The sequence below is a fragment of the Puma concolor genome, chromosome D4, assembly GCF_028749965.1.
Source record: "Puma concolor isolate L17-30 chromosome D4, mPumCon1.1.hap2, whole genome shotgun sequence".
Classification (NCBI taxonomy): Eukaryota; Metazoa; Chordata; class Mammalia; order Carnivora; family Felidae; genus Puma; species Puma concolor.
The window spans coordinates 27,514,160-27,585,795 of record NC_141679.1 but is presented as its reverse complement, the minus strand read 5'-3'; the positions used below and the strand labels follow the sequence as shown (position 1 = coordinate 27,585,795).

General features: G+C 43.0%; 2 long non-coding RNA genes across 2 annotated transcripts; one reads left to right on the top strand and one right to left on the bottom strand.

Annotated features, from left to right (window-relative positions):
- The first annotated feature begins 20,145 nt into the window (after nucleotides 1-20,145).
- Nucleotides 20,146-28,283, top strand: LOC147574778 (uncharacterized). The gene is made up of 2 exons (XR_015243492.1): nucleotides 20,146-20,463; nucleotides 27,834-28,283. It is a non-coding gene; the product is annotated as an uncharacterized LOC147574778 (long non-coding RNA).
- Nucleotides 28,284-52,959: 24,676 nt separating this feature from the next.
- LOC147574777 (uncharacterized) lies at nucleotides 52,960-68,707 on the bottom strand. Its single transcript, XR_015243491.1, has 4 exons — nucleotides 68,475-68,707; nucleotides 67,164-67,289; nucleotides 66,883-67,052; nucleotides 52,960-59,274 (listed from the first exon to the last, which is right to left on the bottom strand). It is a non-coding gene; the product is annotated as an uncharacterized LOC147574777 (long non-coding RNA).
- Between the last annotated feature and the right edge of the window lie 2,929 nt (nucleotides 68,708-71,636).

Here is a 71,636-nt window from a genome sequence, read left to right as displayed (position 1 = left end):
AAAACTCCATTGTATACTTGAAAGTTGCATCCTGAGAAACTTAACAGAAACCCATGGGGGAGGGGAAGGAAAAAAAAAAGAGGTTAGAGTGGAAGAGAGCCAAAGCATAAGAGACTCTTAAAAAACTGAGAACAAACTGAGGGTTGATGGGGGGGGGGAGGGAGGGGAGGGTGGGTGATGGGTATTGAGGAGGGCACTTTTTGGGATGAGCACTGGGTATTGTATGGAAACCAATTTGACAATAAACTTCATATATTGAAAAAAAGGGGGGGGGAAGAAAGTTGCTAAGAGAGGAGATCGTAAATATTCCCACCACAAAAAGAAATGGTAATTAACTGAGGTAATGGACGTGTTAGTTAACTCTACAGCGGTAATCATTTCACAATATATTAAGTGCATCAAATCAATATGTTGTACACTTTAAACTTACACAATGTTGTAGGTCAATTATATCTCAATAAAGCTAGAAAGAAGATAACCAATGTAGCTTATACAATTAAATATATAAATTAAATGTATATGTGATAGTATAAGTGTAGGCAATTTTATATATAATTACATCATAATTTATATATAATTATATATTATGTGTTGTATATATTAATAATGTATAATGGGATATATTCTATTCATGTATGTAACATATTACATACATATATTATACGTATATATGTATTATATGTATAATAATATATTTATGTAATTATATTTATATACTGTGTATAATACTTGTGTGTGCATATAATAGTGCATAATAATAGTGTGTGTCTGTAATTAATAGTGTATATATAGTTACATATATTATATACATTATTAATACATGCAATATATGTATGTATTGTGTGTATATATACAATATATATTAATATATTATATATTAATACTATATAATGTAACATATACACATGCATAACATACTACATATACATATATTTCATGCATATAACATGTGTATAATTATTATATAATATATGCATAATATATAATTATATGCATAATACTGTGTCAAATAATAGTGTGTGTGTGCACAGCAAAGGCCAGAGATGAGGGGTCTTAGACAATTTTATTGACAGGGAGAGACCTGAGCAAGTGGTTTGTCTCTGAGGAGGCGGAGCCCAACTGCCGAGCCTGGAGGGTGGCCCGGGCCTCCGGGCAGCATCGTGAGCACCTTAAGGGAAGGAACGAGCTTGGGAGAAGCAATCGGCCCGTGAAGGAGGGTGACCTAGAAGCCTGGCAGTTAGCACGAGCCTAGTTCAGAGCAAGCGGTCAATACATACCTGTGTAATTGAGTTTAGTAGGGAGGATGCAGGAGCTCCTCCCCCAGCGTGTGGAGCTACATCGCCCACGTCAGACCCTCGATTACCTGTGCCGCTGCTGCTTGTTGTCTCTGCTCCTCACGCTTCTGAGGTCTTCCGCTGTTTGTTCTTTCCGACCTTCCTATGACCTTGTCGTCTCATCCTCTGCACCAGCTCCTTATAGCATGAAGAATCAGCTTGTCTACTTTCCTCTAATTCAGCCAACAATGATGAGTAAGTACACGCACGCACACAAATACGTAGCTGGCAAAATTAGAGGGGCCGTTTTTTATTTGTGAGAAAGTTCTTTAACTTTCTATCTCATACCGGCCCTCCCACTCAATCAAGCCTTTCTTTAAGGCAAATGGTTCTCAACTGGGGACGATCTGCACCCCCCCCCCCGGCGGGGGGGGGGGGATTTGCTAACACTTGTGACATTTGTATCGTCACAACTGGAAGGATGCTATAGGCATCTACTAGGTAGAGGCCAGGGATGCTGCTGACGGATGATGGGATTTTAAAAAATATTTTTAACGTTCACTTATTTTTGAGACAGAGAGAGGCAGGGCACGAGCGGGGGAGGGGCAGAAAGAGGGAGACACAGAATCTGAAACAGGCTCCAGGCTCCTAGCTGTCTTCACAGAGCCCGATGGGGGGCTTGAACTCATGAACCAGGAGATCATGACCTGAGCCAAAGTCGAATGCTTAACCAATGGAGCCACACAGGGGCCCCTGAAGGATGATGTTTTAACCAATTCATCCCGTAACAATAAGCTTCTCTTTTTGGAACGGCTTTAGATTTACAGAAAAATCATAAAGATAGGATGGGGAGGTCCCATATGATCCACCCTCAATTTCCCTATGATTAACAGCTTTTACCAGCATGGTACATTTATTGTAATTAATGAATCAATATTAGTAGATTATTATTAACTGCAGTCCAAACTTAATTCAGATTTCCTTAGTTTTCATCTAGTGCCCTTTTTCTATTTAATCATGGCATCCAGTATAGTACATTATATTTAGTTATATATATATATATCCTTGTTCTTCCTCAGTTTCCCTTGGCTGTGATAGTTTCTCAGACTCGTCGTCTTCGTTTTGATGACTTTGACAGTTGGAGGAGTATTGGGCAGGTGCTTTGCCCAGTGTTTCTCTTTTTTTTTTTTTTTTTTAAATTTTTTTTTTTCAACGTTTATTTATTTTTGGGACAGAGAGAGACAGAGCATGAACGGGCAAGGGGCAGAGAGAGAGGGAGACACAGAATCGGAAACAGGCTCCAGGCTCCAAGCCATCAGCCCAGAGCCTGACACGGGGCTCGAACTCACGGACCGCGAGATCGTGACCTGGCTGAAGTCGGACGCTTAACCGACTGCGCCACCCAGGCGCCCCTGCCCAGTGTTTCTCAATTGGGATTTGTCTGATGTTTCTCTCATGACTAGTCTGGGGTTATGCATTTTTAGAGGAAAGACCAATAGAAATAAAGCACCGTTTTCATCACATCATATCAAATACCATCAACCTGACTTAATGACTATTGATGTTGACCTGATCACCTGGTAGAGGCAGAGATTTTCGAGTTTCTCCATTGGAAAGCTGCTTCCCCCTGCCTCCTTTTTCCATACTGTCCCCTTCGAAGGAAGTCACCACGTGTGGCCCACACTTAAGAAGCAAGGAATTATGCTCCACCTCCTGGATTATCTACATAAATTACTTGGAATGCTTCAGCACTCCAAATGAAATTTGCCTCTTCCTCTTCACTTACTTAATCATTTGTTTATATCAATCTGGACTCACGGATATTTATTTTATGTTCTGGATATAATGCCATATTATTTTGATGCTCCATTTTTTCCAGTTTTGGCCATTGGGAGCTCTTTCAGTTGGCTCCTGTGTCCCTGTGGCATACCCCCATTATTAGGTTGTTTTGTTTTGTTTGAGTGTTTCCCTACTTTCTGGCACTACAAGATGCTCTTGGCTAATCTTCTGCATTTCAATACCCCGGTCCAAGAATCAACCATTAACCCAAGGAGTCCTGCTTCCTTTCATTGGAGAATGGTATTCGAAACCAAGATTCGGGCATTGGGTGTGCTTGTTACTACCAAGGCCATCTTTACTTTTCATTTAAAAAAAACCCTAAGAATATAGTGTGCCTTGAGATATTAGCCAGTAAAAGTATACATGTATATAATCTACAAATATATAAATAGAGTGGGAATACATGTCCCATTTTTTAACCCACCCGTAATGAAAACAATATTTGGCAACCACTGTTCCAAAAGGCTGTCATTCATGAGACTCGGCTCTAACAAACCCGAGTCTCTGTGATTCTCAGTATGATTTCATATTCCCAAGAGAGAGAATCTATTGCTCCAGAGCTGAGCTGTCTGCTTCTCAGCCCAGGGTGGTAAGACATGGCTTCCACAGCCCCACCCGTCTGAGTCAGGGGCAGGTCCCCAGGAGCTGGTACTGTGAACTGGGCAGCCTCCCCCAGGGATGCCCACTAAAGAGGGACACAAGGGCAGTGTGGTCAGAGGGAGAGGCAAGAGGAAGCCAGGGGTGCTGGGTAGGTGGATCTGAGCCAACACTGACGCAGACTCACTCTGATTCCTTCCTGGCCACATGCCTGGTTCCATGCCATGGTTCCACCATCACCTTGGGCAGCCATCTCCTGGATATGTGCCCCCTTTCACAAGGAACATCGAGGGAGAGACTGGGGATTGGCTACTGCCTCTCTGGCATGAGAACAATAAAGAAACTCTACGCGCCCAAAGCACTCTCTAGGCTGAGAGAGTAATTTGTATCCGTGTAAACAAGAACCACGAAACATTACAGAAATGTGAGGACGACTGGCTGGGGGATGGGTCTACTCCCCTCACCACCCTCACCTCTCACTTTCTCCAGGAACTTGGTGCATCATCTCATTTGTCTTTTAAGCAATCAGTAGGAGAAAGGTAAATGCTGGGCCTCTGTTTCTCCTTTTATAAAATACAGTGGGAGCACCTGGCTGGCTCAGTCGGTAGAGTATGTAACTCTTGATCTCAGGGTCCTGAGTTCAAATCCCACCCCTGTGGATTAAGAAGACTGATAAAAGAGCTTGCTAAAAATAGATGATAGATGATGATAGATGGATGATAGATAGATAGATAGATAGATAGATAAAAAAAAAAAAATACACTGAAAGGGGCGCCTGGGTGGCTCAGTCGGTTGAGCGTCTGACTTCGGCTTAGGTAATGATCTCACAGTCTGTGAGTTCGAGCCCCGCGTTGGGCTCTGTGCTGACAGCTCACAGCCTGGAGCCTGCTTCGGATTCTGTGTCTCCCTCTATCTCTGCCCCTCCCCCACTCATGCTCTGTCTCTCTCTCTCTGTCAAAAATAAACATTTAAAACAATTAAAAAAAAATACACTGAAAAACAAAGTGCCTTCCTCTTGCAGGGAACCTACCTAGAAACCTTATTGCTACCGCTGGCTATAAATACGGCAAACTGGAGTTGCTGACTAGTCCAGGAGTTTGACCTTGATTTTTAAGGTCAAACTGGAAATTCACTGGGATCTTGGCAGTGATTTGGGCGGAGGCCATGCTAACCGGAGGGAGAGATCCAGAACATTTTGTTCCACGTAGGACAGGATTGAGTTACCCCAAAGAGCAGCCTTCTGCCTGAGAAGTGGCCTAGACTTTTTCAACTTTCCTAAAAGGAGGAGGAAAAACAACATCTGGAAATTGTAAGGTGTCACGACCTGAGATGTCACCTCAGGTCTGTTGAAGAAGTATTCGTGAATACTTGACCATCTGCGCCCTGACCCGGAGTGGCCAGATCTATCTGGCTTCCAAGCTAGAACCTGCCTTCCACTCTTCCCTCTTGCCTCCGCTGGCCTCACTGAGCAGCCCTCGAGTCCCCAAGGTTTGAAGCTGGCATTCCAGCTGAGAAGACTCCCCCGCCCCACTATTTCTGTCCTCAGCGGATGCTGTCCTCACAAAACACTCACTCCCCACAGCCTGGCCAGGGAAACAAATGCGTGTCTGTCAGTGAATCCGCAAGACTTCAGTTTGGGGTTAAAAGCATAGAAAATCATAGTATCGGTTATCAGTGTTGTAGCTCTAATGTTACCCTAGTCAAATCACTGCTGATTAAAACCAGCCCTGTTAATAAACCGCAGGCTTTATTTCCCTTCGAATGTCTATAACCACTTTCTTCAACCCCTATTAAAAGGCGAAACCCGAAGAAAAACACAGCTTTGGAGCCCAAGCGTTGCTTACTCCCCGGAGAAAAAAGAAAACAAGAGAGAATAGCTTTCCCCACCCCCTCACCTTTCCCCCCACTTAATGGAGTCAAACTCTTTTCTGAAGTAGAGAGAGAAATCTGTAAAAGGCAGGCGGGCATGATCCGTGGCCTGCAACATTGGATCAGCTGCGAACAGTCCCCCTCCACCTCCTAAAACGAAGTCATTTGCCGGCAATTCCGTGAATCTGACTCATATCCTTACCTCCTTCTCCTCTTGCTTTCCCCTTAAGGGACTGATTTTTCCTCCCATCTAAGCCAAAAAGAATTTCTCTGGATTAAGGAGACTGATGAAAGCATTTTTAATATTTGAGTTCAGGTTTGCAAGCTCCATAAAACCAACGTTTCCCGTCGCCTGCTTTGTCTTCCCACCCCCCGCCCGGTCAGTTGTTTTTCTCCTTCATTTGCTCCACAGAAACCAGCTCAGGACCTTCTCCAGATGGGGTCTCTGGCCCCCTGGCAGCTTCCCCTGCAGAGCTGCCTGCTCTCCACCACCTCAGCTCTGCAGGCCCCAGATGCAGGATGTAACATCTTTCGAAAATCTTGGGGGTGGGGGTGGGGGTAACTTACATGACATCTTCCATGCTGATGCCATATGTCTTTCAAGTCAAGACTGGTTTGACAATGTGCTGAACTGCTCAGAGGGGAACCCGTTTCAAGCCTGGAGGGGAAAGTTTTGACAATTCATTCCAGGGAAAACTGGAACCTTCCCCCCCCCCCCCGCCCCCCACCGCCTCCCTGCCTTTGACTAGTAGGAGGTAGAAAGGAGGGGAACAGTGTCTTCCCAGGGCAGGAAGATCATGGTCTTTGTTCTTTATTGTTCCCACATTTGCACCACGGATATACTGCTTTTCCCTCGCTTCCTGGATTAATGGTGGCTTTGCCAGTTTCACCTTCAATTCCAGAAACCTTGAACTTACCGCATGTAAACAGGCCTTTGCTGAGGTAACCTCACCAGTTGCTGAAATCCAGTTGAATTTAATGGTTCTTGGGAAGCATGGGGCCTCGTTCTAAATAAATAAATAAATAAATAAATAAATAAATAAATAAAAGTGCCAATTGGGCCACCCTGCTACTGTTCCAAGGCTGGGGGATGAGGTCTAATCACTCCATTGAGCAACAACCTCATACCGGGCAACTGTTTGGCCTCATTGTCATACCCTGGCTTCTGGGGGAAGCATCGTTGTGAAACAGTAAAAACCATCTGCCATCAAATGCCTCATTCTGACATTTTCCATCTCTTTTCATATCCGGTCCCATCACTGTCCACAAGATAATTGTTTTCAGATGATGGGAATGTATTAAATGGCACACTCACTGAAAGAGTGGGGTGTGTGTCCGTGTGTGTTTTATGATCAGCTCTTCGAAAGAGGGTGTGACAGATGTCATCTCCAGGTACAATGCCCTGAAGAGACTCACTGACACAGAACAACCAATCAGCGCAATGAATCGTGGGACAAGATGGTGCCTCTAATGCAGGAGGGACGAACCCTTTTCTCTAGATGAGTAGATTTTAAAATGTGAGTCCCCTGGGTGGCTCAGTCAGTTAAGTGTCTGACTCTTGATTTCAGCTCAGATTTCATGAGATCAAGCCCCACTTTGGACTCTGTGCTGACAGCACGGAGCCTGCTTGGGATTCCCTCTCTCCCTCTCTTTCTGCCCCTCCCCCACTTGCTCATGCGTGTACTCTCTCTCTTTCTCTCTCTCTCTCAAAGTGAATACACAAACATTTTTCAAAAATAATTTTAAAAGTGGGATTCCCCTATTTTTCTCAGTGGGTATGCTCTAACAATGTTAGAATTTATGACATTAATCATAGCTACAATGTTCATTGTAAATATGACCTGGTTTTTATTTGAAGTATTTTATAAGCATAATTTCTAATCATGTCAATAACACTTCAAAGCAGGTTTATTGGATATCACTTCATAAATGAGAAGTTAAGTCCCAGAGATTCATCAACTTGCCCCCAGCAATGCAGTTATTAAGTGGCAGACTTGAGATTCACGTCAATATCAATGAGCTCTGAGGCTCCTAGTGTGTTGAGTTTAAAATATGTCTACAAATGCTTCGATACTTCTCTCAGCAAAGGTGGACGCTAATTTTTCTCCCCTTAAAAGTACATTGTGCTTAGCAGCTCGTTTCTAATAAAGAGAATATGGCGGAAGGCGGGTGTGTGACTCCCAAAATTAGGTCAAGCCACTGTGGCTTCCCGCTTGCTCTCCATCTCTCCTCAGTTCACTCTGGGGGAAGCTGGCGGCCATATCATGAGGACACTCAAGCAGCGCCATGGAGAGGCCCATGTGACAAGGAGCAGAGAATTCCTGCGACAGCCCTGTGACAGAGCCACCTTGGAAGCAGATCTTCCAGCCCCAGCCAAGCCCTCAAATGACCACAACCCCAGCTGACATTGTGACTGCAGCCTCGTGAGACACCATGAGCCAGAACCACCCAGCGTGGCCACCCTAAATTCTGATCCACAGAAACCATGCAATAACTCTTTGTTGTTTTAATCTGCTAAATGTATGCGAAATTAGATCACTGATGCACATGTTTTTCTCCTAAATCATATTCCCTCAAAAGCAATTCCATTTGCCCTTGTGTGTCCAATGGCATACAAAATTAAGTGGGACAGGGACATAAAAGCCCCTTTCCATCCTTCTCTGGATTCGACACATTTAAAAACATTTACCAAGTGCCCTGTCTGATCACCATGCCTGTACAAAGAATCACAAAGAGCTGAAGTTGACTGTCTGTGTTTGAATTCATTTTCCCATAGTCCAGACCAAAGACACAGAGCAGTGTTGAGTTCTTGAGTGGGAGCTTCAACCTTCCAAAATTTCCAAACAATAAAAGAGAAGGTCTCATCCCACTAGGCCTTGAATGTTATGGCAAGACCCTTTGTACTGGACTGGTACCACTTGACTAAGAGGCTTGGAGACTGACCACTTGTGATCAGTAGAACACTTCCCCCCGGATGGAATAAATGACCCCCGCGTGTCTCTCAAACTCCCACTGAAGGCTGAGGAAATTTGGGGGTATCCAGACATCCCCATGCTCAGGACTCTCTCAGTGCTTTGCTCCTCTGGGGCTGGGCCCAGCCCTTGATAAAAACACCAAAATAGCCTGAGAAATGTACACGCTGCAAGTGAACTTGCTACCACAGACAGAATCCGATATGACACAGCCAAAAAGTTCAAAGAGCCTGGACAAGTTCCCAAACTTTATCAGGATTTCTGAGACATCCAAACTCATTCTTCCTGTGACTGCTTTTCCAGTGCTTAGAAGTTCTTGCACAGAAGATTAAAAATGTGGAGGTTTTGCCTCTTTATAGAACTGCAAATAAAATATCCCCAAGAGAAGGTCTCCTTAATGAATAAACACATGACTTTCATTTGCCTGGCTCTGCAAAAGTGCTTTTAAAGTAATCCAGGCGAAATCTCTGTAGACCACCACTCGCAGGCTGTTGGCTCCCCCCCGGTCTTAGCATGAGGATAACACACACCATGGTTTTTCCCTTTCTTTTTTTAATCAAATGCATTACAGCATGCTATTTCTCCTGGGGCTGGGTTTCTCCAGATGGTTTTCCAGCACCACTGTGGACTCCATTCAGAAGGAAATGGAACAGAGTTTCCCAGTGTAGTGCCTTAAATCAGTTTGTTTTTCCCAGGTCTCTGTGCATGCTGACCTCACGTTTCACTGCGCTCTGAGAGAATTGAGTCTCTGTCACACCACACTGGATCACGCATGTCTGGGACTATGCATTAATGCCAAAATGAAAGTAGCTTCCTTTCCTCATGGTGGGGCAGGAAGAGGGAGGAGACGAATAACCTAAGGCCAAAACAATGCCTTGAGCTTCTTTTGTGCTAGATTCAAAGTAGCCATTTAATAGTTGGCTCAAACCATAAAATATACCTAGGTAAGATTTTTTATGATTCCGTCCAGTTTGTAACCGTCTTGCCTTGAAAATCCTATGACAGCACAAGTAACACAGCAACCTGTTCATTCTGCACGCACCCCACACCCTCCATACCAACAGCTCCAGACTAGTCCCAGGCAAAGCTCACGCCTCTCTTTCCTCCAGGATGACCATGGGCCCTAAGTGAAAATCTCCCTTCAGCAGCTGAAAGTAACAGTGGACCTGTACCCTCTCCTCGAAATCCATTACGTCAAGCCCAAAGCACAGAAGAAACCCTTCCTTCTGGTGACATACATACACAGTCCCTGACATCTCCAGCAGACAATTCTTATCTGCATCGATATTAGGCTAATAGATAACATCAACAGACAGCACCGTTTATTAGATAGTTACACTGTGCCAGGCATTGTGCTGTAGGTATCGTGTTAACCCCTCATAACAATCTGTGAAGTGGGCCCCTGAAGCTGGCGGGGGGGGGCGGGGGAGATTATCTAATGTCTCCAAAGCCACGGAGTTAACAGGAAGTTGAGTGTAAGGTGCAGGGAACCTAAACCTGAACGAGACACGGGTGAAGAACAAAAGGGTAGACAGCGAAAATTCCGGCGCCCTATGATAGATCCCAGAGTAGAGTCAGGTGGAAACTGCTGTCCCAGAAAAGGGTGTGAATAACTGGGTCGGGTGCATCGATGGGAAAGGGAGAGAGGAGAAGTTCTCAGAAGCCGGGATGCTTGAGCTGGATCGTGAACACTGAGTAGATGTTGACAAGGCTGACATGGAGAAAGGGCACGGCAAGAGGCTGGAGGCGTATTCTAGACGATGACACATCATGCCTCGAGGCCCAAAGAACGTAATGGGGTTCAGAACTGCACATGGCTTGGTTCCATGGGAGCACAGTATATCTGAAAAGAGAGAACGGAGTGAAAACACGGTCAGGTGCCCTGAGATCAGATTTCGAAGGCTTTTTATGCCCTCCTAAGGGTTCTGCACGTACACCGTGGGTGACAAGCATGCTCTCCGAGGCAGTCACTATAAATCTGTGTCTCGAGAAGTTATCTCTGGAAACAGCATGAACTTGAGGCAGGGTGACCAGTTGTTTGTTTTAAGGAATCTGTAACTGAGACTGAGAGGAGGGAGAAATACATAATATATTTAGGAGGAGACAAGATAGCACATGCGAGCACGGAGGCAAGGCAATTAGTGGTGGAAAGCAAGTTGGATTCTAGGGTAGCAGCAATGCTGCGGGGTGGATGGTAGCAACCTAAAGAATGCAAGGGAAAACAGTGCCGTTTTTGTTGGGGGCGGGGGGGGGCATGTAGAGTCAAGGTTGTATTACATTGCGTTTGCTGTGAAACACTGACACCTTCCATCTGAACACCATCAGGAGGTCCCTCTGAGAGAATCTGGAAGGTACTGGCTGAGACAGAGCAATCAGTCTGATTCTGAAACCCTTCGGGAGGAAAGCTGACATCCGAATCTTTCGCATCCCTTGAGAGCAGAGTAGAAAGGATCTGTGCGAAACCTGCATCATTCGATGGAGGACGGGGAGCGCTTGGAGCAGAAATCCCCTGCTTTCGCAGCCATCTTCACTGTCCTGCTCCTGTCTCAGCCCCTTAGCCAGACGCTGCGGTCAGGAATCCTCGGTGCACTGAAGAATGACACCCAGGTAGGACCCACAGCCCCTCTGCCCAGCTGAAGCCTATACTTGGAAGCAGAGACGCTGTAGAAAGGTCTATAGTTCAACTCAGCGTACATGAATTTGGCACCTGTCATGTACCAGTCACTGCACAGAGCATTGCAACTCGGAGCTAAGACCATGATCCCTGACCTAAAGGAGTTCCCAGACTGTGCAGAAGAGGCGAAGGGTGGGAATAAGTGAAAAAGAGGACATGGAGAAAAAGCAGGTCTGGAGGAGCGCATTAGGAGATAGAGTCCTCCTTGTCCAAGCTCAACCTGACCAAATCCTGCTCACAGTCAAAGACACACCCAGGCCTGGAACCCGAGACACAATCAGAAAAACTTTCATCGTCATACCAAGGTGGCCAAAACATTTATTGTCGCGTGTTTCTCCTTCATGACGTCCGTGGTATTTATCGCAGGCAAAATCACTTAACCACTTGGTGACCATTTACCTCATTTGTCTCCCCAAGCTGGCCTGGGTATGTCTTGCTCATCACCGTATCCCCTTTGCTTGGCCTAGTTCTGGGTACCGAATTGGTGCTTAGGAAAACACTTGTTAAAGGGAAAGCTTCTAAGGGAATTGAGGGAGGAAAGAGACCACTTCTTAGGCAAATGGAAGAATATCATGCCCCGTAAAGGCCAGCCAGCCCCCTCCCCGGCAGACAGATGCCAAGGATGTAGCATTTCACAGGTCAGACTGGCTTCTCAAGTCCTTTCTTCTGGCCTGAAATTTCTCACAAAGATTACCACTCTAAGCAGTAAAACTTAGGAATCCGCCTTGAAACAAACATACTCTAGTAAATATTATTCCTCTCCCTGGGATGCATTCCCCATTTATTTCTCCTCTTGGATTTTCATTCCTGAGACTTTATCCTCTCAATGCTTTCTGCCCGTAAATCATCTGTGTCCATTTCAAAGGCTCCAGCTATCCATGACCGCTGGAGAATTACAATGGAACGCAGCTCTTGACTCTGGCCCCTTGATTCTTGCATGCCGTCCTGGTAATGTGGCTCACTGAGAGCAACGTAGAGCCTCTGTGGATTAGGTTGGAGCCCGGCTTGCACGGGGGTGAGCTCGTGTGCAGGTGGACTTCTAGGACCTGAAGTAAAGCACAGGGGAAGCGAAAAGGCAGAATTAGCTGACATGTGAAACTTGATTCTGGTTTCAGACATGCTCCATGAAGGCGAGGCATGCAAATTGCCCATCTTTGTTGAGACAGGGCCTCACCCAGCACTTGGCATAGAGTAGGCCGTCGGCAAATGTTTGGTGAACTGAACTGAGCATGTACCACTACCTCAAAGGTTCTAGACATCTGTCTATGGGACCAAGATAGCAAATATCTAAGATGAAATGAAAATTTTCATCCCTAAAAAGCTTATACGGTACTACAAGGCCATACTTCAACTGGTAGAGCCAAGAAAGTTAATAAGCTTTCCACCAAATGTCTTTTGGCTCCAAAGAATGTAGAGTGCCCCAACACACACACACACACACACACACACACACACACACACGCTCTTACGTAAGTGCATGCACGCACCCTCAGGGAACATGAGAGTTCCAGATAAACAAAGTATGTTCAAGCGAAGGTAAAAATCGGTAAGAAAAGTGAGTGCTGCCTATTAGAGGTACTGAGAACGAGCTGACGGCAGCCAGACTCTAGCTCGTGGATTTCCTTTCTCCACTCCCCTTCTCTGCATGACCAGCACATGCTTAGCTCCCACCACAGAGACTCTCTTGACCATTCTCACACTTAGGTGTGCTGCTTTCTTAGAACCACAACAAACGTTAAGTCAGGCGAAGGGCCAAACAAGCGGGCTCTAGAAAGATGATGCTAGTTGGTGAACCCATGAGACAGGCGCTTAATCTTATATGCCTTTCATCTTCAGAACCTACCAGATGCTAAGTGCTTCCTCTCACTTTGTCTAAAATCCAAATGACGGGCCACGCAGAGCATTTCCTCCTCCCAGCTGACCTCACTCACCTTCTACCTCTCGTCTGTGCTCACTGTGCTCCACATACACTGATCCTTCTTCAGTCCCTCGAACAAACCACACGTATCCCACCCCAGGGCCTTTGCAAGTGTTGCGCCTCGTGCCCAGCCTCCCTTGCCCACTTCATGTGACTGATTGCCCATCGTTCAGGTGGAAGGTCACTCGTCTCCTCCCCAGAGAGGTGCCTCCCGACCACTCCATCATCCCCTGGACACCGGTTACTCTCTATTATACTGTGCTGATAGCACATAGAGCTCATCATCATCTAGAATAATGGTATTTGTCGATTTACTTATTCATTCTCTGCTTATTTTCCCCCACTAAGTTGTGAATTCCATAGAAGCACCAGCCTTGCCTTTTTCTGTTAACCTCTGTAACTCCAAACTTTGGTAAAGTGTTAGGTACATAATCGACTCTCAGCGAAGGTCTATTGAATGAATAACTTAAGAACAGATATTTATGTGATGATATTGACAAATGTGTTCTCTAGATGAGTTAATATATGTAAAATACTCAAAAGAGTGCCTGGAGTATAGAAACCACACAACGTGCTATATTTTATTACTATGTCTGCACTTGGGATGGGGTGGGGGGTTCTTATTAGTTTCCATTCCCCTCTCAGACACCTAGTTACAGCTTTTTTTCTACCCCCCTCTTATCAATCCTTTCTTCCTATCCCTCCCTCTATGCATGTGGTCGAAGAATTCCTCATATTAACTGATGGGCTAAGAAGTATATATGGGACCACTACTTTTTTTCTTAGTATTCCAAATATCACACTGGGATATTTCACAGCTTACAGATCAGATATTTCCTTTAAAGTCAGTGCTAAAGACCCAGCTTTGGCAAAAGTTTAATAATTATCTAACTCTCCTATATTCACTAAAACTATGCATCTACAGAAAAAGCAAAATAGGTAACATTTGTCTTGCTCCAGCCCAGTCCAAGCTTACTGTGTGTTGTACCCTCTCCACTTTCCTGGGTAGCCTGTGCCCTCATTACATGATCTTTCCCAGCTATCCCATTGGAATTCACCTTTGAAAATAAATTTTGTATCAGTCATTTACTATTTAGTAAGAACTGTAGTCAAAGTGCTACATCTGTAGAAGTACTTGTCTCTCATATCTCATTTTTAAATGGTAAAATGAAAGGAAGTCACTGAAGAAGAAATTTCAAGAATCTGTGAGCATATAGGGCAGAAAATATTTGGGAGGAGTAAAGGGAAATTTTTGACTTCTAAATGAGTCATCACTGACCCATCCAACAGATATGAAAAGCCAATGTGGGTCCATGTTTCCTCAGGTGTCCTTAGGTTTTTTGATATTTCAGAGACAACACCTTTGGGTAGAATTCTTTCTAAGGGATTGCCGAATTTACTAATTAAAATCATGCTAAGTGTACTCATCAGATGGGATGGCATCCCATCGTCTATAGCCCTTTTACAAATATGTGAGGAAAAAAATGACTATAAACTCAAAAGGTCCTAAGATACTTTTAGCTTGTCCCAAACACTGCATTTTCTCCCTGCTTATATTCAGAGATAATAATAGTTAACAAGCTTATTTTGGAGCAGTCTTTCCCTTTCTTCTAGCTATGGGCCCATCTGTTCTGCATATAAATTTGGCCTCTACCTCCACATCATTACATTGTGAAACAGCGCTGTCTGTGACTTCGCTGCAGCACGCAAGAGATTTCATTGTGAAATTCTCTCGTGGGTGGAGTTGTCTGTTTCAACTCTTTAGCACATTCTCTGGCTATATAAGCTGAAATGGAATCTAGGATTTAGACAAAGGTTCTTATAAACTTGGTTTACTCAACAAACACACATAAACCCCCTCTCCTCTCCCCAAATGTTTCATCAGGATGGATGAAGCCCCTTGCTGAATAGGTCTTGGCCCTCCCCGAGGAGCATTCTAGAACAAATAAGGAGATGCACACCTACCCTATAGTGCTGACCCCTGGAGTAGGTAAACTGTAGAACAAAAATCATTTATATTCACTAGTTAGCCTCCCTCTCCTTTAAATTACAGGACAGACGGGACCTCAACATAGATTCTTGGGTTCATTAAGAATGTCACACAATCTTGTAACAGGAGCTTGGAGACCATCTAAATCTTCTCAGTCATAAATGCCAGCCGCTCTGTCACTTCTCTGAGATCATCTGCTTTGTAAGTGGCAGGTCTGGACTCCAAACCAAGATTCTGCCTCCTTGCAGTCAGGGTCCTTCAAAAGCCAAGTATTCTTGGGGTTTTTACTGCAGAGAATATATATATAGTTTGTCAGTGCCACCTCTACAGAGCAGGAAGTGAAACAGAAAGTTAGATCACTCTCTAGAATGTTCAGGCAATTCAGGCAAGATGAGAGGATTATTTTCCCTCTAACTGATAAAGAAAAGTCAACTCATGTGAACTCCAACCAAGAAAATGTAAGGCTGTGGGCTTTTATGTTATTTATCTCACTATTTATAAGAAAGTTAATACACTTCGAGAAAGGTACTACAAAATGTGAAATCTCCTGAATATAACTGGTCTCATGGTCATCGTTCCAGAAAGAATATTTGCCTTTCTAGCCCTCAGCTCCTTTTTGCATTGCGTTAGTCCTAGCAAAAGGGAACATTTCCAGTTCCCGCTCACAACGCAGAATGCCTTCCTCGGAGGCTTGCACTTCCAAGTAAAATTTAAGGCCCAGAAGCAGACTCCAATGAATATAGAAACCACATACTCACTGGAAAGTTCTTACTCACCCTCAACAGTGTTTCCTTTTCCTGGGCTGCCCATGCCTTGAGCTGCACATAAGTGCAGGGACTACACCATCTACAGCCAAGGGAAGGTAAGCATGGTTGTCTTCTTCCACTGCCTGCAGGAGAGGTCTTAGGAGGTGCTACCTCAACACTGTGGACTGCAGAAAGTGATTTTCTTCTCTTTCCCATCCTTCTCACCCCTTCTCAGAAGTAGAGCCCCTTCTAAACTAGAGGTGGAAGTGGGGATCACCAGCAGGAACAGGCTGTGTCTGACTTACAGGTGGCATTCACTTTGGGGTTTTGAAACAGAAATCCAGAACAAGGCAATTCCTGAGTTCAGCTTTTTCTTCTGAGCAGGTCCCTCCTCTAAAAATTCATATTCTCTACTTTCAACCAATTCTTCATTCCCTATGTCTAAGTCACCCATCCTTAGGCCAATGGGTGGCATAGCTCTTTGCCTCATCTAGGGAGAACCATAATTTCTAGTGATCATTCACTCACTCAACAACTATTTATTAACAATCATACTCTTTGTCAAGCACAAAATAGACACAGTCCTTGACCCTACAGTGGCTTCTAGAGACAGACAATAAACAAGGACAAACACTAATATAGTATGTATTTTATATTGTAGACATATATATTATTAAATATTATATTTCATGTGTAACTCAATTATATATACACATACATATTCACCCTCAAAGCCTGTATTATATATGTATGTCTCTCTATATATAATATTAAATTATGATATGTGCTATAAGAATAATTTTTTAAGTTTTAGGAGAAAGAATAACTGAGGAAATCCACCCTATATTGAGCGGTGAGGAAAAAGAGGGGACTTTTCATCTAAGACTCACAGAGTGAAGTGGATGAGAAGAAGGATGACAAGACCAGGCAGTGGGAGCAAGATGCACACAGATCCTGAGGAAGGAGAAAGTGCTTGAACCACTTTCTGGCCCTTATCAAGATCATTCCTCCTCCTTCTGTGGTTCTCCGTATTCTTCCCTTCTTTCCCCGTACCTCTCTCAGCATTTTCTCTGGGCTTTCCTTGGCTATTGATCTAGATCTCTTAGCTCCTTTGAGTCTAAGGACTCTTGAAGATGTCTTCCAGCCATGAGCTCCTTATTCCAACCTTTCCCTATGAAAAGTCATCTCAAGGGTATTGAATACCCAGCTCAAGGGTATTCAAGAAGACATATTTTGCAGAGAAACTTTTCTTAGCAGTCTTCTGGATGTGAAACAGGTAAATGGCCTGGTCTTGTCTGAGGACAAAGCTTCTTTACACACATCGTTGTGTGCAAGGAAAACCCATTTCAAAGGGCCATGAAAAGACAGCTCTTTGGAACTGCGTACATATGGAGATTTGGAGAAAACCCAAACATGTGAGTATAGACAGATGGTGGCTTTCTTTCTTTCTTTTTTTTTTTTTCCTTTCTCAAGTAAAAGAAAACTTCAACTAAGAAAGCTTTCCTCAAAGGTTCTTAATCTGGAAACCTATAGAATAAAGATCCAAAAAGATCATCAGAATCTGTGAACACCCTAAAAATTACATGCAAAAATTTTCTCTATGTCTTGTATGTGAATTTTTCTGGAGAATAGGGGTCCGAAAGTTTCACCGTGTTTCAAAGAGGTCCAGTGGTTTGTGTGAAAACCTGACACTTAAAGAAAAAGATGTTGTTCTGCATGAAGACATTCCAGCCCTTGTCACTTCCTTCATGCATACCTCTCCTGAAATCCCCAAAGGGATTCCATGAAGCCCCCAGGACTCTGCAGAGCGCAGTTTTTAAGCTCTTGCTATAAGACCCACCTAAATAAAATCCTAAAATCAAGAGTTTCGAGCTGTTTTTTGTCCATAGACATTCCCTTCAACATCTTTGGATGGCATATTGCAGGCGTGCCAAAATAAGGAACTTATAAAGCAGTTAGGGGAGACTAATGTTTGCTAGTAGCTTGGGGACTTTTGCTCAATCCTTTGTCTAGAAGCAGGCTAGTTCATTCATGAAAATAGGTTAAATATATACCCAGACACATCTCTTAGTTAACTACGATAGCAGGAATTAATGCATCTTCTGAGTCAATAACACCTAAATATTTTAACCTCTCTTAGAGTTATTTTTTTTAAAAAAAAAAAAAGCTGTTTTATAGTCAAATAAAAATTTTACTTCAGTCCTAAATATACAGAAGATAAAACATGAGGATGAGGGGGAAACATAGGATAGTGTTGATCAGGTTGATACTACCCAAATGATAAGAAAGACCATCATGATCACTTTGATCATTTTAAGCATTCAAAATATTTATCTAAAAAGATTTTGAGATGCGAAGCATATGCAAAATGTTGGTAGCAGTCTGGGTTCTTGATGGCAAACAATAGAAATAGGCATTGATTGACTCAAGCAAAACAAGGGATTCATCGAATGGGTGTTAGGTATCTCAAGGAACCTAGGAGAAGCCCAGAGAACAAGAGTTGGAGAGAACCTAGGAAGGCAAAGGACAGCCACAATCTAGCCACCAGAACTATCTCCTTACTGCATGCCCAATGGCGCCAGGGACAATGGACACTTGCTGTCATCACCGCTCCACCAAAAACCCCTCCAGTCCATGGTGCTGGACACTAGTCCCTGCAGCTGCACCCAGGACTAGTCTCCAACAACCCTGATCACAAAGACCCTCTGGAGATTCAATATCTGACTCAACTTCCACCCATCCTGGAATTCCTTCCAAAACAGGAAACCATTGGGATAGTGGGCAGTTAAATTTTTTTCTTCCAAAAGTCCTTAGCAATATTACACTAGAAGATGTGAGTGAGGGGGCGTTTGGGTGGCTCAGTTGGTTGAGCTTCTGATTTAGGCTCAGGTCATGATCTCATGAGTTGGAGCCCCACATCAGGCTCACTACTGCCAGCCCACAGAGCCCACTTCAAATCCTCTGTCTCCCCCTCTCTTTCTGTCCCTCCCCCACTCATGTTCTCTCTCTCTCTCTCTCTCTCTCTCTCTCTCTCTCTCTCTCAAAAATAAGTAAACATAAAAAAAGAAAATGTGAGTGAGGATATAGATGTGGTAAGAAAAAGAACATTTTATGATCTTCACATGGCACTAGGATCTCTTCTAGGAAGCAGCCATAAGTTGAGTTCAATACCTTGTTAATTGCCAAGGTGGAAGGTAAGGCTTGTAAACCTCTCTGGGCCTGAGCCAGGCCTTACAGGAGAGGGGTCATCATGCTGCATAAAGAAAGGAGGCCAGCTGGAGCTGGGACCATCTTTTATTTATGATTTCTATTCCCAAAATACCTAGCTCAAAAGAGATATGTGTACATCTTTAATTGATTTTATTAGTAGTAGAATAAGCTACTTCTGGTCAAATATCAACTAATTTTCTTCTTTCTCCATCATCTCCTTACAGAAGATTATATCCATTTACATCATTTGTGGGATTTCTCTTTCTTGTAAGTATTGTAAATCAAATCTCAAACCACTAAGGTGGATAGGTCAGGGATCGAGAGCTCCATTTTCCAATAAATGCACCCAAGAATTAAGCAATGGAACCCATGAAATTTAAAAATCATGGAATTCTATTCAGCTCTACAAGAGAAAAAAAATTCTGCCACTTGCAACAACATGGATGAATCCGGAGGACATTTGGCTAAGTAAAAAAAAGCAAGACAAAGAAAAACAAATACCACATGATTTTACTTATATATGGAATCTAAAAGAATCAAACTCATAGAAGCAGAGAGTAGAATGGTGATTGCCAGGGGTGTGGGGGGAGGTGGTAAGGGGTACAAAATTTCATTTCTGAAGATCTAATGTACAGCAATGTGACTATACTTAACAATACTGTATGGTATACTTGAGATTTACTAGGAGAGTAAATCTTAAGTGTTCTTACTACAAGAAAAAAAGAAAAAGAAAATCTATGTGATGTAATGGATTCGTTAATTAGCTTGATTGTGGCCATTATCTCCCACAACCCACAACCTATACGTATATCAAAACATCAAGTGGCACACTTCAAGGACATACAATTTTATTTGTCAATTATACATCAATAAGAATGGGAGAAAAATCACACACACACACACAATCACACCAAACATAAAACTGGGAAGGCAAAACTCACTGGGTAATTAGCAGAGAAACCTCACAGAGAGCATGACATTTTGTTGTTAGATGATTCACACGACGCACATTAAGGGCTTGAAGTGGAAAAATATTAAACCACCAGGTCAGTCAGTCCTTCCACACTTGCTGCCAATGTTTACTTCAGTTCCGGTAACACAGTAGACTTGGGTATTTTTCTTTTCAGTAGATTGAAGAATATGAATAACATCTGTGTGTGTGTTGAATACTTGTGGAACAAAAGCTCAGAAATGTCACACTAAAATGAACAAGACTTGGAGGAGCGTGGCTGTTGGACAATCTCAGTTTCCAACTCTTCTGAGATTCAGCACAGAGAAGAAGCAGAGGCCATGACCTGCCCCTCCTAATTTTCAGAGAATGGACAAGGCATCTAGTGTAACATCACACTCCTGGCTATCAACACACAGAAAAAAGTAAGTATTTCATTTTTCTGGGGAGGAGAGAGAAACTCCTGAAAACAGTTAATGGAAGAAAGTATTCTCTGAAGGCTGGAGGCAGCTACAATTGCTTCCGTGTTTTTACTTCTGCATCATGGAGCCATGCTTGAGGAGAGGGACTCAGATTCAAACGAGAGGAGTAGAGTTATTTCTGGCAGCAGCCATGAGGGGTTTTGCTGTCCTTGAGGACAGGATGGTAGAGGAGGAAATGAGGCCCTCAGAAAGACTCTGCTGCCCAAGATGGGGAAATAGGTGATCAGGTAGCTAGGGAGAAGGAGGGAGCCAACAAGTTCTCTCTGAATATTCTCCAAAAGTGGCATCTGTAAAACAAGTTTGTTTGGGTACCACACTGCTATGGTTGTTGTTGGAGCTTCGATAAAAAGATAGCTCTTTTATCACTGTGCAAAAGACAGTGATAGAAGATTCTGAGACCCACAGAGAAGGTAGAGATAAGGTCCCTTATCTGTGAACCTATTTCTACCAGCCCCAGATCTCCCTAGCTCTCCCCCTGCTCACAATATAGCATATGAGAAAAACCCAAAGTAGATCATTATAATACAAGGTGGCCACCCCGGTCATCAGGAGTGGAGCACCTGAGGTGGAGAAATGAGCAAGAATCAGGGATTAGGAGAAGACCTTTATTATCAGGGATAACATAAATAGGACTTAAATGATGGGTAACATTTAGGACTTTCAGATTCTATTAACCAAGCAGATCCCTACAAGCAGACTGGAATTAGGCTCTGGGCCAAAGAGACTTGCATGTGTTGGACTGTTCTGTGGTTATTTCCCATCCTTGAGAAGGCCAGATGAAAATACATTCGTAGAAGCAGAAACCAATTCTTTCTTTCCTGGGACATCAGAACAAATGGACTCAGAATACCACCATTATATTTCTGTTGATTTAAAGAATGGCTTTGTAGGGAACTGTCTCTGAGTTTTCTGCCTTCCTGGGAAATATCACAGATGTGAACCATCTTAAAGAAGGACAAGGACCAAAGTGTTTTTGGATATGCTGCAGAAAACATGAATTTACTGAGGCAACAGAGGGTGAAGGTGTTCGAAAAACTTGTAGCTTTAGCCATAGGCTGCAAGACTCAACACTGATAATGTGGTGTTGGCACGATCTTAACAGAATCCATGAGCAACATGGTTAAAAGACCAAATCATGAATGTCGAAGCTGAATCTGGTTTGTTCAGAAGGTCCCCAGGATGGTGGCCCTAAGTAAACTCTGGTTTCATCAAAGTATTTCTGAGATTATTAACAAAAAATTCCAGAAACTGTTACCAATTTTTCCAGGACAATCTGATTTCAAATTTTTATTGGAGTCTGCCTTCAGCCAATCATTTCATGTCTCTGAGCCCCAATTTCCTTGCCATAAAATGAAAAGTATTAACTAAACATTTTGCAAATACACCATCCCTCTTTTAATATGCCGTACGGTCTATAACGCATCTTTCAGACACATTGCCTTTATTTTTCTACAGCAAAAAATATGAATTACATGGGTAATACATGAAGATATTTTCTTTGTAAAAGAAATAAAACATCATAAATTAAACTCAACTTCACCACTTACAATCCCAGTTTTCTTCTTATCTCTTTTAATCGCCAGTATTAGCTTGCCAACTTTGTAAATATTTTCACTTACACCTATTTGCTCCTGGGAAATAGATAGCCCTGTTCTGTTTGTGTATTTTCACAGGAGTTGTACTCTATGAAACCTATCATTCTGTGATTTCCTTTTTATTTATTCCACAATATACGAGAAGCTCTTCAGTGCCTACAGATCTACCTCATTCCATTCTGTGGATGTACCACCATGCTTTGGGGTCACACTCACATTAATGAACATGGACTTGTTCTACTGAACATCTTTGAAAATGCCTCCTTGGGCACACATGAAAACGTATGCTGGAGTAGACAGTGCAAATGAATTTTCTGGGTCATGGACGTGAATCCTTTAGATTTGGGGAAATACCAAATCATCCTCCAAAATTGCTAGACCAGTGAATACCAGCCATTCAAGAGAGTTCCCTTTTTCATGGAGAATATTCTTGCTGATGCTAAACCTTAAAACCTTTTGCCACCCAGCTGGGTGGAAAGTAGCATCTTATTGTGTGACCCTGATTACCAGTGACATGGGACACCTTTTCACACACACCTCTTTGATTTCCGTTTACATGTAGTGCCTGCTCACAGCTCACTGGGTACAGTCTCGGAAACGTCTGAGTTCAAATGTCATCTCTGGTATTTTCTGCTGTGTCAAGTCACTGACTCTCTACGCTCACAGTTCCTTCGGCTGTTCAAAAAAGAAAAGAAAGATGCCTTAACTGTCTTCCTCAGCAAAGAAAACTGAATTCCTCTTGAACACTCTCTTGGGTTTAGCTTGTCAACAGCTATGCAACTGTACCAAGTAGAGTATGATCAGAGGAGCAGAATCACTAACACCAAGGGTGATATAAAATAAGGGATTTATTATGGGGATTTGATCTTACACAATTCTGGGTGATGATTAAACAGTCCATGTAAGGCTGTGCTGTGTGGCGATGACCCTATAGTCAGCAGCGCGGGCAGCTGGGAAAGAAAGATGGAGGAGAAGGGGGGTGTGGCAAGGACAAACTGGAACCCCTGATACTGAGCTGGAACCCATGAAGGCAAACCGAAATCCACACCGGTCTCTCCAAAATGTCGAATTACATTATGTGACTCCGGTGCCTTTCATCAGAGGGCGAAATGTACTTGGCCCAGAAGTTGAAGAAGTTGAAGGATAACCCAGTGGATCTGGAGAAGCTACTGACCAGGAAGACGAGCGGCCACGTGTGTGAGAGCAACAGCAGCACCAGAGCTCTGCCCCCAGCTTCCAGGGTTAAAAAGAACACTGCCAAACATCGCTTCGTCTTCCCACGCCTTGCAGCCCCGCCAGCCCGGAACTATGCAGGTGGAGAAATCTGGGAAGCACCTGAGCGGAGCACACATGCTACCAACCCAGGACAAATGACAAGCGTGAAATTTGTCCGTTGCGGACCCATTGTCGAAATGTTTGATCTGCGCACATCCTGGTCATTCCATTTGCCAGACCGTGTCCTTCCACGCTTGTCCATGAGGAGTAAGATCAAGGGAGCGAGGTGGTCAAGTTTCTACATCTTAGCAGGTCAACGAAAAAACTTAAGATTTTGTAAGGGAAGAGGCTGGTGACAAAGGCTGAAATAAAATCCGGGGATCTGCGTGCCATTTTGCAGAGAGTCCGAAGAAGACAGAATTCCCTTCCCTGTGGATCCCAGCCACACATGACCACCTGAAGAATCCCAACCGCATGGATTTCCCCTACTGCCCAGTGAAGTGCACCTTTGTCTTTTGGAACAGACCTGTTTTACAGGAAAAGAATTAAAAGTAAGGGCCATAGAAGTACTACACTAATTATGAGCCGGAATGTGTCAGCCAGAAATGAGTTACAAGCTGGCCAGGGCCTGCAAACTATAGTTAGATATTTAATAACGTTCAGGCATGCAGCTGTGAGGACTTCTGGAAGCTTGCCACCTTTTATTATGGTGGCGCCTGGCAACACCCTTGTAGTTTAGAGTCTGTCAGTCTTTCCAGTAGAAACTCCATTTTTTTTTTTCAGAACTCTCTAAATCTCCTTTTTCAGTTACATAAATTAGAAACTTGCATGTAGCACTGCCAAAAGGAGGATGTTTTGTGTTGGTTCTCACTGTTATTGTTTTGCTCTTCAGATTGGAATAACCTCAATCCGGATCTAACATTTACTGTACCAAAAAAGAAAGAAAGAAAGAGGAAGGAAGGAGGGAAGGAAGGAAGGAAGGAAGGAAGGAAGGAAGGAAGGAAGGGAGGGAGAGAGGGAGGGAGGGAGAAAAAGGCAGAGTTAATAGATAGGCTCTCAGCTTGGTTCCAATTTTTCCTACAGAAATGACCTGTTCTTTCCTTTCCCTATCTGGGGCCATATTGAAAAAGGCAAATACACTATAGGCAACGTGTTTTGCCTAAAAAATGGTATCTGTCTTTAGATAAGATAAAAGAAAGCTAAAGATGGGGAAATGTGCCTTCTCATTTCTTAGTTTGGTATAAAATTATTGACCTGGCAACAAAAAAGAAATCAAGGAAGAGCTTTATGCTTCAATATACATGCTTAAGAAGCAATTTTTCATTAGGAAAATTGCATACATAGTTCAGGAATCCTGGATGACACAGAAAAACCTGCAGTAATTTCTCAGTTCTGGTATAAGATACATTATAGATTTAATAGCAGCTATTCAGAAGAAAGGTGAGGGGGGGAGAAAGAAGGAAGAAAGATATCACCTCCATAAATGTACACTGGGGTTAAGATGCATCCCAATTTCAGAAGAATAAATATATATATATATATATATATATATATATATATATATATATGTGTGTGTGTGTGTGTGTGTGTGTGTTTGTGTGTGTGTATACACATATATGTGTATATATACATATTTTATATATGTATAATGTATATATAATATGAAGAAAGAAATGTCTTCGAATAAGGGAATAGGGCATATAGCTCATTATCATTTACAAAATGCTTTCAATCAAATTTTGCTAGAGCATTCTTCTCTGCTCTAGATGAAATACCAGGCAGATTCGATAACTTTTCTAGTGATTTTTCAGGTATCAAAAAGCCAGTTAAGGAATATCTAGGTGACTCAGTTGGTTAAGCATCTGACTCTCGATCTCAGCTCAGGTCATGATTTCACGGTTTGTGAGTTTGAGCCCCACATCAGGCTCCACACTGACAGTGCGCAGGCCTGCTTGGGATTCTCTCTGTCTCTGTCTCTCTCTCTCTCTCCCTCCCCCTCTCTTTCTCTCTCAAAAATAAACTTTTTTTAAAAAGTCACTTAAACGTAAAGTCAAACTGCCACAGTCTTACGCCATTTAAAATCGCATACCTCTGCTTGTGTCTGAACCAGCTTGGATGTCGACAAAGGTGGAAGGGATAGAATGAGTTTTTCTGTGATTTTTTTTTTTTTTTTAACCTTGCTCTTTCTCTTCTCCTCCTCCCATCCTTCTACTTCCTCTGGCTTCTCCAAGTTTGGAGTGAGGTAAGGATTAAGAGAGAGAGAAAGGTCTTATCAGGCTGATCTTACAGCCAGTTCATTCAAGACAGTCCCAGCTTACTTTGGGAGCTCCCAGTCATGGCTGTTGTCTGCGATATTTCTATGAGGTGTTTGTTATGAACAGTTACACGAAATTCATGAGAAGGGGTCTGGTGGACCTCTGACCTCTATCTACTTCCAGTTCCTGCCATGGTTTTATCTGATAGCATGAGAGAAATACATAGCCAAATCTGAATGGGGACCTGACCTTTTTTGGACACAAAGTGACACTCCCTCTATGGGGACAGCATGCAGTGCATAGTTAGGGATGACCCTACCGGCATCTTGGTATACCAGGTAGCTATGCTGTGGCCCATGACATAAATTATACTAACAGCCTTCAACATACTGAAAGCCATTAGGCTACCAAATGGAAGGATCGGTGGAAACGCTGAAAATAATAGGCTGCGTGCATGTGAACTATGCATGAGAAACAGGGGCTAAGAAATCTTGATGTGTAGAGAGTAGTGTGAAAGCTAAGGTTTCCTATATATTATATAGTACAAATCAACCACTATTTATGTTATTCCTGTATTGTAAATAACAAGAGCCAGATTTCTCACTGTTGTGGACAGAAGTAAAAGTTAAGGAAAGGGAGAAACTAGAATTAACTTATTTGTTGGATTGGAATCAAGTTATGAACGCGTGTACTCAGTATGAACTCATATATATACAAATAGATAGGTATAGAAATGTATATCTGTTTGCTTATATATACGTTTCCTAGTTCTGTCTACTGAGAGAGCCTAGAAACACTATCTTCCAGCAGTCTGAGCATACCTGGCGCCAGATCTTGGTTTCTATATTCCATTCTCCAATAAAAGGAATCAGAGCTCCCTGGGGGAAAGAATTGATTCTAGAGGTGGGCCAGGAAAAACACAAGAGCCTGGATGATCTTGTGGTGCCAGAAAATAAGGAAGCGTTTGAGAAAGGAGAGGGGCACATCAAAAGGCAAGGACACATTCCAGTGTGTGCGTGTGTGTGTGTGTGTGTGTGTGTGTGTGTGTGTAAGACATCTTCCTTATCCATTTGTCTATCTATAGACACTTAGGTTGCTTCCATATCTTGGTTATTGTAAATGCCATACAATGTAACTCATATTTGGAATCTAACAAACAAAACAGATGAATAAAGAAAGAAACAAGAATTAGAATCAGAGAATAAATACAGAGAACAAATTGATGCTTGCCTAGAGGAGAGGGAAGTAGGGGGGTGGGCAAAATGGTGGAGCAGTGTGGGAGATGCAGGTTTCCAGCTAGGAAATGAATAAGTCACAAAATAAAAAGCACAGCATAGAGAATATAGTCAATGATATTATAGTCGCCTTGTACGATGACAGATGGTGGCTACATTTATGGTGAGCATGGCATAACGTATAGAGAAATTGAATCACTGTGTTGCACACCTGAATGTAAAATAACATGGTGTGCCAACTATACTCAAAAAAAAAAAAATTAAGGGCAAGGACACAACCTAGGGGACTCCCCATGGTCAGAGCTGCAACAATTTGATTTAAAAAAATAACTATAGTACTGGGTTATGACCCATAGAATAAAATAATTATCTATAAATGCACAATAATATTAAGGAATTATTGGATCAATAAAGGGGGGGGGTGGGGAGTTCTTCTTTACAGAAGAATCCCAATTTATAAATGTAGAAGGAACCAGGGAAATAAAAAAGTCACCGCTAAGGGGGCACCTGGGTGGCTCAGTCCTTTAAGCATCCAACTCTCGGTTTTGGCTCAGGTCATGATCTCACAGTTTATGAGTTCGAGCCCTGCATCAGGCTTTGAGTTGACAGCTGCTTAGGACCTGACCTGCTTGGGAATCTCTCTCTCTCTCTCTTCCTCTCTGTCTCTGCTCCTCCCCTGCTCACTCACATGCTCTCTCTCTCTCTCTCTCTCTCTCTCTCTCTCTCTCTCAAAATAAATAAACTCTTCAAAAAATCACCATTAGGCAAATGCCACAGTAATAATTGTCGCAGGCAAGAGGTATCAATGTATGAGGCAAAAACCATTGAGCAAAATTTGAGGAGATTCAAGATACCAACATTGTTTCAAAGTATCTCACCCGAGATATTTATCAGTTATATACGGGAAAATAGTAACTTTACAATAGACAAACCCAATAGACAGCCTAACCAACTGATTGAGGTTAATATCCGGAGTAACAAAAAAAATGTTAATATCATGCATGCCCTGACAGGATGCCCTAAGAAGGACACACAACACTTCTGAGATATTCCTGCCCAAAATGCACATCTTCAATATGATCACGAGAAAACATCAGACGAACTCAAACTGAGAGTCATTCTACCAAACAAGTGATCTGTACTCGTCAAGAGTGGGAAGATCATGAAGGACCAAGAATGTACGGCTGTCACGACTGGGGGAGGCCGAGATGACACAGCAAATGAAGGTCATGGGGTTTCATCCTGGAACAGGAAAGGGGGTGAAAGGGCTCTCTCCTGAAATTTGCATGGAGTCTGCAGTTTAGTTAACAACATCGTACAAATGTTCATATCTTGGTTTGGACCACAGTACTGTGGTTACCAAAGGTGCTAACATTAGGGGAAGCGAACTCTGAACAATTTTTTCAACTTGCAGTTTTGCAATTTGAAAATTATTTCAAAATAAAAACTTTCTTTAAAAATCCCACTGATCAGAAGGATATTTTGTCTCGGTTGTAGGGCACACACAATTTAATTGCATCCAACATGTTACCATCAATATAGAAGCTAGAGTTACAAAAATTTACAAAGATATATTCCCAGCTAGACAAACTGAATCTTAAAATTTTTGTGACAAAGTCGATGCTGAATTCAAAAGAAAAAAAAACAAAAATGCAGCATGATAGTGCACACTTTTTTTCTTTGCTGCTCAGTTTTATAAATGTTTGAAATTTTGAAGGGTTATTTTGCAAATTGACATAAATGTCCAACATTTGTATTGAGCTTCTATGTAAATAAGTTAAGTTTTGGTTGGATTTATTTAAGGTCAGGTGGGGAGGGATGCTCGGGTGGCTGAGCCGGTTGAACATCCAGCCTTTGATTTTGGCTCTGGTCATGATCCCAGGCTGGTGGGATCGAGCCCTGCATTGGGTTCCGCGCTGAGCATGCAGCCTGGTTGAGATTTTCTCTCTCTCGCCCTTTGCCCCCCTCCCCAGCTAGCGAATTCTCTCTCTCTCTCTCTCTCTCTCTCTCTCTCTCTCAAATAAAAAATAAATAAATGAGAAAACAGATGAGGATCTTTCTTCAAACTATTCAATAAGTATAAGGCCAAAAGCTTCAGCATTTAAAGTTTTTAAGAAATTATAATCATTGAAAAAAATTTGCAAACAGGCAGTCAGTAACATTTATCACTGTAAAGGCAAAAAAGCAACTAAACAGGGACACCTGGGTGGCTCCGCCAGTTAAGTGTCCAACTTCAGCTCAGATCATGATCTCTTTGTTCTTGAGTTCGGGCCCCACGTCGGGCTCTGTGCTGACAGCTCGGAGCCTGGAACCTGCTTCAGATTCTGTGTCTCCCTCTCTCTCTGCCCCTCCCCTGCTCGTGCTCTGTTTCTCTCTATCTCAAAAATAAATAAACATTAAACATTAAAAAAAATGTAAATGAAAATAAAAAAGCAACTCACATATTAAAAGAGCTCAGGTAGCATACAAATTGAGCGATTTCTATAATTGTATTTTGGACTTCTCAACATGTAAGAAGTATATTTTGAGGAAGCTTCTATTTTTAAATAGATGAATTTCTATTCTTTATCAGAATAAAAAGAAACTGAGAATGCCCCAAATTTTCACATCTCTAAGTTGGTGAAACATTTACATGAATCATAAGTAGAAGCCATTCATTTTATGGCTATAAAATAAAATATTGTCCTATTATTTATTGTCCTATTATTATTATTGTCCTATAAAATATTAATTGAAGAAATGTATTACTCTGAAAATAGTTTGAGAATTTGCAAATATTCTCAAATTTAAATATTTTAAAAGCTAGAATTCAGACTATCTTCCATTTAACTGAATTTTTTGTGCACTTACCACTTCCTGCCTGATGTAGTCAGAGCATTTTCTCAATCAAAAAGATCATGGTGTCATAAAATTATCACTTGAAAGTGTTTCAACACTTCCAATTTTTAACTTCAGCCTTGAGAAAGATTGCAGGCAGTACTATTAAAAAAATTTTAAATAATGAGACTATTTCGAAAACTTCATTCTTCAGAAAAATACAAATGATACAGTATTAGAAACAGAAACAGTTAAAAAGCTGATAAAATTAGGTACACATGTATCCAGATAAATTATCCTGCTTTTGTTTTCTTTAATGTGCAGAGAATTGATATAAACATGGCTATGTTACATTTACTTTTCTGTGAAAAGAAGTTTTATATTTAAAATAGTTTTTTTAATAGAACTTGAGGTCTACCAAGATGATAAAACTAATTTGTACTGTTGATCGATAAGGAAAATGTCTCCAAAAATTATGCAATTTCACTTATTTTTACCACCACTTTCACTCTGAAAAGCACCCTGGTTTGGGTGATGTGGTGGTCAGTTTCATGTGTCAGCTTGGCTAGACTACAGTCCTCAGTCAGTCAATCAAACATTAATCGAAGTGTTGCTGTGCAGATATTTTGTAGATGTGACTAAAAGGCCATAATCGGTTGACTTTAACTAAGAGAGATTATCCTAGACAGTCTGGGTGGGCCTGGCTCAATCAGTTGAAAGCTTGACGAGCAGCACTGAGGCTTTTCAGCAAAGAAATTGCACCTGTCATCTGCAGTTTTAGCCCCTACCTACCTACCTACCCTTCCTGATGGCCTGACCTTCAGGGGCTCCAACTTGCCCAGCCAGTCCCCATAATCAGTAAACCAATTCCTTACAATAAGTCTCTTACTCTCTATCTCCTGCTGGTACTGTTTTTCTGCTGAAACCTTGATTGATTCAGATGTTAGATTCTATGGTCACCTTCATCTTTCCCTCACAGGGACATCTGGTATCTGGCACGAGGTCCTCTAGGGAGCCCGATGTCCAAATACTGACTCTTACCCACGGAGATCACCCAGTGGGAACCCCCAATTTGTAATTCTCTGATCTCTGAAATGCCTTTCCTAACTTGCTAGGTACACCTAGAGTAGCTCTTCTATAAATTATCTTGACTGGGGACATTCATCTTTGAGAGTGAAAGAGGTGCTATTCACTGGCTGGGGGCCAGAACATGAGCGTAACCCAAGCAAATTGCATCTCCTATATGCCTCTCTTAGCCTGTGGCATCCAGCCAGCCATGCTGGCTTCCTCGGGCAAGTACTTTCAACAGGCTCCTCCACTGGCCCAAGGAAAGCATATACATTTGCACTTTCAGCGGGAGTGCAGATCCCTCCCACTTCAGCCCTGTCTCCTTTCTCTGCCATTATGGCAGCTTCAGCCACAGCCCGTCCATTTTTTTCCAGGGATAAATCAAGTAATAGTCCCAAACTTTCAAACTACAAAGAGCAGGAGGCAAGCTTTCTAGTTGGTGCTCTTGAGTAAATCACGTGATAGTCCCAAACCCCCAAACTCTAAAGAGTAGAAGTCAAGCTTTCTAGATGGTTCTCTTGAGTAAATCGAATAATAGTACCAAACCCCACACTCCAAAAGGTAGAAATCAAGTTCTCTAGAGGTTCTCTTGAGTAAATCAATTAATAGTCTCAAACCTCCAAACGCTAAAGGGTAGACGTCAAGCTTTCTAGATGGTTCTCTTGAGTGCCTCCTCACTTGGAGGACTTCCTGCTTTCACCATGGTGGGTATTCAACAACTCTCACCAAAGAACTCCTCCCTGTTGAGTTCTTCCTTCAGTCCTCTAGCCTTCCCTTTTACATTCTGAAGCTGCCTGCCCAACCTGTTAGCATGCTCCATAAAGCTGGTTTGATCCTAATTGCTTTTGGTTTGGGGGGCCTTTGAAGACATTGAATCAGCAAGATAAGTTTCCCTTAACACCACCACCTCTATCAGTTAAGCCCTACCACAATCACATCAGGCAGGTAGGTAAGTCCTAAGTCTTGTTTAAAAGGGAGAAAATGTGTGTCTTATAAAAAATCATACAAAAAAAAAAATCATACAGCTGGTAAGAGACAAAGCCAAAATGAGGAATCAAATCTTCTGACACATAGTCTAACAAACTTCTTATACACCACATTTCTTCTCACTGACAAAACAATTGAAATACCCAATCTCATAAATATGCAAGATGGGGTCAATCAGCTGTTGACCAAATGCACAAGAAAGAAACAATCTGCATTCAAGTATAATTAAGTCTACATTCAAAATGTGCAGATTGATGATGCAGTTTCTCCCACACTAACAATTGCCCTATCATTCAGAACATTTCCAGTCTAACTATCCAACAACCAAACCAATACACCTACCAGGGCGGCAACTTCAACTATGAATCAAAGAAAAACAAATAGAAAACAATCTGCTGTCCCTCTCTCTCAATCCAAATAATTAAGCCCCACATACTAATGCTGTCCATTCCAACACCCTATTTTTATTAGTGTGGGTCACCTTCAATGTTCTAAGAGAATTCTAGACCAAAGGTAAGATGGCAATGGTGTCATTTCGTCATCCACACCTCAACACAAGCAGGACCCCTGAGAAGTTGCCATAATGTCCCCTCCCATGGCATGAGGATGGGCACCCATTCCTAGGATAGACCTGAACTAGTTCAGAGTGAACTTCCCTCTGGGCTTGGGAAAAAACCGAACTCTGACCCGTTGTCTCAGGGAGTCTTTCCATGGGCCATTGATCTAGACCATGACACAAAATGGGGCAGGATCCGTGAGGTATGGGTGTGAGAGACAGGGACAGCCATTCCTCTCTACAAAACCAGAACAGTGGAGCGCTGAAGATTCTCTGGAGAATTACCTTCTCAGCCTTCAAGCTGAGGTGAGGACCAAATACAGCATTCTAAGAAGGAAGGCTGACACATTGAAGGAAAGCGTAGAGAGAGCAAAGCTGACCCTGTCTGTGTAACAGTGTCTTCTTCTCAGAAGGATGGTCCAGGATCCTCTACCTTCTCTCCACATCTTCTCTTTTGCAAGAGTTGTCACCTGTATTTCCTCAAAACCTTCCCCTTTCTGCCCCCTTTCCATGCTCCGAGGTATCACCTAACTAATTCAGATTCTCCTCACCTCTACTACATTCTCAACAGGCCCACCTTGAGGGGGGTGACAATTGGGTTTGGGGGCGATGGGAGCATCTTTTTTTTAAGTCTCTTTTTATGTTTAAAGTACAAATATAGATACACTTATAAACATACATACAGTATATCTGAATTTAAAACGTCATGGAGTTGGCAATTAGAAGGAAGGATGTCTAAAAGACTTCTTAGGGAAGTGATAATGAAAAAAAGGATGAGAGACACTAAAGCAGAAGTATCCTGACTGGCCTCCACTTCATTCTCCCCCTCAGCTGCCCAACCCTCCCTCCCTCCACCATTCCAGTGCATCCTACACTTCCTGACCAGGGGTGCTTCTGGAAGCACCAGTCAAGCCTCGAATAACAAGGCTTACATCTTCCTCAGTCTTACATCTTCCTACTTCAGAACTTGACGCTCATGTCCAGTCAACCTGGAGGACTTCTGATTCTCCCATACTTTGGATCATGTTGCTTCCTTTTTAAAATTTTTTTAAATGTTTATTTATTTTGGAGAGAGAAAGGGAGACAGGGCATGAGCAGGGGAGAGGCAGAGAGAGGGGAGGAGGACACAGAATCGGACACCTCTGCCCTTGAAAGAACTATAATGCTATCAGTGCTCATTTCAAGTACTAACTCCCTTATGAAATCTCTCCAGGACCACCCCAATAAAATTGGTCTTTCCTCTGTCAGACACTCCAGAGCACTTTGTACATTTCTACCATAATCGTTGATGGCATTATATGAGTCTATTATGTATTTGTTTTAGCCACACACCCCCCTCAAGCCACTCCATGTAAAGCTAGGCTTCCTGAGGACAGAAATGATGGATTGATTACCCCTGAAACTGGTACTGCAGCGAGAATGACCACCTATCCATTTTACTTACTCAACACTTAGGAATAGAAGTAATGAAATCCAAACCACACGCTAACATTTAAGCAATAGTCATAGGTTCGAAAATACAAAACGATCGGGCGGAAGAACTGGACTATTGTGGTGACTTTAAAACAATGACATAAATAATCACAGAGATTTAATAACTGTTTGTGCTCAAGAATGTATGAATTGTGACCATCAACCAAGTTGGTGATCATGTTGAAGACGGTACACACCATCTGCAATTCATACAACAGTCTGATTGGGGTGAGGGGTGGTTGAGGGGGCGTCATTTGAATTTTAAGGAAGAAGAAACTCAACCTCAAACTAATGAAAAGCAGAAAACTGAGTAGAACTGACTCTAAACGGCCAGGTTCTTCCGTCCATGATATAAGTCCTCTGTAGAGAAGCTAGTTCTGTACAGCAGTTCAGAGGAACAAGATATCTTTGGTAGATGTCACTTTAATGAAGAGCCTCAACGCGCAGAATCAAATGGGTTGAGCTTAACTCCTGGCTCTGTCACATCTCAGCTGCAGGACTTTGGAAACTGAACCTTGTTTTTCTCATCCACAAAATAGGGAAAATGGATAAAGTGGCTCTGGAAGCTTTAGGGGAGAATCCATTTCCTTGTCTTTCCCAGTTTCTAGAGACTGCCTGTATTTCTTGGCTTATGGCCCCTTCTTCATCCTTCAAAGCCAGCAAAAACTGGGAATCCTGGCTCATATGAGATCACTCTAACCTCTTCATTGTCACATGTCCTTCTCTGACTCTCTTCTGCTTCTCTTTTCCACATTTAAGCATCCTGGTTGTTACATTGGGTTTGCCCAAATAATCCAGGACAATCTCCCTATTTTAAGGTCAGCTGACTAACAACCTTAATTCTATCCTCCGCATAACCTAACATAATCACAGGTTCTAGGGATTAAGATATGGGTATCTTCACGGGCCACTTTTCTGCCTACCAGACTGTTCCACTAATTAAAAAGAAGAGTAGTTAGTAGTAAGGAGTTGTAGGCAGAGCTGAAGGAGCTAAAGGGAAGGAAATTCTTTCCTTGACAATTACATATGGAGAAAGGCTAGTGCTCTGGCTAACATAGAGTATATATAATGCAATTACCTCAAGTCAATGGGTCTTTTGAATGGAAAATAGTCAACCAGAGTTCTGAGTTATGGGTTACCGTGCTAATCGTGTTAACTTCAGCATAGCATATGCCCTTTCTGGGGCTTGGTTTTCTCATTTGTCAAATGGAGATGGGACACTCACGGGGAGATTGTGTGGAACAAATAGTACAACATGTATCACTTTTTAAGGCAGCGACAGGAATAACAAAAACAAGGATATATGGTGTACTTAACACCAAGTGCTATGGTGAGAGCTTTAACATTAGTCCTGAATCTTCACAACAACCGAATGAGATAGTACTTATTAATTTATCCACTTTACAGGAAAGGAAACTGAGGCTCAGAAAGGCTAAGTAATTTGCCCAGTTTATGTATAGGAGAGCCAGGACTGGAACACCGTTCCATGTTACCCCGAAAATCTCTACTTTTAACAGTTCTGATATAGAATAGAATAGAAATCTAAGCTATAAAATTAGTTCAGGAGTACTTCATTCTCTCATAAAAAAAAAAGAAAAAAGAAAAGAGAAGAGAAGAAGAGAAGAGAAGAGAAGAGAAGAGAAGAGAAGAGAAGAGAAGAGAAACTGAAGTCTTGCACCTGTCCCCCTGTGACATAATTACTGGAAACCCATTATTCCAACCAACCCCCCAGCCAGGGAGAGATTCATTTGTTAACCACCTTTAGGGTTCTGCACAGAATGAGGTAACGTGAGGCCTGAGTGTTGTTTGCTTCTGAAAGGGCCGTGAACTGAGGCTCCACGTTTCCATCTCAGGGAGCTCTTGCCTCAGTCACATTGCCCTCTCGCATGTAGTTTTCTACCCAGAACAGACGTGTGATTTCCTTTCTAGCCTGAGTCTGTCTTGCCTACTCCCAGGAAAGCCCACCATATTGTTTTCCAGAACATTCTTTTCGAACAACAAACAAGCCAAAAATTGTTTCTGTTCTTCACTTCAGCAGAAATTATAAAGCTTCCCCTGCATGCACAATGTCTTTCTTCATGTCTCTGGTAAATTATTTGCACGTGTTGCTACCAGACCAACTGACTCTGCTGAGAGCCCACCCTTCCTCATGCCTGGGATGACCTCTCACCCAAGAGGTCAGTGCCCAAAAGGCAGCATGTGCCAACTGTGCTGTGTGCTCCATTACCCATGAGATTCTGAATAATTGTGGGTAATTACTGAAGCAAATGAGTTATAGCTAATTACTAATGTGGTCTTAATCCCAGCAACAAGCGAATGCAAAAATGCTCACTGACATTTCACTCTCTACTATAATGAATACAGCTTGCAGTTTGAGTTGATTCCAAAATATTCACTGTTATGAACGGAGTCTGAAATCCCAAGGGAATTAGATAGCTGAGTGTTTAAACATGTAGGATTTTGCTTTCCCCACTTCTAATTTGCTATCAGACATTTTTAAGGGCAACTTCCTTTTTGTGGTACACAACTGCGTGGGCTTTCTGCTGTAGTTTGCAAATGTTATTAAGAGTTACCTGACTCTAGAGCCTGATGAAAATGCCATATTATAAGAATTTAAGGCATCACTCGGAAGGATAAAATGAACTTATAGATTTTAAAGTCCTTTGGGAAGATAAAAGCACAACACAATTATAAGGTATCATTATTATCCCCCCATAACTATGATCTATAATGCCCCATAAAAAATAGAATTTGCTAATTGTTGCATCTAATGTTGTCAGTGATAATCAGTACACGCCTGGATAACTGTAAAATGTAGCCTTTTTTGAACAAGTAATCCAAGAGTATTTCCTCTCATTCCCTAAATCCATATTTTAATTGCTCTGATTTGGGGATGCTTCCGACTTCTTAGGAGAGAGTTAGCTTTGAGACTGAACACAGTGGAGATAAGAGCACGGAAAATGATATATTATAGCAAAGCCAAGACTAAAACCCAGGTCTTCCGATAAGTAGCTAAATGCCCCTGGGCAAAGCATGTATTCATTCCGAGTTATAGTTTTCATATCTTCTAAAAACGGGACTGATAACTGACACCTAAGAGTACTGCAGGGATGAAATGAAATATAAAGGAAAAAGCACTTTGGAATGTTAAATGTACATGAAATCAAGACTTCTATGAAGAGAATATGGTACTCCTAACAACACTAAAAGCTTCATCATGAAATGAGGACAATTAGCTTCCTTTCCTGTCAAAACTGCTTTAACACCACGTTTCTGCATGTCAGGGTTTGGGCAAGAGTGAAAGTTTTGTTTGAGCTGCAAAACCAAACGGAAGAAATGACATTGTTAGCAAATCTCTCTGATTTGAGACCAAAGGAAGAATGCCTGTTTAGGGACTTGCACATCTCCAAAGTTTGTTGAATTTGGTTTGCAACCTATGCCACCTTTTACATCCAGAAGTTTCTCTGCATTGTGAAATAAGCGCTATTCTGTAGAGACGATGGCTTCCATCAAACGAGAGACTTCCAAAAAGAATCCCTCCATCTTAATCTTTTTCAAGGCCCATATAAATTTACAGGGGGAAAAATGGGGAATATAAATGTAATTGCTAACGTGTCCTTACTTGCGTTTCCTATCTTGCCAGAATCCAGATGTTAGTGAACTCTCTTTTTCCTAATGTACATAAATAAAAACAAAGCTGGGCTCAGGCAAATTTGCAAAGTATACACTCACTCAGACAATGAATATTAATGGAGTACCTGTGTGTGCAGGGCACATTCTAGGTTCTGGAGACTCAGCAGTAGACAAGACAGACATTTGTCTTTTATTCCAGCAAAGCATGCTCAATAGGAAATAAATCAATAAACAAGAAAATGTCAGATTGTAACAAACCCCTTTCAAATCCTTGGAATAAGGCCATGTGATGGGAGTAACTGGCTGACCAGGCAAGTCCGTTCTGAGATGACGTTTTAAATTGAAATCTCAATGACAGGAGGGCTCAGGAAGATGAACACCCCATCTGGGTGAGCCTTCCCCACCTATACACGGCTCCTTTCCTTCTCTGCTTCCTCTGTTACAGATCAAGGTTCCCATGTTAAAGCAGCCTGCCCAGACCAGGCCTTCTATCAAGCTGGCCAGCTTCGTGGCTTCTTAATTCATTCATTTAACAGACTCTAAAAGGGTTCTATGCTTAGGTCATGACCTCGATCCTAAGTGTTGAACAACCTCAGGCCTGTGCCGCAATGTCAGTTTTATGAAATCTGTTTTGCTAATAGGGCTCATAAATAACAACCACAACAACAACCAACATTTACTAGATGCTTACTACGTGTCAAAATCCAACAGACCAAAGCAAAGGAACAATGGCCACAGCAATCACCAGAGACCTAGGACCAGGGGCCTTTGTCATTTTTCTGGGCTTCAGAATCTGCAGGGATTCTGTGCACCCAAGGGAAAGTGAAAAAATGCCACAATCAACTGATAGCTGCCTTATGTCAACTGTGGCAGTGAGGGATTGATCCAGATTCATTAAAATATATATATATATATACACACACATACATATAATCACTTATATGTATATATTTTATATAGTTATATAATATATAATTTATGTAAATATATATTATACTTACATGTATGAAATAATATACATAAAATATTACTGGATCTGGAGTGCTTTGAATCAGACCAGTGTGATCAAATCTTTCTCCAGTTCAATAAACTTTCAGTGACTTCCCACTTCCCCTGGGAAGAGCAAACAGGTGACCAACAGGCCTGCCAGTGTTTCAGTGGGTGTTCGGGGAGAACCCACACAGTGCTGTAAAGATCAGAAAGTCCTCATTAAAAATACCAGGTTCCCGGGATCCTCTGAAAAGACTCAGAAGTTCTGGCATCTTTGGGACCCCATTTCTATATGGCATCACCAGCTGGCATTGAATATCAGCTGTCCACCAATTTCCAGGAACAGCAATTTCCTTAACTGTCAGTTTCACATAATTTCTAATTTCCATTTTGGTTGCTTCTTTGATTCATGAGAGGTTTCAGAGTGCATTTTTAAATTCTCAGCCTATGCTGTGTCTTCAAGTTGTCTTTTGTGTTACAATTTCTAACTGTTTGCATTCTGTTTACACAATGTGGTCTCAAATGACACTCATTTTAATTTTTGTGGAGGATTGCCTTACGTCTAAAAACTAGGTTAATGTTTATAGATCCTCGGTATGTTCTCCAATTGCTGGGGGAAGTGTTCCATAAATGTCTGTTAGATGCTGTTAATACTCTATATACCTAATGAATGTTTATCTGGCTTATCTATAAATATCTGATGGAGTAGTCTGAAAGTCTCCCACTAGGATCGTTGTTGTTTTGTCTACTTTGTAATTTCATCAACTTGTGAATCTTTTCTCAGTAGGCATTATATAATGATCTCCCAAATGCCTTTTGTCTTAAAACCAGCTTTTATCGAATATTAACCTGGCTATTCCAGTTATCTGGAGTTTGCACATGTCTGTTATAATTTTTTCCATTCTTTTATATTCAACCTTCAGTATCTTTTTATGAGGACTTATAAATAGTCCATATCTGAATCATCTGCTGCACTGATATGTATTTGTTACCAACAGTCCATATCTGGGGCACCTCAGTGGCTGAGTTGGTTAAGCGTCTGACTTCAGCCTAGGTCATGATCTCACGGCTCTTGAGTTCTAGTCCCTCGGCGGGCTCTGTGCTGACAGCTCGGGGCCTGGAGCCTGCTTCCAATTCTGTGTCTGCCTCTCTCTTTCTGCCCCTCCCCCGCTCATGTTCTGACTCTCTGACTCTCAAAAATAAATAAACGTTTAAAAAAAAAAGTTCATATCTGAATCTACTGCATTGATGCTTATCGTTGGCTTGTTCATCCAGTGTGATAGTATTTGTCTTTTTTTTTAATTTTTTTTAATGTTTTTATTTATTTTTGAGACAGAGAGAGACAGAGCATGAGCAGGGGAGGGGCAAAGAGAGAGGGAGACACAGAATCCAAAGCAGGCTCCAGGCTCTGAGCTGTCAGCACAGAGCCTGACAAGGCACTCAAACTCAAGAACTGTGAGATCATGACCTGAACTGAAGTTGGATGCTTAACCGACTGAGCCACCCAGGCACCCCGGTATTTGCCTTTTAACTACATATTATAGTCTACTAATATTCGTTTTGATTAATGATATATTTGGATTGATTTTTACCACCTTGTTTTGTATTTTCTCCTTGTCCAGAGCTTTTTAGTTTTTGTTCCTCTGTCTTGCCTCTTTTTAGCTTTGCTGTTTTTTTCTCTCTCTCTCATTTCATTTTTTGCCTCTTCTGATTTGAAAATTACATTTTGGTTGTCTATTCTGTTAGTGGTGTCCTATAAATGACAAACATGCATCTGTAACTTTAAAAACTAGAAGTTAATCAATATTTTTACCTTCATTTTGAGCACCATATGAACCTTAGAGCACTTCAACATTGATCACATGCTTTGTGACTTACATGTTATGTATTTGAAGGTTTTATTTCTACACTGATGTTATACACTGTAAATTAGATTTTAATTGCTTATGCAGTCAGTGTTTGTTTACATTTACCAAGCCGTACACCATATTATTTATTCCTGTTCCTTCTTGCATCTCAGGTGCTCCCTCTGGGGTCATTTTTTTTTTCCTGAAATATATTTTTTAGCCTTTCATGAGTGAAGACCTATTGGTAGGAGTCTCCTGCAGGGTCTTGGGGTTTTATTTTACTTGCTTGTCTTTGTCTAAAAATATCTTTATTTTGGCCTCATTCTTGAAAAAATAGTTTCACTGGACGTTCGGTTTTATCTTTAATTTAACTTGTTATCTAAAGTGACTCATCGGATGGGGGCTGATGTCAAGACTCGCAGACTTGAGAAATCTTTGTATTGTAAAACGCATAGATAGACAACTAATTGGGCATCCTTTTTTTTTCCACTCACAATTTTGGCTACAGGAGTAAAACACACTTAAGCCCCTTTATGTCAACAAACACAGCACAATAGCATCTTCTCAACGACATTGTATTCAAATAGAACCACTGGACACTACAGTAATCTTGAACCTACAGCCCAGTAACGCCCCCCAGTAACACTCCCCAGAGTCAGTTGCCTTCCAGCTGCTTTAGATTAACACCCTTCCTCCCACATTGAAATTGTTCTAGAATGAAGGTACAATGTCCTCACTCTTACTAACACAGAATTCCCTTTGTACACCTTCTTGCCCACCCCTCAGTAAGCTTTACCTGTGGTAGATGCTCAGTGAGTATTGGTTGAGCTTAAAAAAAAAAAAAAAAAAGAAGACACAGCCTTGTCCTGAAAGAGATTTCAATCTAACATAGAAATAGGTCAGGAAATAGTTACCTACCTGTACCTGCAATACGGACAGCTTTGATAGTGACCTAAGTAATTTGTTTACAGAGAAATGAACTATTGCATCAATCGATTCCTTTTATCTTTGAGTGCTTATGGCTAGAAACTGAAATGGAGTTCTAGATTATGAGCCCTAGGTGCTGAGAGCACAATATTTTGATGGAAAAATGTTGTATATGGGAATTGATGCAGAGAACAATAATCAGGAAATAACTGCATGTTGACTATGTGTCAAGCATGGTATAGACCACTTTCTCTGTATTATTACACTTACTCTTTACAACAACGCAAAATAAATATTATTATCTGGATTCTATAGTTTGGGGAACTGAAATTTAGAGACACTCTAACTAATAGCTACCTTCCCCACCACCACTATTCTCCACCACCACCAAAAAAAAAAAAAAAAAAAAAAAACTAAAGGCTGGAGTGAGGTTGACACCCCTTATTTGAGACCACTGGGCATTCTGCCACTCAATATGATTCTGGAGGATTTCAGTGACAAGACCCACCCTCCTGACCCCATGGGTGGCCCATCAGATTTGCTCTCCGAGACCCTCCAATGTCTTGCGAAGTCATAGAAGCAACAGTGCTAGGGGTGAGTCATGAAAGCAACATCTTGAAACGAGCTCTGTGGTCTGCAATTCACACAACTTCCCTGGCTCCTTCTTAAGGCCTGGTAGGCAGCTCTTTATTTTTTCCCTTTAGTTTGGTTTGCCACGCAGCATCCTTCCAACAAGTGTTCTTTTACCAGACTGAATTTCTGTTGTGTTCAAACAAATAACCATAAGGGATAACTTAATACTGAATAACACTGGGAAAGAAGCATGATTATCATCCTGAAATGGACACAGGAAGTGAGATTCCCATCTGTGATGCTGGAAGGTCGACAAGCACTGATGAACCTGATCAAACCAGTGCCTGTGGCCCTGGACACAGCACTCCTACGGTGGGTGGGCTCTCAGGAACTGGGCAGTTCACTGCTCAGGGGGAAGAATGCCAAGACCACAGGCCCAGAGGGTTGCTTCTGAATGCACAAGCTGAATTAAAACTACAGAATACATGCTCAAACCTTGGAATTCCCACCTCCAGGCAACAAAGAAAAAAACATGGTTTTTCTCTGAGTGCTAAAAGTATTCCTTTATCAGGTTAGAGTTGACCTGATAGAAAACCAACCCCAAATGATTGACAGGCTGTTATTCGACGAATCTGAATACCAGTTAAGTCCACAACATAGCAAAGTCTCTTAGTGAACATTTGGGACTTGATCAGGAAGGAGTGGAATTCTCCCAACTGGAACAGTGACATCTAGAGGGAATGAGGAAACCAGAGAAGCCCATTTAGTTCTTTTCCCACAAGAAAACAATGAAGAAGACCATCTTTTACAGACCAGAAAATACTTTATAGACAAGAAAAACTTACAGGTTTCACACGGTGAGAGGCAGAGCCAGAATTCAAGCCAAGAAAGTCTGATCCAAACCCCAAGCTCTAAACCAGGGTTCAGCAAGCTCTTTCTGTGAAGGACTTTCCAGGCCTTTGCCGAAGGTCTAAGCTCCACCAGGGTAAGCAAAAGCAACTTCAGGTAACACATCAGCAAGTGGGGGTGGCTCTGAGCCAACAAAACTTTATTTGTGGACACTGAAATTTGAATTTGATGCAGTTTCCACAAATCACTAAATATTCTTCTTTTGATTTTTGGAAAGAATTTTCAATTATTAAAATCATTCTTAGCTCATGAGCCATACAAAGCAAACATTGCTGTCATTTGCCAACACTCACTCTTAACCATATTATGGCAACAGAAGTGACACAGATTCAAGCTGTGCTACAAAGCTGTAATCATCAAGACAGTATGGTACTGGCACAAAAACAGCCACTCAGGTCAATGGAACAGAATAGAGAACCCAGAACTGGACCCACAAACGTATGGCCAACTAATCTTGGACAAAGCAGGAAAGAATATCCAATGGAATAAAGACAGTCTCTTCGGCAAATGATGCTGGGAAAACTGGACAACGACATGTAGAAGAATGACCCTGGACCACTTTCCTACACCATACACAAAAATAAACTCGAAATGGATGAAAGACCTAAATGTAAGACAGGAAGCCATCAAAATCCTCGAGGAAAAAGCAGGGAAAAACCTCTTTGACTTTGGCCACAGCAACTTTTTACTCAACACGTCTCTGGAGGCAAGGGAAACAAAGGCAAAAATGAACTATTGGGACCTCACCAAAATAAAAAGCTTCTGCACAGCGAAGAAAACAATCAGCAAAACTAAAAGGCAACCGACGGAATGGGAGAAGATATTTGCAAATGACATGTCGGATAAAGGGTTAGTATACAAACTCTGTAAAGAACTTATCAAACTCAACACCCATAAAAACAAATAATCCAGTGAAGAAATGGGCAAAAGACATAAATAGACACTTCTCCAAGGAAGACATCCAGATGGCAAACAAACACATGAAAAAATGCTCCACATCACTCATCATCAGGGAAATACAAATCAAAACCACAATGAGATACCACCTCACATCTGTCAGAATGACTAACATGAACAACTTAGGCAACAACAGATGTTGGTGAGGATGCGGAGAAAGAGGGTCTGTTTTGCATTGTTGGTGGGAATGCAAGCTGGTGCAGCCACTCTGGAAAACAGTATGGAGGTTCCTCAAAAAACTAAAAAAAGTTGGGGCGCCTGGGTGGCTCAGTCAGTTAAGTGTCCGACTTTGGCTCAAGTCATGATCTCGCAGTCTATAAGTTCAAGCTCCACATTGGGCTCTGTGCTGACAGCTCAGAGCCTGGAGCCTGCTTCAGATTCTGTGTCCCTCTCTCGCTCTGCCACTCACCTGCTCCTGCTCTGTCTCTCTCTCTCTCTCTCTCTTAAGAATAAATAAGACATTTTAAAAAAATTAAGTTTAAAAAAAATTAAAAATAGAACTACCTACAGCCCAGCAATTTCGCCACTAGGTATTTACAAGGGATACAGGTATGCTGTTTCAAAGGGGCACATGCACCCCAATGTTTATAGCAGCACTATCAACAATAGCCAAAGGATGGAAAGAGCTCAAATGTCCATCGATGGATGAATGGATAAAGAAGATGTGGTATACACATGCAATGGAGTATTACTCGGCAATCAAAAGAATGAAATCTTGCCATTTGCAACTACATGGATGGAACTGGAGGGTATTATGCTAAGCGAAATTAGTCAGTCAGAGAAAGACAAATATCATATGACTTTACTCATATGAGAACTTTAAGATACAAAACAGATGAATATAAAAGAAAGGAAGCAAAAATAATATAAAAATGGGGGGGGACAAAACTTAAGAGACTCTTAAATATGGAGAACAAACAGAGGGTTGCTGGAGGGGTTGTGGGAGGGGGGATGGGCTAAATGGGGAAGGGGCATTAAGGAATCTACTCCTGAAATCACTGTTGCACTAGATGCTAACTAATTTGTATGTAAGTTAAAAAAATAAATTAAACTAAATGAAAAAAAAAAAGAAGAAGAAGAAGTGCCACAGGTTTCCATGATTTTTTGCAACTGTGTCCAGGAAAAGCCCAGTGTAGATAAATATAGCACATGCTTACTCTTTGGCTTACGAGCAGTAGGACATCACACTGTCAGGAATGGCAGCCTGCATTTTGGAACTGCCGTATGGGCCACATGGTTGGCTGTTTAGAGGACGGAAAGTCAAGTATTCATTTCAAAAGAATAAAATAAAATAAAATAAAATAAAATAAAATAAAATAAAATAAAGTAAAGTAAAGTAAAGTAAAATAAAATAAAATAAAATATCACATTAGAAGGAGGAGTTTGAATGTTTGAGGAAAATACTCATGCTGACGTGAGGCCAGCTGAAACGCGTGTTATGCCAAGGAAGTAAAATACAAAGAGCCAGGCATGTTTACTTTGCATCTCATAAATGATTTATGAGAACTTTAATACGGCTACTGAGTATACTTTAGGCTTGTTAGACGTTTTATTTTTTGACCAGGGAAAACTTTGCAAACGAAGACCCTGATATGTTAGCTTGGATTCCAGAGCCAAAGATATGTTTAAGTACGTCGGGGCACCTTTCTCTCTGACCAGTCCACTCCCTGCTGCCATTCTGATCTATGTACATTTCTCCATGGTCACTACAACTCTGACATGAATCACATAAAGAAAGACTCCTTGTCTACTACGAATTCCACATCTGCTTTCAAGAAAGGCAGGGAAAGCAGATCTAGGGTGGAAGTGGGGGATCAGAGCAACGTTAGACTCAGTCACAGATGTAAGATACATTCAACCAAAGCACGAGCAGAATCTTATCGTCATCTTCATATAAGTGGCTGTGAGTGTTGAACACTTTAAAAGCCCACACAAAACCATGTTGAGGTTCATCCCAGGACAGCAGGTGAACACATTTGTGCCCTTGGGAGAGCAGCCTTGGGATTTGGGGAAAGAAATGAAACTATGTCTAGAGAGGTAGATATATCTTCCATCCATCATATCCCATTTTTTTCTTGGTTTCCAAGAAAGTCTATGTAAAAGAATTTTGAAGACATGTTCTGGTTGCTTTCTATTTGCTAATTTATAGACAGAATAGTAGAAAGGGGTAGAAATGGATAGAATGTGGATAAAGAGTGTTGGTTGAGAAATAAAGGGTTGATAGGAATTCTTACGATCAGTTCCTTTCAAAAGATTTGAGGACTGAATTGGTACCAGACATTTGCATGGATGATGCAGAGACACTAGGGTTTTAAAAGCCCTTATTTTCAGGAAACTAATTATATGGAGTCAAGTAGAATAAAATATGTACAATAAACAATGATGCTTTAAATCAAGACTGGAAGGAAATACTCCTTTAATGTAAAAAAAACACAGAAGAGCAGAAAGATCAGAAGTTCTAATCTTGCTTTTTGTTTGTTGCATCTGAGATACTTACCTGAAGGCCAGAACATTGTGAGAGCCCTTCTGCTTTCCCTCTTCAGGCCCCAGAATCTGAAGATCCATGCCCCAGCTCCACCCAAATAGAAAATTGCTGGCAACTTCATCAGGAGCCAGATACAAAAGGATGTGAAGTTTGGGGAAGGGCAGGGGTTGGTACCTATGTTCCTTAGGCCAAACTGGACCACTGCCTAATTTTGTATGGCCCACAGGCTAAGAACAGTTTTCACATTGTCGAATGGGGAAAAAGATAAAAGGAATCAAATTCAAATTTCAGTGTCTGTAAGTAAGGCTTATTGGAAGACAGACACCCCCATTCATTTACACATTGCCTCCGCTGCTTTTGGGGTGAACAGTTCAACAGAGACTCCATGGCCCACAAAGCCTAACACGTTTACATGCTGGCCCTTCACAGACAAGGTTCTCCAAGCCCTAGGTGAAGAATAAAAAGCCAAAGAACTGAGGAGGGAGAGAAAGATGGTGAGGAACCGGTCCCGGCAGCACTGTCATCTACAATTGTAAGAATCTGCGGGGGGGGGGGGGGGGGGGGGTGGGAGGTGGCACCAGGAGAGCCCACAGAGAAAGCCTTGTGCCCTCAAAAAGGTCGAAGCGAGGTGGAGAGACTAGGAAACCCATGCACAAATTTATCTATGGGTTGCACTGTTGTTTAAATCCAAATTAAAGGACAGACTAAACCTTCTTTGAAATTCTACACATGCTGGAGCACCTGAAAGGAAGCCTACTTTGTTCTGGATCGAAACTCCCCCCCAAAAGCACAATAAGTCTGTGTGTGTTTAGGAGGAAGGGGTGGATATGTGGAGACATACATATTGCAAATACCTTTTGAAAGGTCTATAGTGGGGAGTGAAACTGACATGAAGGACTGAGGTTTCACTTCTGACCATATCTATTTCAGTAGCGCTTAAGTATTGTCATAAGCATTCTAAGTAAGTGAATAAAGCAATAAAAATGGAAGAAAGCAAGAAAAAAGAGAAGGAAAGAAAAGAGAAGGCAAGGCAAGGCAAAGCAAAGCAAAGCAAAGCAAAACAAAGGAAAGAAAAAAGAAAAGATGCTCCATTAAAGAATTGTAACCACGAGTTTTGTGGGTTCAAAGGTAATGGCAGTCAGAGTTGACTATTCAGGAAAAGGGATGTGGAAGAGGCAAATCAGGAAATGCTTTAGGAGGACATGACATTTGTAATAAGCCTTTAAGGATCAATAAGATTTGACAGGGTGATGAGGGCATGGTCAGCCAAAGAAACATTCAAAACCAACAAGAGTAGGAGTTCTCTGGCCCCAGTGAAGAAAGGGTCTTCCCAAATGGTCTCCAAGCTTACTGATATGGGAAATATAGTTTCAAGGCTGATTTGGTTGTATGCACGGGGACACATTCCACAAAATAATCAGCTGTGAAGAAAGGCTTGGCTACTTATTAGCACAGCTTGCAGCTTATAAGAAAATAACGAAAGAAGACAAGGACGACGAATATTTCTATCATAGTAAGATAAATGCTGAACATACCGGGCCATCCTGAATTCCAGCCACACTTGCTCAATGCTTCTCAGTAAAATGACCAAAAGTGGATCAATCCGGTTTCTGAAGTAATTAGCGGCCATGCCTTTCTCGGATGCAAATGAACTTAAAACAGAGCCAGCTTGCAGGCTTAATGGTGGTCACTTTGACCTTCCTATCAGTACAGTCTGCCAGCAATTCTCAGCTGATAATAAATGTCCTGAATTAGTATCTCTGCGGTTGGAGACTGAAAGTCTCTAGTTCTGTCACACTTCCAGGTGATATTTACGGATGAAAATGTGAGAGCCTCAATTCTAGAATGTGCACAGCATTGCTCCATGGCATCTGTTGTTGATGACCCTACTAAAGACAAGTTGAAACGTTTAAAGACGTAGCTTCCAATTTGACCTTTCCAATCTAGCAGCTTCGAATTGAGGAATTTGAAACCATGTTCTTTCTGGCTCATCTGTGCTCCGTTGAGGACTTCTTAGACTTAACGTCCACATTTCTTCCGCTTCTTTCCCCAAACTTCTTCCTCCAGTTTCTGAGGGAGGTAAGAGGAATAACCCTCATAAAGCATTTAGCACGAGGCCTGATACCTAGAAAAGTCAAAAATGTTGATTGCTTCCCGCGGTTGGATTCATCTCTTAAATCTCTTGGGTGGTTTGTCACAAGACTTCTCAGAAGAAACGGGAGAATGATCGCAGGTCCTTAAAGTGCAGCTGTAGTGAACCTCGTGGGCACTTGTGCTCCAGGCCATTGGCTGAAGACAGGGCACTCAATGGTGCTGACTTTCAGTGGCTCTTTGCCCATTTCCAGGCAGTCAGCCTGCAGCTGCTCTCTGGAGCAGTGGTTCTCAGCCTTTGCTCAACTGTGGAACCCCGGACTCTGACAGAATCTGACCCCAAGGGTAGCTCCGGAGCAGTGCCAAGTCCCTGTGGTCAAAGCAGGGGTGTGAGCGCCCGGAGTCTGCCCTCACCCCCCCCCCCCAAAACCAGCTTCCCCACTAGGGGTCCATTTGGAAGCCAACCTTAAGTCTCAGAGTCTCTCAGAGTCTGCGATGGAATAAATTCGGTGTGAATGTTATAAAAGGGTCAAGAAAAGATTCTTGATCACTGGAAAGAGCAGAGTCCTGCAGTGAAGGCAAAAACCACTCTGAAACACTGCTTCCGTTATAAAATGAATGTTTAAAATAAAGCTAACCTGCCCAGAAACGTGACAGCTTTGCGAAGAGTTCCTGCTAATTCCACGGCCCTAACGCAGTGCCATTACCTACTTGGTACTTTTGGAAAGTTGGTAAGTGGAGAGAGAACAGGGGTGGAATCATACAATGTTCAATAAGGCCCTGGGCATAGTGACACAGCAGAGTTACACTACGGGGTCGACTCGGAGCTGCTTTGCCATACAATGTGAAGAACTGGACCTTTCTCCCAAACCACGGGACCTGAGGTTCTGGCTCTTCCACTCCAGGTGGAGCCAGGGCCCTGGGGGGAGAACAGAGGGGTAAGAAAAGCTGAGGGATGGAGAGAAGAAGAAGAGGGAGAACACAGAAAGCCCACACAGAGAAGGAAACCTCAAGAGGCCCATCAGAGGCGGGACTCAGCCGGGGATCAGGGCATATTCGTTATCAGCTCATTGCAAGGCCTGCTTTCCAGCGAAGAAGCGTGCTTTCATACTTGCTCATACTCCCAGCACATGACTGAGAGGCTACATGACCACACTGCAGTTAGCAGCCCCTGAGGATGTTTGGGATGAAGCCTGAATTGCTGAACGTGACTGACGAGGCTCCTGTTGACTTCTCCAGACATGTCCCTCACCTCCCACCCCTTCCCCGCCCTCACCACCCTCCTAGTCACTCCCCACAGCCACACTGTCTTCTCCAGTCACACTTCCTTCCCTTCTTCATTGATTTACCCAAGTGTCGATTGAGCACCTGCTACGTGTCATGTACGTAGACTCTGTGCTAAATACCAAGGAGTCCCCAAATGTCCACCTAGAATCATCTGTTCTCTGTCCCTTCACTCCTGCTGTCGCACTCCCCCCCTGCCTGGACACTCCTTTCCCCTCTGCTGACCGCCTCCTGCACCTCCTTCAGATGGAAGCATCCAGAGGCTTTCCTTCACCCTCCTACCCTCCCTGAGCAAGCTGGCTCTTCATCCGTGTGCTCCCACAGCACGCACCCCCTCTCCTCATCTTTGTCACACCCCCATGACACATCATTGCCAGACCCCATGGTCTTTGTCACCTTTACATGCCACATCATTGCCGGGCCAGCTGCCAGTCCCTCTGGGCTATGGCAGGGCGGGTCGGGGAACAGCATTGTGCCTGTGGTCCGGCCTTCACCGGGGATGTTACCTGAGAAATTAAGCCCTACAGAAAAAGAGTCCACGTGTTCTCAATCCTCCCAGGGAGGGCACGTTGCATAGGAAACGAGCTCATTCCCGAGCCACTGCGGACACCCCGGACATCCACGCTCGGTTCTCTCAGGGAACCCCCCGGGAGGGCCTACTGTCCATCCAAGCACAGAGCCCAGCACCCAGCATCTCTCAACAAATGTTCATTCAACTATAAGCGAGCGAGGTGTCCAGGTGTGGGGACAAGGGGAAGAATTCACTGTGTTCTCAGTTGCCTCTAAGTAAGGTCAATATCAACAATATCCCTTGCCCGCCTCTTGGACTAAATCTCGCAGGGAAGATCAGAGCTAGTTTGAAGAAGCCGGAGAAACCGTAAGATCCGCGACTCTTTCAGCACCAGAGGAGCATTGTTCCCGTGGGTTCCAAGGCGGAGAACGACTTCTCACCTTGCCTTCCTTCACTGTCAGCCTTTACTCCTTTACTCGCTGGCTGCTTTTATTACATTCCCTTGCAGGTGCCTCTGTTTCTAATTAGAGCCCGGGGCCTGACCCCCTGAGAGCTGATAACAATTTTGCCCCGAGACATACCTGACCGGCTAACTGGAAAAGGCAGGTTAATGGTGTCTGCGCGGAAGGTATATTATTAGCAGTGAGTCTGTGAAGCAAATTCCCCGTGACTCTAATCTTCGGAATGCTGACTCCTGAGGTCAGTAATTGGGCCCCGCAGAATTCACCAGAGCAGCAGGCCTCAGCCTGTCTTCAGACCTCTTTGAAATTCAGTTCCTGAGGTCAGGGAAATAATTGCTTCATTTGAAGGGGGTGAAAAGAGACGAAGGGAGAAGAAACAGCCTTCGTTAATTCTTCAGTTTATCAATGCACCATGTTCTCAATATCCCGGTCTAATTAAAATAACACAGGCTGCTTGAGAAACTCAATCATCTCCACGGTGATGCTTGTCAGTTTGATCCTCCTGCCCGCTCAGAGATGCCTAATGGCAGATAAGCCTGGCGTCTGGGACTCCCTCACTTAGTCATTAATTCAGCAACCAGGGTGCCACGATGCTCATTAACGTCCTTTGCCCCTGCTCTATTAAAACCTTTCATTAGCGGGGAGGATATTTTAATGTCACTGCTTTGCAACTTTCTAAAGAAAAATGCCAATGTAATCAACTTGAACTCTTGACCACCACGCCTAACACAAATCTGCCTTCTTCTCATCCAGCCTGACTCTGGGCTCGGTTCACATTCCAGATACACTGACCATGATAATCTGGGCACCTGGTACCGCCTCGCCCGGAAGTGTTTGAACCTGGAATCATTCAGAGGATCTCTCTGAAGTTTGGCCCCTGGTGTTGCGACCCTGGCCACCTGAGAAAAAAGTTCCAGGCAAGATCCAGAGATCCACTTTTTCAGTTCATGATAAAAGAAAGAGGGGTGAAGAGGAATGGGGGGGGGGTTGTTGTTCTTTTGACTAAATCCCCATAACTCCCATGGGTCAGACTTAACTCCAGCTCACAATCAAGAGAAAACTGGGCACAAAAGAGATGTGAAAGGAATAGACCAAAATTTACTCTCCAGGCAAGAAAGGAGTCGGGGGAATCAGCAGCAAGTTCCTTGGCCAAGTGAGGCACCCACGCTGACAGAGATCCCAACACGTATCCAGTCCCGCCCGGCGTCTGTATCGAGGACCCACCGCAGACGTGAGGAGGCAACCATTGGCCTGCTTACTGTGGAGACCTGAGGCATGGATCTCTAATCCCCATGGCCTTGGGGCTTTGGGTCTGGTCCTTCAATACCCACACGAGCCTCCGCATCTGATTTGGCACCTGGGCTCAGGACTCTTCCTCTCCCCACACCATTACTGCGAGAGCCAGGGCCAAACTGGCCCCTGGGCCTCAGTTTCCTTCCAGTATCCAACCCAGAATCTGCCAGCTTGGCCACTGAAATAGCCCCTTTGACCTGTCTTGTTGACAAGCTGTTAGCCTTGGCGAGGGCATACGATCTCGACAGCTTTCAGAGGCAGTCAGCACGCCTAAGTGGTGGGGGTGACATGACATGATGACAAGACAGGGTAGTGGGTATAAACCAACTCCACTTGAAACAAGAAAATGTTTTAAAAACCAGATTACCGTTTCCCTCCCTGTGCCCTAAAAGGCCAACATTTTACATGGGATTATAATAATTGTAAAGACCCTTTAAAAGTTTCCCCTTCTGGTAATTGCAACGCAGATGCAAATATTCCTTTCGCTTCTCAGGCCACAGCAGAAAAGCACTAGAAAGGAAATATATCAAAGCTCAGAGGCTGGAATTTTAAAAATGAGATTCCGATGTGTCTATAAATCTGACAGATGCAAAGAGACCCTTCAAGCCGGCGTGGGCAAAACATGCCTGGAATCTGGTCTGTGACCTCACCTGGCCACTTGCTTCATTAAATCTGCTGCTTTGGGGCACGCACAGGTCTAGGGTCAGCTGGGATGTTTTCGTCCCACGTATACCACGCAATATTGTTTGCTCGCCTTGGGGCTGCCCAGCGTCCTGCCTCCTGCTCAAGTGTCGTGACTCGGCCAAACTCAAGAGGCAGGAAACTGAGCTGGACGGATCACTGGTTTGATCTCCGGTCACAAATCCCTTGTTGTGACGTCTTTCAGAGACAGGAGATTGCCCAGGGGTGGGGGAGGCAGGGAGGAGGCTGAAGCGGGAAAAGAGCAGGAGATGAGTCTTCACCAAGATGGCTCCTGCTCCCCCAAACCACCTGCACGTGGGCACATCTGTCCTGCTTTCGATGCTACCTCATGCATATCCATCCAGAGAGAAGGTGGAAAAAAGTGCCCGGGAGTGAAGCCCAGGGAGAGACCCTGAAAGAAATTTGCAGGTGTTCAGGAGCCAAATAATTCTAGGCTCAATGCTCTCATTCCCAAGATCAGGCAAGAGACTTAGCCTTCTGTGTCTTCGTTTTCACATCAGTGAAATGGGGATACTAACACTCATGCATCACGGTTGTCAAGAGGAATGAATTCAATAACATACGCAAAACGCCTCTCATAGACAACTGATCCTTTATTAATAAATGCCGGATCCTTTCGCTTTCCTTTTCCAGATTATCTGCTACAGGTTTGCCAATTTAGTAGGGCAAGTAAAGGGAAGACCTGAGAAACACAATTCTGTTCTCTTAACAAGGGGGGAAACACAGACAAGATGAAATCAAGGCTCTTGAACCTGAGAATCATTCCCAGCGAGAAGACATATTTGTGATGAGGACTGTTTCAGACAGCCCTTTTACTTTAAAAACCATTAGATACTTTTCCAACCCAGTCACCCAGATGAGTGACTGACATGATCACAATCTGTTGGATTCATTTTCCCAAAAGGCCAGCTAGTCATGGAAGTACCATATGGATGACCTTGTTCAACGGGTGTATTTGCTTAGCAGTCTAGCCCACGTGCTTACCCTACTCGGGTCCTAGGAATTCCCTTTCCTGGCTCCTACTTTGCCACCATGTCTCAAAGTCCAGCTCTCCTACTTTCTTTCTGGAGTGCAGACTTTTGCCAGGAGGACCTGAGAGAAGGCAGAGAGAGAAAGAGAGAGAGAGAGCCCTCCTCCTATGGCCCAGCGCACCATCCCATGACAAAGAGCAATTTCTCCCAAGGGGATTGACATTGAGAACCTCCATTCCCTTACTGCTTGCTCCCTTGCAAATCAATGACACCTAGTGATTGCTGATAATATTTGTTCAACTTCAATATGTAAAGGAACGGTCATATTTACACATAGCTACATGTAGACCAGTTTGTTGTTATAGATCCTTCTGCTGCACAAAGTGAAGGATGCACGCCTTAACTCCATAAGCTTCCAGAAGTCCTCACCATATCAGGTCTGAGTCTTTGGAACACAATCACTCCACAAAAAACACCCACAATTTTATAAGAACAGACAACAGTTTGTAACACACACACACACACACACAATTCTCCCAAAGATACCCAGCTAAAATATAAAATATGCAATAGATGTTGCCCAAAACAAAACAAATATGATTTAAACCTCATTCTGGTTATTCCCAAGTTTTTTGCAACATTGGTTGGGTATTTGCTTATTGACTCATTGCTTATTTACTCATTCATTCAACAGATGCTATTTAGAGACAGGCACTGTTCTACAAAACAGGGACATGGCCTGTCCTCACAGGGTTTAAAATTAATAGTTCATTGTGATCCTTTCCCAGAACTAAATGCATGTGTATATGTATGCATACATTTAAAGAAAACAAAAAAGCAAGCTTTTTCAAAGACTTGAATCGAAGTCTTAGATTCTGTTCATGTAATTCTTTTTCCATGTATGCCCATTTAGGCTTAAAAAAAACACATGAGGGACTGGGCACTGGACATATATTGCCTTATCCGGCACTTGCCCGTTCTTCTAGCACTGCTTCCTCTTCTGTGTCCTCACAGACCACCCATTTAATGATCGATTGCATTCTTAGCCAGAATTTACCTTTTTTATTTTAAAATAAATATGTTCACCATTTCTAATCTAATGCACTTCCCAGCTTCACAGAATATGTCTGTATCTGTATATTAAAATGTTCATAAGAGCAGGGCGCCTGGGTGGCTCAGTTGGTTAAGTGTCCGACTTCAGCTCAGGTCATAAACTCGTGGTTTGCGGGTTTGAGCCCCACATCAGGCCCTGTGCTGACAGCTCAGAGCCTGCTTCAGATGCTGTGTCTCCCTCCCTCTCTGCCCCACCCCTGCTCACGCTCTGTCTCTCTCTGTCTCTCAAAAATGAATAAACATTTTAAAAAATTAAAATGTTCCTAAGAGCAATTATAATTGCAAGTACAATGTTTTCTGGCATGCCAGGTCACAGTCTCCCTCCACCAGTGAATGTGCCCAAGGATGTAGGTGCTAACATTCTGTTGAGTCTTTATTTAGTTTTGATTTAGTGACCATCACTGTGCTGAGATCGCCATACTCACTTTCCTCTTTACTTCCCATAGTAGCCCCAAAAAGTAATTTATTGACAGATGAAGACGCTGGGGCTCCCTGAGTAGCCCTCCACCCAGATAGTTGATTGCAGAGCCAAAAGTTAACCTCCAGATTGAATATTGAGAACTACTGCCCCAGGAGAGAGCCTGGGGGAGGAGAAAACATGGGCCTTTGAACTACAGTCATGTCTAGATTTTTAGAGGTCTTTCCAAGATATGTCAGGGGTTTTCCTGGGTTTTCTTTTCAGATAAATGCTCCAGTGTTGACTCCTCTGTGTCTAAGCTGGCTCAAACGAAAGTATATTTATTTCTGTGGGAATGGTAGAACATGGGATGGGGGAGATTCTTTCTCTGCACAGCTGTCTCTAATCTCAGAAGGTCAAATCTCCAAAGCTGATAGACCATCATTCAAGTTGGTGGGTCCACCAGAAAGACCTAAGCTCTCTCGTGATCGCTGGGATTTGGTACCAGCACAAAGAACCTTTTAGAACCTTTTGCATAACAGAACCTTTCAGTGGGTTAAAAAGAGAAACTGAGCTTATATCTTCTTCTTGCTGCCATGGTTCAAGAGCAGAACTTTGAAGATTCCTTGTCTGAAACAGTCCTCATGGTGGTCCTTTAAGCAAAGCCATCCAGTTGGTGCTCAAAACAAACTCTGCAAATATCTTGCATCCTAGGTTGAGTATTAAAATATAAATTATTTGGAAACCACAACCAATTACAGATTCATAGCATCATCTTGTGTGACGGGCAGATGATATTTGGTAACAGAATATATCCCTATTTCTGGAAATAAAAATCCTGTCAGGAATACTAATTTTTTTTATATAAATGTTTATTCATTTTTGAGAGAGAGAGATGCATGAGCGGGGTAGGGGCAGAGGAAGAGAAGTATAGAGGATCCAAAATGGGCTCTGTGCTGACAACAGCAATCCTGATATGGGGCTTGAACTCACAAACCGTGAGATCATGACCTGAGCTGAAATTGGACACTCAACTGACTGAGCCACCCAGATGCCCCAGGAATACTAACTTTTTCACAAACTTTTTCTGTCCCAAAATGCCTGAGGGATAAGACACACTCCCTCAGTCACAGCAGCCATCTCTAGGCATGATTTAGGATTGAGTAAGGAATTTGGTGTCCCGTATAGGGGTTACAGGCTCTACAATATCACAATCTGTCAGGGAGAGAATGTACTTTACAAAGCCCCACAGGCTATTAGAACGTGCCCATTCATCTTGCCCAACACTTCTCTCCTCCTATCTTTGTATAAAGACATAAAGTGAAAATACTCTCCCCAAAACAACCAAACACCAAGAGGCTACTGAGGCGTCTATAACTTATAACAGATACTTAAAATAATCATTTACTCAGCTAAGCTATGTTTACTGGGAAGGGCCACAAAAAAAAACCTAACACTAATCCATTAAAGAATATAATATGATACATCCTAGTACCTTTGGACAGTAATTATTATGGTCCTACACATGCTACCAAACTTGAAAATAAATTTACTATTTGCTTTTTAGTGATTGCAGCTTATATTTACAAAGCCAGATTAGAAGCCTTTACTAAGAATATATACATTCTCCAGGGAACCTGGGTGGCTCAGTCAGTTAAGCATCTGACTTTGGCTCAGGTCATGATCTCATGGGACTTGAGCCCCGTGTTGGGCTCTGTGATAACAGCTCAGGGTCTGGAGCCTGCTTCGATTCTGTGTCTCCCTCTCTCTTTGTGCCTTCCCCGCTTGTGCTCCCTCTCAAAAATAAATAATAAATGTTTAAAAATTTTTTGAAGAATATATACATTCTCCTTTTCACTAGTACTTTAAAGATTTTCCCTTACATGAATTCTCTATCATTTAACCAAATTTTCATGTAAAACTATTAGAGAAAAATGAAATATTTTACTCACACTATTTTCTTAAACAATCCCTAAACATAATAAACATAAATGGCCTAGATTTTTTTTAGATGCTCTAGAATCTGAACATAAAATAAGCCATCTGTTGTTTAATGACTTTCATTTAAAGAACTTGCAAATAGGGGCACTTAGGTGGCTCAGTTGGTTAAGCATCCAACTCTTGATCTTGACTCAGGTCATGATCTTACAGTTCGTGAGTTCCAGCCCCACATCAGGCTCTGTACTGACAGCACAGGTCCTGCTTGGAATACTCTCTTCTTGTCTGTTCCTAGCCCACTCATTCTCTCTCTCTCTCTCTCTCTCTCTCAATAAATAAATAAACTTTTTAAAAAAAAGAACTTACAAATAGATTTATTCTGTTATTACCCTCCCGTCATTCCCATTTGGAAAAATAAAAGCAAGGAAGTTTTTTTTTGAAATAAAATACTAATCTTTGTTGCATTCATTGCTGCTAAGAATACAACACATAGTCAGCCAAACTTCCTGGGATGTGAACAGGTGAATTTAAGTCAAGTAAGTAATCAAATTAGCAGAGTTTTCCCAAAGTGAAAGTATGACTTATACCTTTCATTTCTGAAGAGACTTACTTGCTGTTTTCATCTTAAGTCTTCAGCCATTACTAGAAGAGAAGTTAAAGGAGTCTGCAGGAGAATTTCCATTCTAGGCCAAGCAGCACAGCTTTGGGCTCGCCTCATTGTCAGTGTGCTTGAAGTTGCACAACCAGGGGTTAAGCATGGGATCCACTCATGTGTTTGTCATTGTGAGGAAAACTGGTCCCATATGCCCACACGCACTCGCACACACCTCATTTCATGTCTGGACTTCAGACATGTGCAACAGCACATAGCGATGTCAAGGAAATGGCAACCTGTTCCTGCTTAAACCCACTTACAAGAGAAAACTGCATTCAGATGACCTATTCAAAAGGTGCTTTAACTTTATTCCAAGTGGCCGGCAGGAGAGCTTGCTTGAAATGAGCTGATTTTTACCTTTTTAAAGAATTTGAGTTATCAATATTTTTAATTATAAGATTCATTTTGATCAAGTGTCCAAATCAATCTCCAAGGAGTTTTCCTTGCTTTTTCCTAGGTTTACAAATATCATGTGTCCAGGGCGCCTGAGTGGCTCAGTCAGTTAAGCATCCGACTCTTGGTTTCAGCTCTGGTCATGTTCTCACAGCTCTTGGGTTCCAGCCCCACATCGGGCTCTGCAGCTGGCAGTACGGAGCCTGCTTGGGATTCTGTCTCTCCCTCTCTCTCTGCCCCTCCCCTGCTTGCGCTGTCTCTGTCTTCTCAAAATAAATAAGTAAACTTAAAAAAAAAAGTTACCTTAAAAAAAATCATGTGTCCAATAGGGCAAAAGCATCAAGTTGAAATCACAGTTGACCTTCAGGCATGAGAACTGGGAGGGTGTTGGTAGCTAAGAATGCCATTCAGTAGAAAGGGAAAGGGATTCTGATGTAGGTGGTGGAAGTCATATAACAATTTGGGATAAGGATTCTTACACACACACACACACACCTGCTTCAGCAAAGCTGCCACAGGATTTCTCCTAGGGCATTTTCATTCCCATAGCCCTAACACTAGGCCAAGTTATGTGAACTGATCCATTTCATCTACTTTGAGCCAGTGTATCTGATTCACACAGGTTCACAAGGTTTTGCCAACTTTCCGTGGTATTAAAGAGTCTGTTGCCCTACAATGATTGAATATCTTAGTCCTCTGAACTCACCAGCATCTTGGAGGGCACTGAGAGCCTTTGCCTTCAGTCCACCCCAAACTACCCCAACCCTGCCATCAACAGACACATGTTCTGTCAGTGTCCGCAGTGAATTATTGGGGAGAACTGGGGACACTCCATTGTTCAATGTCACCGTACAGCAATCCTAACTTGAGGTCCCCAGGCTGGCACCTTTTCCACGTTTACTTACGGCTCTATGACCACAAGAAGTATATAGTGCTAAAAAAAAAAAAAAGCCAGGCTGCATACACACTGAGACCGTTCTCACATCCCAAAAGGCCTGTGGCAGAGTCAGCAACAGACCAAAAGATACATAAGGGTAAAGCCAGGTCCCCTTTCTGTTGATGAAATTGGAAGCACACTTGCTGGTTCAGGGGGAAGAGGTGGCAATTATCCCATCCACCTGGGTCCTAAATCTGCTACTTCGGTGATGACCCCTTGATGACTCCATGGGCGCAATTTCCCATCTCTCAAATTTTGCCTCTTCCCGTAGACCTTGTGTGGATGAAGGCTGAACTCGGGAAACAGTTTCTGATTCCAAGAACGCAATGTTCTCTCTCACACTGTTTCCAAGACAAGGGAGCAATGCCAGTTATGAATCTGAGCACACGGATCCAACAATCCTCTTGAAAAAAAGACAAAAATACCAATTTTCAGTCCAGCAAAAAACGCATGCCTTCAGTTCAAGTGATTGATGAAAATGCATTCCTGCTCGACACAGAACGAAAGAAACACATTTTTAAAGATGAAGTACCCTGGAATCCCTGCTAGCAGCGTATCTTCAGCTACTCCTGTCACAAAACTGCCATTGTAAAGCTAGTATTAATCAGTTAATTAATATATTATTGTTAATCACGTTCAGCATGTCTAAGAGGCTCTTCAAAGACACAACTTAACTATTCACGCGCCATCTCACTACTTTTCTCCGCTAAAATTAAATACCAAGACGGCAATGGTAAAACTTAAGCACCTAATTAGATGCCACAAAAGACCTGTGCCATTCGGCCAGAACTCATCCCAATTCTTTTCATACATAAATACAATTTAATTTTGGGTGCCTGGTTTTAATTGTATTTTTCCCCTTAAAAAATTTTAACTAAGTAATAGGACATTGACAAATTAAACATGTTTTTCTCACCTCTAGACTGATCTGATAAAGGGGAGCAGAGGAGCATACACCTGGGTCACAGGTGGGAGGAAGTGTGGCAAACGCACTATGGGACAGCTAGGGTGGAATATCGCTGGCCATGAGACTTTAGACCAGTTACTAAATGTCTCTGTTATTTGGTTTCCTCGTCCAAAAGTGAAAGAATAATAGTAGGATCTCTTTCATAGAATTTTTGTGAGGATTTAAGAAATTAATATGTGCCGGGAGCCTGGGTGGCTCATTTGGTTAAGCGTCGGACTTCGTCTCAGGTCATGACCTCGCGGTCCGTGAGTTTGAGCCCCACGCCGGGCTCTGCGCCGACAGCTCAGAGCCTGGAGCCTGCTTCGGATTCTCTGTCTCCCTCTCTCTGCCCCTCCCTCGCTCATGCTCTGTCTCTCTCGGTCTCTCAGCAATGGATAAACTTTTTTTTTTTTTTATATGAAATTTATTGTCAAATTGGTTTCCATACAACACCCAGTGCTCATCCCAAAAGGTGCCCTCCTCAATACCCATCACCCACCCTCTCCTCCCTCCCACCCCCCATCAACCCTCAGTTTGTTCTCAGTTCTCAACAGTCTCTTATGCTTTGGCTCTCTCTCACTCTAACCTCTTTTTTTTTTTTTTCCTTCCCCTCCCCCATGGGTTCCTGTTAAGTTTCTCAGGATCCACATAAGAGTGAAACCATATGGTATCTGTCTTTCTCTGTATGGCTTATTTCACTTAGCATCACACTCTCCAGTTCCATCCACGTTGCTACAAAAGGCCATATTTCATTTTTTCTCATTGCCACGTAGTATTCCATTGTGTATATAAACCACAATTTCTTTATCCATTCATCAGTTGATGGACATTTAGGCTCTTTCCATAATTTGGCTATTGTTGAGAGTGCTGCTATGAACATTGGGGTACAAGTGCCCCTATGCATCAGTACTCCTGTGTCCCTTGGATAAATTCCTAGCAGTGCTATTGCTGGGTCATAGGGTAGGTCTATTTTTAATTTTCTGAGGAACCTCCACACTGCTTTCCAGAGCGGCTGCACCAATTTGCATTCCCACCAACAGTGCAAGAGGGTTCCCGTTTCTCCACATCCTCTCCAGCATCTATAGTCTCCTGATTTGTTCATTTTGGCCACTCTGACTGGCGTGAGGTGATACCGGAGTGTGGTTTTGATTTGTATTTCCCTGATAAGGAGCGACGCTGAACATCTTTTCATGTGCCTGTTGGCCATCCGGATGTCTTCTTTAGAGAAGTGTCTATTCATGTTTTCTGCCCATTTCTTCACTGGGTTATTTGCTTTTCAGGTGTGGAGTTTGGTGAGCTCTTTATAGATTTTGGATACTAGCCCTTTGTCCGATATGTCATTTGCAAATATCTTTTCCCATTCCGTTGGTTGCCTTTTAGTTTTGTTGGTTGTTTCCTTTGCTGTGCAGAAGCTTTTTATCTTCATAAGGTCCCAGTAATTCACTTTTGCTTTTAATTCCCTTGCCTTTGGGGATGTGTCGAGTAAGAGATTGCTACGGCTGAGGTCAGAGAGGTCTTTTCCTGCTTTCTCCTCTAAGGTTTTGATGGTTTCCTGTCTCACATTCAGGTCCTGTATCCATTTTGAGTTTATTTTTGTGAATGGTGTGAGAAAGTGGTCTAGTTTCAACCTTCTGCATGTTGCTGTCCAGTTCTCCCAGCACCATTTGTTAAAGAGGCTGTCTTTTTTCCATTGGATGTTCTTTCCTGCTTTGTCAAAGATGAGTTGGCCATACGTTTGTGGGTCTAGTTCTGGGGTTTCTATTCTATTCCATTGGTCTGTGTCTGTTTTTGTGCCAATACCATGCTGTCTTGATGATGACAGCTTTGTAGTAGAGGCTAAAGTCTGGGATTGTGATGCCTCCTGCTTTGGTCTTCTTCTTCAAAATTCCTTTGGCTATTCGGGGCCTTTTGTGGTTCCATATGAATTTTAGGATTGCTTGTTCTAGTTTTGAGAAGAATGCTGGTGCAATTTTGATTGGGATTGCATTGAATGTGTAGATAGCTTTGGGTAGTATTGACATTTTGACAATATTTATTCTTCCAATCCATGAGCAGGGAATGTCTTTCCATTTCTTTAAATCTTCTTCAATTACCTTCATAAGCTTTCTATAGTTTTCAGCATACAGATCCTTTACATCTTTGGTTAGATTTGTTCCTAGGTATTTTATGCTTCTTGGTGCAATTGTGAATGGGATCAGTTTCTTTATTTGTCTTTCTGTTGCTTCATTGTTAGTGTATAAGAATGCAACTGATTTCTGTACATTGATTTTGTATCCTGCAACTTTGCTGAATTCATGTATCAGTTCTAGCAGACTTTTGGTGGAGTCTATCGGATTTTCCATGTATAATATCATGTCATCTGCAAAAAGCGAAAGCTTGACTTCATCGTTGCCAATTTTGATGCCTTTGATTTCCTTTTGTTGTCTGATTGCTGATGCTAGAACTTCCAGCACTATGTTAAACAACAGCGGTGAGAGTGGGCATCCCTGTCGTGTTCCTGATATCAGGGAAAAAGCTCTCAGTTTTTCCCCGTTGAGGATGATGTTAGCTGTGGGCTTTTCATAAATGGCTTTTATGATCTTTAAGTATGTTCCTTCTATCCCGACTTTCTCAAGGGTTTTTATTAAGAAAGGGTGTTGGATTTTCTCAAAGGCCTTTTCTGCATCGATTGACAGGATCATATGGTTCTTCTCTTTTTTTTTTGTTAATGTGATGTATCACGTTGATTGATTTGCGAATGTTGAACCAGCCCTGCATCCCAGGAATGAATCCCACTTGATCATGGTGAATAATTCTTTTTATATGCCGTTGAATTCGATTTGCTAGTATCTTATTGAGAATTTTTGCATCCATATTCATCAGGGATATTGGCCTGTAGTTCTCTTTTTTTACTGGGTCTCTGTCTGGTTTAGGAATCAAAGTAATACTGGCTTCATAGAATGAGTCTGGAAGTTTTCCTTCCCTTTCTATTTCTTGGAATAGCTTGAGAAGGATAGGTATTATCTCTGCTTTAAACGTCTGGTAGAACTCCCCTGGGAAGCCATCTGGTCCTGGACTCTTATTTGTTGGGAGATTTTTGATAACCGATTCAATTTCTTTACTGGTGATGGGTCTGTTCAAGCTTTCTATTTCCTCCTGATTGAGTTTTGGAAGAGTGTGGGTGTTCAGGAATTTGTCCATTTCTTCCAGGTTGTCCAATTTGTTGGCATATAATTTTTCATAGTATTCCCTGATAATTGTTTGTATCTCTGAGGGATTGGTTGTAATAATTCCATTTTCATTCATGATTTTATCTATTTGGGTCATCTCCCGTTTCTTTTTGAGAAGCCTGGCTAGAGGTTTGTCAATTTTGTTTATTTTTTCAAAAAACCAACTCTTGGTTTCGTTGATCTGCTCTACAGTTTTTTTAGATTCTATATTGTTTATTTCTGCTCTGATCTTTATTATTTCTCTTCTTCTGCTGGGTTTAGGCTGCCTTTGCTGTTCTGCTTCTATTTCCTTTAGGTGTGCTGTTAGATTTTGTATTTCGGATTTTTCTTGTTTCTTGAGATAGGCCTGGATTGCAATGTATTTTCCTCTCAGGACTGCCTTCGCTGCGTCCCAAAGCGTTTGGATTGTTGTATTTTCATTTTCGTTTGTTTCCATATATTTTTTAATTTCTTCTCTAATTGCCTGGTTGACCCACTCATTCGTTAGTAGGGTGTTCTTTAACCTCCATGCTTTTGGAGGTTTTCCAGACTTTTTTCTGTGGTTGATTTCAAGCTTCATAGCATTGTCGTCTGAAAGTATGCATGGTATGATTTCAATTCTTGTAAACTTATGAAGGGCTGTTTTGTGACCCAGTATATGATCTATCTTGGAGAATGTTCCATGTGCACTCGAGAAGAAAGTATATTCTGTTGCTTTGGGATGCAGAGTTCTAAATATATCTGTCAAGTCCATCTGATCCAATGTCTCATTCAGGGCCCTTGTTTCTTTATTGACCGTGTGTCTAGATGATCTATCCATTTCTGTAAGTGGGGTGTTAAAGTCCCCTGCAATTACCACATTCTTATCAATAAGGTTGCTTATGTTTATGAGTAATTGTTTTATATATTTGGGCGCTCCGGTATTCGGCGCATAGACATTTATAATTGTTAGCTCTTCCTGATGGATAGACCCTGTCACTATTATATAATGTCCTTCTTCATCTCTTGTTACAGCCTTTAATTTAAAGTCCAGTTTGTCTGATATAAGTATGGCTACTCCAGCTTTCTTTTGGCTTCCAGTAGCATGATAAATAGTTCTCCATCCCCTCACTCTCAATCTAAAGGTGTCCTCAGGTCTAAAATGAGTCTCTTGTAGACAGCAAATAGATGGGTCTTGTTTTTTTATCCATTCTGATACCCTATGTCTTTTGGTTGGCGCATTTAATCCATTTACATTCAGTGTTATTATAGAAAGATATGGGTTTAGAGTCATTGTGATGTCTGTATGTTTTATGCTTGTAGTGATGTCTCTGGTACTTTGTCTCACAGGGTCCCCCTTAGGATCTCTTGTAGGGCTGGTTTAGTGGTGACAAATTCCTTCAGTTTTTGTTTGTTTGGGAAGACCTTTATCTCTCCTTCTATTCTAAATGACAGACTTGCTGGATAAAGGATTCTCGGCTGCATATTTTTTCTGTCTAGCACACTGAAAATCTCGTGCCAATTCTTTCTGGCCTGCCAAGTTTCAAAAGAGAGATCAGTCACGAGTCTTATAGGTCTCCCTTTATATGTGAGGGCACGTTTACCCCTTGCTGCTTTCAGAATTTTCTCTTTATCCTTGTATTTTGCCAGTTTCACTATGATATGTCGTGCAGAAGATCGATTCAAGTTACGTCTGAAGGGAGTTCTCTGTGCCTCTTGGATTTCAATGCCTTTTTCCTTCCCCAGTTCAGGGAAGTTCTCAGCTATTATTTCTTCAAGTACCCCTTCAGCACCTTTCCCTCTCTCTTCCTCCTCTGGGATACCAATTATGCGTATATTATTTCTTTTTAGTGTATCACTTAGTTCTCTAATTTTCCCCTCATACTCCTGGATTTTTTTATCTCTCTTTTTCTCAGCTTCCTCTTTTTCCATAACTTTATCTTCTAGTTCACCTATTCTCTCCTCTGCCTCTTCAATCCGAGCCGTGGTGGTTTCCATTTTGTTATGCATTTCGTTTAAAGCGTTTTTCAGCTCCTCGTGACTGTTCCTTAGTCCCTTGATCTCTGTAGCAAGAGATTCTCTGCTGTCAGCTATACTGTTTTTAAGCCCAGCGATTAGTTTTGTGACTATTATTCTAAATTCACTTTCTGTTATATTATTTAAATCCTTTTTGATCAGCTCATTAGCTGTTGTTATTTCCTGGAGATTCTTCTGAGGGGAATTCTTCCGCTTGGTCATTTTGGATAGTCCCTGGCGTGGTGAGGACCTGCAGGGCACTTCCCCTGTGCTGTGGTGTATAACTGGAGTTGGTGGGCGGAGCCGCAGTCCGACCTGATGTCTGCCCCCAGCCCACCACTGTGTCCACAGTCAGACTGGTGTGTGCCTTCTCTTCCCCTCTCCTAGGGGCGGGATTCACTGTGGGGTGGGGTGGCCTGTCTGGGCTACTTGCACACTGCCAGGCTTGTGATGCTGGGGATCTGGCGTCTTAGCTGGGGTGGGTAGGCAAGGTGCACAGGGGCAGGAGGGGCAGGCTTAGCTTGCTTCTCCTTAGGTGATCCACTTCAGGAGGGGCCCTGTGGCAGCAGGAGGGAGTCGGATCCACTGCCGGAGGTTTGGTTCCGCAGAAGCGCAGAGTTGGGTGTTTGCGCGGAGCGAGCAAGTTCCCTGGCAGGAACTGGTTCTCTCTGGGATTTTGGCTGGGGGATGGGCGGGGGAGATGGCGCTGGCCAGCGCCTTTGTTCCCCACCAAACTGAGCTCTGTCGTCAGGGGGCTCAGCAGCTCTCCTTCCCTTTGTCCTCCAGCCTTCCCGCTTTCTGAGCAGAGCTGTTAACTTATGACCTCCCAGAGGCTAAGTCGCGCTTGCTGTCGGAACACAGTCCGTCAGGCCCCTCCGCTTTTTGCAAGCCAGACTCGGGGGCTCTGCTTGGCCTGCGAGCCGCCCCTCTGCCCCGGCTCCCTCCTGCCAGTCCTTGGAGCGCGCACCGACTCGCTGCCCTTCCTACCCTCTTCCGTGGGCCTCTCGTCTGCGCTTGGCTCCAGCGACTCCGTTCTGCTAATCCTCTGGCGGTTTTCTGGGTTATTTAGGCAGGTGTAGGTGGAATCTAAGTGATCAGCAGGACGCGCGGTGAGCCCAGCGTCCTCCTACGCCGCCATCTTCCCTCCCTCTCTCTGGATAAACATTTTAAAAAATGTTAATAAAAAAAGAAATTAATATGTGCAAAGTTCTTAGAACAGGAAACACATAGTGAGCACAGATTAAATATTAGTGGCTCTTATAACTTAACGGAATTTTCAGCCACTCGCTGGACTTTTTCTTTTGACTGCACCTCAAAATCGATTCATCTAGAAAGGTAGTGCTCTTCTCTTCAGAGCAGCTCCTCCTCTCAGCTTCCTTGGAAATAAAACCCCCAGGCAGTGGTGCCACTATCTGATAACTACAGAGGTGCCACCAACATATTTGATTCCTCCTGCTCCTGCTCTCTCCAGCCATCCACACTGTCACCTTGTCACTTCCCTCTCCATTCCAGCTGTGATATTGTGATCCAAGGTCTTTGTCCCTGGTTCCCTGGTTCCTGGCACAAAGCTCTTAAAACCCTTAGAATTACCTGAGGAATGGGGCAAGAGGAGCATCTTTTGTTAGTCATACTTAGCCTCTTTCAGTCATACCCGAGTTTATGCTAATGAGCTGATTCTTGGAAGATGGGGGCAGAGCGGGGGAGTGTAGCCAGGTAAGTAATGCTCGTGAAAAGTGGGCTAGAACTTTAGTCCCACCGCCCCCAGCCTCTGGGGAGGGGGAAAGAACCGGGGATGGCATTACTCATCAATGGTCAAGGACTTAATCAACCATGTTTATGCAACAGAACCTCCATAAAAACCCAGACGAAGGAATTTAGAGAGCTTCCGAGTTGGTGAATGGACCCATGTGCTAGGAGGGTCGTGCATGCCCGGGACAGAAATTCCCACATTGGGGATGCCCTCACCTCGCGTCCACATACATCATCCTACTCGGAACGGGCTGCTTACTGGCCCCTGTGCCATGTGGCAAGAAGCAGAGCCTCACTCAACGTTGCCCCAGTTGATGGGGGCCTGCATCCAGGAACAGCGAGGCCAGGACATCATTCATCTCAGCCGTCAATGCTGCCCCTCCCTCCTGGGAAGGAGAAAATACAACACTGAGGATACACTTCCACTAAAAAATCACTTGTGGCTTACCTGAAATTCAAATTAAACTGGGTGTCCTCTTTAATTTTGTCGTTCTTACCGTTTCGTTTCTCCGTTTGCTAAATCTCGCAGTCCTACGTCACACACACCATGGAGGACATCGAGGGTCCTCCGTTTACAGTGGGAGCCAGCTTGTCCCAAAAGGGGATCACCATGTCCAATGCCTCTAGGGTTGGGGGGCGGGGGGTAGTAACGTGAACATATGCAGCAGGGCCTCTGTAGGATGATATATGACAAACTGGCCTCGTGTGTTGAGAGATCACCCCAGCGAGCAGTGGAAACTGTTTTAAACTGATGTGCACTGTGCATACTCCAACTAACCCAAGTAGCTGCTACTCACTTCCATCTACGATTGCCATAGATATGGTAGAAATGCTCAAAAAATTCCCTAATGTTTGAAAGGTTTCGATTTGAAAACTTTTGATATTTCAGTGTTAACAACGAATTTAATAATAAAGCATTGTACTGGCAACCCTGTGTAGATGGACAGAATAAAAAAATTTTTTTTTAAAAAGGTGTAATGTCCACACCAGCTGGCCTGCAGGCCACCTCTGCCCTATAGCAATTCTAGAGCTCAGTCTTCAATCAGGAAGAGGCATCCATTGCCCCAGCCAAGGTCCGCCATGACAGTGGTTCAGCTGCAAGTCTGCTCTTGGCCAGTGGACTCCTTTGGTACATCTGGTTTGAACTCTCTAAAAGAAGGGACTGGACTGGGTTGGCCAGTCACCCTGCAGCATATAGCACTCTACCTGGTCACTGGCCCACCTAGAGAGGGGAACTCTCTAGTTTAACCAGCTGTACTCTGGGAGGACAATTACAAGGTCCAGACCCTTCACATTCCTCTTGCCCTGTGCACACCAGTCACACCTGCCTTCTTTCAGTTTCTCTTTCTGCTCCTGTCCTACCACAGAGCTCCCTTACATACCTTCTCTGTGGTCATGCCTCCTCGCCCTTCTCCCCAAATCAACGCTTCCACACACTTTAGATCTCTTCCTTGGGGAATCCTTCCCTGGCCTCTCTGAATAGGTCAAAGACCCCCCCCATACAACCCTATGCCACCCGGCCCTCGGTGAAGGTATTCAAAGCATTTATTTACTGGAAATGTGCAGACGTCAGCCCAAAGAACACAGAATGGATTCTGGAACAAGAAACTGGAAGCTTCCTGCTGTGCCGGGAATTGACTGCTGAGTGCTAAGTCATGGTGGGGAGCCGTCCTGGAGGTGCTGGAGACAGATCTGAGGGGTCTAGGCCACAGGGGAGGGGCCACTCAAGGGGCTCAAGGCAGCAGCTATACTGCTGTTTTAATGATCTATTGTTGTGTAACAAACCTCCCCAAAACTTAATAACTCACCATAACCATTTATTCTTCTTTTGCAATGTGCGCTGGTTTCCTCTGGGTGGTTTTCCTGTCCCACGTGGTGTCCACTGGGAGAAGAATGCCCCGAGAGGAGATGGCCTTCTTCAGTCACGTCTGACGTCTCAGCTGGGAAGGCTGAAGAGCTGGGACCCGGCTGAACATCCCTCTCTCCGTGTGGCCTCTCCCCGCTGCTGGCTTGGCTTCCTCACAGCAGTGTGGTCTCAAGATATTGGGCTTGGAAAGGGAAGGCACGAAAGGCCATCAGTTCTCTTAAGGCGTTGGCCCAAAACTGTCTCACACAGATCCCTTCACAGCGTTCTCGGGCTCAAAGCAAGTTCCAAGGCCAGCCCCATTCAAGGCAGGGACAAGGCTTCACCTTCTGACGGGTGAGAAGGCCTTTGCGTCAGCAGAGGGAACGACAGGATGGGGGCCATCTGAGGAGAATGTCACGTGGACGCCTTTAAATACCTTCACACTGACCCAGCAGCGTATTTGCATAGTGGCTGAACATAGAGGTCAGGTCTATGCCTCTTATTCAGGTGAGTGTGGCAAGTTTACGTTTGTTTGTGATTTATTCGATGCGAGTCTCCAAGATGGCCGCAACGGTGACTGTGTTTGCTCTGCCTTCAGGCTCAATGTCTGTCACACTGCAGAATTTGCTACGTGTCTGTTGAATGAACGAGCTAATGAATGAATGAATGAGCTAATGAATGAATGAACGAGTATCCCCTTTAAGAAACAGCCACCACGATCATCACCGAACCGCTTCGGTGACCGAAACACTTCAACCTTTGCGTGGTGGAAATTTGATGAAGGTTTTTTAAGGGGGCTGGAAACCGAAAGTTCAGTGTCAGAGTTCGCCCAGGCAGAAGAACTAGCTTTGCTTAAAGGCACTAAAATGCGTCTTTTGGAACTGATACCAGGTGTCTGTGGGAGGCAGGAGGGAAAAAAACTGAAAGGAGAAAGAAAGATTTAATACAATAGGTTTCTCCCTCCCCTGTCTTACGGATGTTTCTTTGCACCAGGCAAAGATCCCCTACCGCTGATAAGGCCATCAATAAGGGGAGCCACCCACCACGAGGGTTTGATGAGCCACCTCCCAGGAAGGCTCTCCCTAGGCAAGAACGAATGCCTTCTTCCAGTTTCGAATGCGTAGCTTGAGGTAAAGGTTTTATTTGGGCAGCAGCCTGGAGTAAAGAAAAAAACAGGAGTCAGAAAAACTGGGTTCCCGGCCAGCTTGGCCACACTCTAAAGAAGAATCCTTCGCCGGCGGAGGGCTCAGCTACCCCAGATCTCAATCCCTCTTGACCAGTTTCATTAAGTCGCGCTGTGCCCCTGACAGGATGTGACAATCCCACCCTTCCAAACTCCTCGTCCCCATCAGTAATGTCCATCTGCCTGCTGGTCCAGCCGTGACCATCTGGAATGCATCAGTATTGGCCCCTGCACATCTGCTACATCTCCTCGCTCACCAGACATCGTAGCACTTCCTCCGGGACCTCGTGCCTCCTGTCTCCATTCTGCTCCCAAGTCCGGGTCCTCCTGGAAACCAGCTTTGGTGTGGTTCCTCCGATCCAAACCAATCCCTCGTTCTAGACCGTCCTCAGTTCACCACTCCTGGTGATTTCTGACTCTCCTGACGTTATGCCAGCAGACCCTGGTGGTTGCCTACGTGGAAGGCAGAGGTAGACTTACCATTTACCACGAAGCCGTTGAAGCTTAAGCTCCCAGGTCACTCACTTGGCTGGGCTCCTTTCCAAAGCCAGGAAAAAGGAAGCTCTCGCCTTAAGGTTACCTGTGTGAGTAAGATTGTTTACCACCGTGAAGTATAACCACCTCCGTTTTCTACCCCAGTTTTCTTCACTCACATCTCCTCTCATGCTAAATGGTAGCAGAGTGCCAATAGACGGTTTAGGGTGTACTGGTGGGTTAGTTGGGTTGAGGATACACTTAGATTGTGTTTACTAGAACAGGTTGACGTGGCTCCCTTCAAGGTAAATGGGCACTGGTTAAAAGAAAATAGTGAGGTTTGGGAACCATTTGGATTACACCCAGCATATATTTTTTAAAGCAGCAATATATTAAGAAGAAAAGATAGACTGAGGATAAAAGTAATGAAGAGCCTCTGGGGATTATTTGCTAATGTGATTAATAGTTCAAATCATGCGGACGCACTGGAAACAATCTTACTTTCTTAATAATTTGGCACGAAAGACTAACAACAAATTTAGCACAAAACTCATAACACGCATTACAATGAGGACATTGAAAATGAACTCTTTTACGAGTAGCATGAATGGAAAGAGTGTTTGAGATTCGCCAACACACAAGACAACCTGAAATACCTGGAGATCTTACAATTCATTTATAAAAGAAACCGGGGGGGTGGGTTTTGTCAAAGTTGGCAGTAACCTTACATCTTTACATAACATTACCAATAAGCAAGTTGTCAGGCTGAAACTTTTTTAAACTACTGATTAAAAAAACACCTTGATCCCCCATGTTGAGAAAAGACTGAATGGTGTTTCTATCGTTGCTAAAAAAAATTATGCAGAAATTCACTGTCAGGTGAGGAGGATTTCGAATAAAATGTTTCAGAGGGATGTGCCAGGCAGTTACTTAAAATGTTACCATTTTTTTAGTTTTTTTTATTTATAGACAGAGTACAAGTGGGAGAGAGGGGAAGAGAGAAAGAGAGAGAGAGAGAGAGAGAGAGAATGCCAAGTAGGCAGGCAGTTACTTAAAATGTTACCATTTTTTTAGTTTTTTATTTTTTACAGACAGAGTGCAAGTGGGAGAGAGGGGAAGAGAGAAAGAGAGAGAGAGAGAGAGAGAGAGAGAATCCCAAGTAGGCTCCACACTTAGCATGGAGCCACACAGGGCTCAACCCCACAACCCTGAGATCATGACCTGAGCCGAAATCAAGAGTCGAGATGTTCAACGAACTGAACCACCCAGGCACCCAAGAATGTGGTGAAGTTTATTTTTTATTCTTAATTTCGTTTTCAGAATTGTGTATGCCTTTTCTTAAAGAGAGATTTCAAAGTGTATAATCATCAAGCCACACAACATCTGATCTACCTTGCCAATAGCCAATTCTCCTTCCTCTTTGCAAAGGGAACACAAATTTTGCTCAGGGACAGGCACTGGATCCTA